General features: G+C 32.9%; 2 long non-coding RNA genes across 2 annotated transcripts; one reads left to right on the top strand and one right to left on the bottom strand.

Annotated features, from left to right (window-relative positions):
• Positions 1 to 7,086: 7,086 nt before the first annotated feature.
• LOC127705010 (uncharacterized) lies at positions 7,087 to 9,867 on the bottom strand. Its single transcript, XR_007983604.1, has 2 exons — positions 8,734 to 9,867; positions 7,087 to 7,836 (listed from the first exon to the last, which is right to left on the bottom strand). It is a non-coding gene; the product is annotated as an uncharacterized LOC127705010 (long non-coding RNA).
• An 11,391-nt stretch (positions 9,868 to 21,258) lies between these two features.
• On the top strand, positions 21,259 to 26,969 carry LOC127705011 (uncharacterized). Its single transcript, XR_007983605.1, has 3 exons — positions 21,259 to 21,346; positions 24,225 to 24,396; positions 26,773 to 26,969. It is a non-coding gene; the product is annotated as an uncharacterized LOC127705011 (long non-coding RNA).
• The last annotated feature ends 33,979 nt before the right edge of the window (positions 26,970 to 60,948 follow it).

The following is a 60,948-nucleotide window of genomic DNA, read 5'->3' as shown; positions in this document are numbered from 1 at the left end:
TGAAAATCATTCCATGTCAAAACTATACCTGACTTGTGCTGAACATGTCAACATACGTTTAATTTCATATTAGAATGCACTGGTATCCTGAAGTTTGGTTGGACAAAAACAGGTTCTTCTGATCTGAACAACAGGGCAAATGTGCCTTCCTATAATAATTTCATAGATTTTTTTTATAATTCAAAATAAACTTTCAACAAGGGTTTTACAGTGATCCCAAGTCCTTAGGCTTTCATTTGAAACAAAAATATTTTACTTATTGACAAAGTTACAGCTATGCGTAGGAACTATTTTAAATTTGTTCGAAACGAAAGGCGAAAGATACAACACGGCCATTTAAACTTATAAGTCGAAAATAAACTGACAACGCAATAGCTAAAAAAGAAAAAGACAAACAGACAAACAACAGTTCACAAAATACAACATACTCCACATGTGGCACCCGTCGTGTTTCTCATGTTAATACAAACCCGAGAATAAGTCTAATTCCGTAGGTCACATTCGGGGAAGAGGGGACTGGATTGTAGTTACGACAATTGAAACATGGCCACTATCATCTGCGAAACGGATATTTCGTAACGGTCAACCATTTCAAGATGGTGTCCGTAAAATTTAAAATATGTACTTTCTTGTATGACTTTTTTCTGACCGGGTCCGAATTAGTGGTTCTATTCCTTCAAGGCCATCATTCTCCATTTTTTAAATTCTACCCAGACACTCATATAAATAACGTACCGTCATTTTCTATTCTTTGCTGTTCCTAAATATGGTTCAAATACTTGTCACTGGACAAACAAAAGACACTAACCTTGCCATGATTCCTAATGTGTGCCTTTATTTTCGAAGACGTATAAAACAATTTCCCTATTGAACAAATTGAAATATATAATTTTTTTTTATTTCGCTAAATTATCTTATTTGATCTGCAGACTGAAATGTTTGTCTCATAAATAGTTTAACCGTGATCATGGTGATTGTGTGTATAATTGTCTTATGATTTGAATTTAAAAGATTTGTTGATGACCAAGCAGTTACGACTTTTTAATGTAAATGAACAAAAAAGGGGAAAACTGCAAACGTCAATTTAACAGCAACTCAACAATACAGTAACACAAAAACCATGGAAATCGGTTGAAGGCAATCTTGACTTATTGTTGCACTTAGGACAGACAGACAGACAATTTATTCGTGTTATAGGGTCTACTCTGTTATTTATAGACTCGTATAATTAAAACTATCATCAGATGTACCATACACGTTGTAGATAGATTGACCGGAGCGACAAGAGCGTATTATTTACGATTCAGATATGAATAAATGAAAATGACACTCTATAGCAGTTCACACTCAAACGCAGTTTAGAAATTTGAAAAAGTGTTCATAACTTTTACAATTTGCAAATATTTTCATAATTTTTTGCAATTTGCAAATTATTTCATAGTTTTTGCAATTGCAAATGATTTCATGATTTGTGCAATTGCAAATGATTTCATAATTTTTGCAATTTGCAAACAATTTCATAGATTTTGCAATTTGCAAATGCTTAATTTTCACCTGGCCCCTTTCTCCCCTTTTCCAAAAAACAGGAAACAAAGAGACATAATTTATAGTTTCCATTTTGTCAAACAAATCAATAGTATTAAGCTTACTATTTGTACCTTTTATTGTAATCAGCTTTAAATTGTTTCAACAATGAGACACCGAGGAAAATAAAAATAATTGAACTTCAAGATTTTGAAACGTGCTGCGTGTCTATGCTGATAGATAAATACTTGTTGATAATGACATTTGTTTCTGCTGCTACAAAATTTGGTCAGGCAAAATTAAACTGTTATAAATCAAAGTGATCTGAATGTCAAACTCATACTAAATTTACCAGATCTATCTTTATTGGGTTGAATAAGGTCATTATGAGAGCTTAGAAATGCAACGCCAACCAAGATTCAGTTAGTTTAAACATATTGTATTTGCAAAATATCAGCAAAATGGATGAGACACAAGTAAATCTTACGTCTGAAGTCTTCTTCATATAACAATACAAGTATATATACAATAATAACATTATGAGCATGTAAATATTATAAGAACTGTAAATAAAAAGAAGAAAAGAACAAGAAGAATGGAAAAGGAGGAAAAGAAAAAGAAGCAAATCATGCTTTCTGTGATGATGACTTAGGTTTGCTGGTGGTGATCATGCGTGCCGTTAGCAATAACACTTTATGAAGGTACTAGAAATCTGTTAGACCTTTTAATAAAATCTTGAACATGTTTGAAAATTATGAGATTTTGTTCTAGTTTGCTTTCGTTTTCAATATCTGGAATCGTATTAATGAGATATTCTATTGTATCAAGATGATTTAAAAGATCTTATGTGTTTTGATATTTCGTAATTTTGATACAAATAAACAAAAGCTGTTGTTTCTTTCTTTTTTTATTGCGCATTAATATATTTTAATCTGTATCTAGGGCCAGAGTGGATCCAACATTTTTAGATTGCATTTGGTCACAACCCTAAAACGATGCCGAGCGGATTGAGGAGAAACAAACTTGTTTAGACAATAACAAAAAAGTCTTCCAATTTAAGGTCGTTATTGAATACTACAAGATCAACATCATGCTTCGCCACATGTAAACATAATGATTAAAAGGAGATTAAGGATAAACTTCAGTGAGGAAGCAGCCCCCAAAAATAACCAAACGACATGCGTGTCATTTGTCAGAATCATGTGATCACGAGTGCTTATTGATTTTTTATGTTGCTTTTGTCTATCTTATTAATTAATCAATTATTTAATTAACCAAGCAATCTATTAGTTAATTAATCAATTAAATGATTGATTAATTAATTAGTCATTTATCATAACTATCATTAATAAAAACACAGTAATGAAACAATGATATTTGTTCCAGAAATAACTGCCATTAATATGGTGTGTACCTTCAATTTATCTGGCCTCAGGACAATTTATTTAAAAAGATTGTCAAAGGTTTTGTTGGTCCATTCAAAGATTTCTTGTGCTAAAACCTGCTTTTGTTTGTTTCGTTATGTCCAAGCAATACACATTATCGCCATTTAGTCCAATCCGGAAAAAACAGTCGCGTAGACAACTTCCTGTTTGGGTCATCCGGCGCCAAAACAAAGGTCATCAGGATCCCGGAACGAGCTGTTGGAGGAAAACATTTAGAAAGCGAATACTTTGAAACTTTGAAAGATTATGATCCACTTTTTCAAAACTCAAATTAAAGTAAAAAAAATATTTTGTTTGAAGTTTTTACGATGGTTTAAACAGCTAGGTCTCTTTAAAAAGTATTATGCATTATACATTGTTTAAACAGGGCCCCAGATAGCCTCAACTGGATGAAAAAGTTGTGTAATTTCAGAACTTACCCGGAATGGAATAAAAAGCGACAAGGTGTATATAGCTCGACTAAAACATGTACAAACAGCTGTTTTATAGCTCATACCTTAACATTCTTTTTTCATTAATTCATAGAAATAATTTGGTAGAAGCAATAGTCCATACGCAATAATAAAATTCCAATGTATTGTATGTATATAGATTCTACCACTGCATCGAGTGTGATACGATATTTATCCACTCGAGACAGTTAAATTTTCAAATTTAAAACGCGAGGCTCGCCGAGCGTTTTAAATATTTAAAATTTAACTGTTGAGAGTGGATAAATATCGTATTACACGAGATTTGGAGGTGGAATCTGTTTCTCTAATGATTTTCAAATAATACGCAGGCAAATTTATTCCTTCTTTTCGAATGATCTGCAAAAAGATGTGTTCTTTCTATGTGACGTCATCAGGCATGGTCGCCTTTTTTCATGCCGTCACAATAGGAAATTCTGAGGAAAGCAAGAAAATTCGACGTCATAATCGAATTTTAACCAATGAAGAACTGTGTTCAAACGAACCACACGTTGATTAAATTTTTTTTATACAATGGGTGCAGAAAGGGGTAAATTGACGAAGAATTAGAGAAACATGTTAATAACTTCATCTACTTCTATTTCCTGTTTCTCCATAATTTAAACAAACGAACTTTGCACAAGAATAAGGAAATATTGGTTGACTCCAACAATTGATATATTATTTCTGTTTTATGAGATTTGTCATTGTAATGAATTCTCAACAAAAAAATATATTCTCACGAACAAATTTTATCAACACTTCAAAAATGCTGTGAAAAACCTAGATCTAAGAATAGGTTTTAAATTGTGGTAAATGTTCATTTTGTTCAATCTTATAAAAAAACATGTGTGTATATACTCCAAAATTCGATATATGCTATTTACGTCCTTTTTTTTTTTAAGAGTAATTAGTGTATGAAGCCGGGATGTTTACATTCCAAATGTAGAGAGCTTTGACATCTTGATGCAACTGAATGTCTTGAAGCCCTTATTATTGAGCTTTCGTATTATATTTTAAGTCACCTGGTACAAAAAGGCGAATTTGAGATTTTGCAGTCAATCAAATGTCATTCGTTGGTTGTCTGTCATCGTCGATCTTTAACTTTTACAAACATCTTATCTACAACTACCGTGCCAACTCGACCCAAACTTGGCCACAATCATCACTGATGCATCCTTCTTAAACAAATGTGATTGTCCGATGATTCCGTCTACCAGTAGGGCCGCAAATTCTAAATAATGAAACATACATGTAGGTGTTATACGTAACCAGTATATCCGTGAAAACCATTTAAGACGGAGAACATCTTGGAGAAAAAAATGTTTAGAATGTCATGTTCTAACTACTGTCTTAATTGTCATACGATTCTGTATAGCAGTTATTGCCTATGAATGAAGACTGTTTCAAGTTTTTATTATTTTATGTTGGGCTATTATGTTGTAAACTACAATAGATAGAGCAAATTTTAAAGTGCACAGTTAAATGATATGCAAATAAGATCTGCAAATACGTCAACTGACCTAAATCGGCATGTAACTATATCCCTCCTGAATAAGTCGGTTTAAAGGTTTGGCTAACCTTTGAGGTGAATGACGATATGTTTGTGTCTTGTTTAGATTATTATCATAAAAGATGAGATGTGAAATACCCAAACGTATAAGAAGTCTGCACGTTCATCTATATTAACGAATGACGTCCTTGTACCGATGATGAAATTTAGTGAATGTTTTGACAAGTTTGTGATATTGAAAACCCTGTTGTAATAATTTTTAGTAATACAGATATTTCTTTCGTTAAAATCAAATACGTTGTTACATTTACGTGCGTATCGAACAAGTTGAGTTATGTAAACACCATAAGATGGTGCCAAGGGAACGTCACCATCTAGAAATGGAAGGAAATGAAAAATCATCTCTTTTATCGTGAATTTTAGTATCAAGCTTCCAGTTGTAGATATAGATATCAAGATCCAGGAAAGGGCAGTGTTCATTGTTAGTATTAGCTTTATTCAAAGTCAGCTGAACAGGATACATCTCTTTAGTGTACATACTGAAGTCGTCATTATTGAGAGCCAACATATCATCCAAATATCTAAAAGTGTTATTACATTTTTGTATTAGATGTTGTTTCGATGGGTCTTTGCTGATTTTTGTCATAAATTGTAACTCATAACAATACAGAAACAGGTCCGCAATAAGTGGTACACAGTTAGTCCCCATTGGGAATTCCGATAACTTGACGATACAAGGATCTCCATAGCGAACAAAAATGTTATGTGGTAAAAATTAAAGGGCAGTTATCGCATCAAAGCAAGTCTTATTGACATAGTTCTTTTGTTGCTGTTACTAAAAATTGACCTAAAAGAGTTTCAACATATATTTTCGCATTTTGACTTTTTAAATGCCCATTTAATTAGGTATGTGATTTTTTTTTAATGAGATTATTACTATGTATTTGATAGACTTTATGCATATCGAACTACTATAAGATTGATTCAACTACTGATTGGTTGTTCCTAGGATTAATTAGTCTTTTGTTTCGAAAACCGTATTTGGCTCCCCTATTGGCAACTCTTAACACACCTGCTAATTTCTAAAAGCCTAAAAAAGTAAATCATTAATTTTTCATATCCACAAAATTCCCTTTCTTTAATATGTTTAATTGTTTTTTGGCTGGTTTGTTGGTATTAAACGCCATTTCCAGGTACCTTGCGTATATCACAGCGACATGTGTATTGAAAGAAACCGGACTACCCGGATAGACCATTAAACTTCGTGGCCCTCCCTGTCAATAAAAAATGAGGGCTGCCTCAATAAACTTTAAATGGGAGTCGAGCACACCTCGTAATCAGCACAGTTTAAACTCACAATCTCAGTATTATCATACCCAGTGGCAAATATATCATGAATATTCAGCATCAGAACACAAAATAAAAAAGTTACACCATTGGTAAGCCTGTAAGGTAAATCGACCAGGATGAAAGACGGAACATTTTGACTGTTACTAGAAAATGTAATTATAATTGACAGACGGATTTTAAAAAGGGGGACTCACCAAAAACAACGTTAGGGTGGGATTTGTTAAAAGTATATGCATTACATTTGTAACCATATATTTGACTACATAAGGGCGAGGGGTCGGCCCCCGGTTTCCCCTATATCCGCATCTGGATAGTGACAGCAACTTTGCCTTGTATCAGGCCACCTACGGACTCCTCACAGAGTTATAACAATAGTTTTTAACGTGCAGAGAGCATTCAACTCACCCTACACGAGACAACGTATTAAACGTCTCCAGTCCGATCGGACGTAACTACGAATATTTGCATTCCGTACAGCTAAACAGACGCCCCATTTTAGCAGGAGTTTATTGCCGGAACGGGATAACCATATCACTATACTTCAGTCACCATTGGGAATAATGTGTTATGTCGTGATGTTGATATTCATCACTGTATATGAACTGCTTATACCTTCCTTATTTGTTATACACTATGATCCTTAAAGATTTTAAACATATTTTTCATTTTGCATATCTATTCAAATTTAATCAAGTTTTTTTTTAATCTTAAAAGTATTCGAAACTTTTGCTTTCAGGAACTACTACCATTAAGCAATGTGTCCATATTTTTTCATATTTCAAAAAAGTAATTTTCTTCACAAACGTCAATGTCGCATTTTATTACAATAACATCAGTATCTTTGTTTAAGAATAAAAAATCATAATAACAGTATCATCGGAGTAGACATAACAACACAGACAAACAACCAGATATCGATAAAACAAAAATAAATAGTTAGACAGTTAAAAAATTATATAATATCTATTTAGAAAAAAAAAATCTACGAAGACCCTGAAATAGGACTTCTACAAGTTGTAAGTTGTTGTAAAGGTTCCAGAAATATTGTTTCGTGAATAACTGCTCCCTCAGTCAAGTTGTTCAAGCTCACATGCAAGATTTGGTAACAAAATAGAACACGAAAAGGTTGCAATACCTAAAAATAATAAATTAATTCCACAAAAAAGACAAACAAGACATTCAAATTCAAACAGCTTCCAAATTCCATCCTGCAAAACACAGTACACAAAAGAATCCATTTTTTCCAAGAACTATAACCGACTGGAACAAACTACCTGATAACATTTTAAATTGCACATCAGTAGACTCTTTCAAATCTTCAATTTTAAAGCATCAATATTAACTCAACTATTACATCAAACTAATTATACATTGCATTTCTCATTTTTCCTCTATTTTTAAATTTGTATATATATCAATATATGTCTTATTGTAAGTTTCCTCTTGTGACATAATCTTCAATTAGTTGAAGGCGGTCACTATACGGTAGAAGTAGAAGAAGTAGAAGTGGTAGCAATACCAGGCTTAACTATTATTTTTTTGTTTGGTCTTTTTCCTACAAAAACAAAATAATAATGCATAAAAAAAATATGCAAAATTTGCAATCCACTGAACATCGATGTACTTTTCTTAATTCTATTTTCCAAAACAGACCATTGAATTTTATCTCAAGTTGCTGACAATGTAGTAATATAAAGTGAGAACCTACCGTTTATTCGAATTACGTCCTATACGGGTGTCACAAGTGACAAGTGTGTTTAACAAAACATGTAAATAGAGAAAATGACGGCTCCGTGATTAAGTGATTTGACTTAATTCAACTACATGCGTATATCAATCTTTTTAGATTGTTAAAACCTAGCTTCGGTAATTTGCAATCAAAACGACTTGCAATCGATATGACGGTGTGTTGCTTAGTTGTGTTGCTTTGTTCATTTATAAAAAAAAAGTTTTTTTAAACTACATGTAACCCTGTGCGTTTTTCCGGTTACATAGACACACATAATGAAGAATACAAGACAGAGCAACATACAACACCAAACACAAACACCCGAATACTTCGAGAAGATACACGTATAAAAAAGACAAAAAACTGCGAACAAAAATACAGATTATCTGACTTGGTACAGGCACACAGTATACGGGGGTTAAACCAGGGATAGTAAATGAAAATAACAGTTAATAAATATGGTGCTTCCGAAGCGCTGTTCTTGATTTTTCTTTATCAGAAACGATTTAACTCAAAATTTTGAAAGCCAAGGATGTATATAAAAGCCTGAATATGTTTGAGGTTACAGTATATTTCCGAAAAGGGATTTTATAGTACCACTTTGTCAGAGAGAGTTGAAGCCTTATTTTTAAATACATTAACTCAGGTAGTGATACCCTCAGGGACTAACACTCCACCAGCAGCAGTATTCACCAAGTGCCGTTGTTCTATTAAAAAACTTACGCAATGTTATGGACCTCCAGGTTCGAAAAACAACACCGGTTTGCCTTCCCCTCCATCACATTTTCTTAGATCTTCTTGATGACACCAGAACGCTAAAGCTTTTTTTTTTTATCAATGATGAGCGAATGTATATCCTTGGTGTCTAAAATACATGTATACAATAACACACAGACATGATATGTGCACATGCAAATATGCTGAATTTCCCTTTTTGTAAGTTTCATTGTGTTACTTTTCGACTGTCTTTAGTCACAACCCTTGTCTTCCATATTTTCAGATTTGTTTCTTCTATTTTGATTAATAAATATATATATAGTGGTTATCACAACGTATGAAGCTTCACATGTTTGAAATTGTCCCATTACAGTTACATGTACTACGATCTTTTTTAATTGTATATGTTTGTGTCTTGGTGTATTTGCAATTCCATTGACATTTATCCGATTTCATTCATAAATTATTACATCACATCTTTGTTTCATAAGAATCCGTACTTTTTATTGGTAGAAAGAAATCGCGCAGGCATTCTAATATCAAGTTGTATTTCTCAAGAAAATTTCAACATTTTTGACTGCACGTGCTTTCAATGACAACTTGACTACTATACAAAGGAAAACAAACGGAAATCTTGATATAACTCTTAATTTCCGCGCTTCATACACAATTTGCTTCGGTCAACGCGTTTTCACCCCAATAGAATTTAAAAAAAAAATGAAGCATTCAATTCCTTAATGTTTGTAAATGTTTCAAGGTATACATGTACGTAAACGTATTATCAACCTTACTGTTACAGTAATTAATTAATTGGACCTATTGAAGAAATAGATAAGCAAGTGATTTGTAAATTATCTGTATACGACGAGGGTTTATTTTAACGACCTTGACTACCCATGAGGGTCTTGCACGGTCGTACGAAATTTACATAATAACAAAGCATGATCAATTATATTTTTAGGACTACTTAGTCGGACTTATCTACATAATATTCTGCTATCTATGAAACAAGTTTAAAAAATACCAATACTTGAGGGTCTGGATGGGGTTTACGGAATAGAGAATAACGGGACAAAACTACGGAAAAAAGGGCAAAAAATATAAAAATACAGAAAAATAGGCCAAAAGAATAAGGAATAACAAAAAAAACAACCCAAAAAAGTCTAAAGAAAAATGGAGTGTAAGAATATAGAATGGAGAATAACTGGCAAAAAAAAAAGAATAAAGAAATGAAGGAGTCCCCATCTAGATCCCCATCTAGATCCGTATACCTGTAAAAGGTAATAGTTGTTTTCAATTCTAGTTCATTTATATCTAATATTCAAATCAGAGAAAAACAGGGCAATCCAATCAACTAATTGAAGTAACAACGGTTGCATTGACATCAGTGGCGGATCCAGAACGTTTTGTAAGGGGGGCCCGCTGACTGACCTAAGGGGGGGGGGGGGGGGGGGGCGCTCCAGTCATGCTTCAGTGATTCCCTATATTCAACCAAATTTTTCCCACGAAAAGGGGGGGCAGGCCCCCAGCCACCCCCCCCCCTGGATCCGCCTATGAGCATGATAAGCGTATCCTGCTTTGCATGCCTCATTAGCCATGACAATCCGAATTCTGTCAACAATTAATATTATGGTAAATTGAACCCCCCCCCCCCCCCTCCCTAGCAGTAATACTTGATGAATGGATTAACCCTCAAATATCTGAAATTGGTGCATGCATCAAAAGATTCTATGATATTAAGTATTGATTTTCACTTTAACTTCACCCTTACAGCAAAATCTTCAATTTTTGTTTCAAAAAAATATACCGAAAATTGTGGCGATTTTCCAAATCGCGACATTCATCACCTTGACTGACCAAAATTTAAAATCTAACTCCAGCTAGGTGAATCATAAAATTTTAAAGACCTAGCTGGTTACCAAAGGAAGTATTAATTTAAGGCATTATAAAGTGATTACTCATATAAAGCTAAAATTATTTGAATGTACATGTATGTACTTACCTTCAATTTCGCTAAAACAAGTACTTAGAAAAAATACCATGTAAAATATTGAGAAAATCTTTATTCCGCTCATATCTTCATACTTTATTGTCCTTTCTTTTATGAATTCCTTTTTCTGTTCTGTTTAAAATGTCTGAAACATGGTTGCTGTTGGTTATGCTTGGAATAGGACCAATATTGTCAAATACTAGTTTACACACCAAACACTTTTTCTTTTCTTCGAAAATGATAAAAAGGGTATACGTGATACGTTGATTTTAAAATTATGTTTACTGTTGCTACTTTACAAAGCTAGTTACCACTGTGTAGCATCACCACCGGATATGTAGTTACCACCGAAGGAAAGAAGTAATGACAGCGAAAAGTATCTAGTATTCTACTCCCTGTACAGTACAAAACTATTCGCCGTACAATTTATCCGCTTTGATTACATGAATTTCTCTGTGAATACAATACTTTTTTTCGAAATAAAGTGTTATTCAAACGTAAATATGATATAAAATTGTTCTAGGAAAAAGGTCAAGTGAATAGTTGAAGGATACATGTGTTTTTGACAAGTTTAAATTCGTCACATGCTTCTCTGAACAGGTACCACCCATTCCGATACTGACGATTTAAAGAGATATAGCTAATTAAGGATCATAATAGCCCTAAATAGTAGCTATATTATTAGGAATCAGTATCACAAACTTTACCTGTCAGCAAAACGTAGAATATAATGAAAATAAGAAAAAGTTTACCTTACCTGACTTCACTTTTTTTTCCACCGCTTTGGGGGTACCTATATCCGGTTGGGGATGATTCACTGTGGTTACAAACATGTATATATTCATTTAACAGACAGAAAGAAAACCTTATTTTATTTTTAAATATTTTGAAAAAAAAAAAACATAAAATAGATCTCTTTAAACATGTAAAATGGAGAAAATGAATTATTAATCGTTAAAAGATACATACTGTTATGTTCCAATCTTCCCCATGGAACAGCTCATCATGCAATTAACTGTTTATACAATCCATCGATAAGTGTTCTACAAATAGCATTCTAACATCTATATTGATTTGTTGTATGAATAGAGCGACTGATTTCCTTGTTTATTTATTGAAGACCGCTGAAAACATGTCTGCCATATTGCATTTGTATAGTGTCATGTTACATTTTTTAGAAATTCAGTTATAGAATTTAATTTTCAGGAATACATATATTCATTATATATATCATTCAGTTATCCATTTAATGTCGAACATAACAGTCGGTGATCAAGAAGTTGTATGTTCGGTAAATGAACAATTGGCAGTACAGAGTACATCACCAAAGGCAAAAAATAGATAGATTACAGACAAGACGTAGTCCCTTCCCGCTTATTGATCTCTAAGTACCCTCTTTACTACATTTATAACATAATTATAGACCTAAATTTAAGTGACCTCGATTAAAACGACCATGTTTTACTTACTTACTTACATGTACAACTTGAATGTTATCATGAGTTGTCAGTAAACAACGCAAGGTATAATCAACATAGATTATACAAAAATAGAATGATGAGTTATAAAATTGAACCTTGAAAAATATTGAAAAAATAAGATTTTTTCTCTCAATGCATGCATAAGACAAAACATGAAAAGGGGATTTCCAGCCATATTTTCGGCGATTTTCAGTTGATTTAAATACAAATCGGAGAAAAAGTAAGAAAAATGTCTTCGGATCTACTCTAGTTTGGATCTGCAACTGCCGCGCACCTTTGTACCGTTTTCATTTCCAGCTCACCGCATCTAGTCACGCTTATGTTCAGTTAATGCGATTCTCCTAGTTTTTCGTTGTTACCCTGATTAATTTTGTAGCCTCTAAATCGATTTATGAGATATGAACATCTGTAAACCAATAATTGTTACCTGAATTGATCCTTTTCATTTGTCCTTTCTCCGATTTCATTTTGCACCAGGAATTTCTATAATTCCGCCAAATTATGATTTTATAGGGAAATTGATAAACGCATTCCAGATCTAAATCGTGAGTTACTATAAACCCTGATTTCCTTACTATCATCTTCGTTATGTGTAACGCTGAATCTACTATCAACATATCTGGGTTTTTTTCGGCTTCAAAAATCAGGAATGCTTTTTATTAATTCAATAACACACGGAAAAGAAAAACAAAACGAACTAGATTTGCCATTGCGAGCAAAAGAGGATGACACCCTTCCCAATTGCCACTAAACTGCCGCCATTTTGAAAATTTTAAACAGTCAATGCACATAAATGCATGACGACACACACATGGATGCTGAAATTAGCAGGGACATACTAGTACGTGAAGATAAATATTATTAAACATTAATTATTTTACCAATGTAGGCGTCCTCCATTTTTATTATCTTTGAATAACAGTAAACATGACACAGGCAAAATCGTTTTGTTCTAACTGTGCTATAATCTGGATAATGGACAGCTACGGTGTGCATTAACTACATCAGATATACTGCAAAGTGCAAATGTACTCTTATCTTTAGGGACAGATCCAGGATTTTTCAAGACATAGGGGCGTAATTCCATACACCAAAAGTGACGATTTTAGGATAAAAATTATATATTTTCCAATCAAAGGGGGGGGGGGGGGCGTACGCCCTCTTCCCCCCCCCCCCCCCCCCCCTTCTTGAATCTGCCACTGACCTGGCAATTACGGGATAGTTGATTGATTTGACAACTTTGTATTCACTTTTTCGTTTCAAATTATGAAATAGAAAGTGCTTCTCATTCCTTTGTACACGTATTTCATTTCGTGTTTTTAGAAAGAAATGAAAAAAGATAAAGTGAAAGAAGGAAAGAAACGATACATAGTGATTGTGTAGATATTTATTATTATAAGTGGAAACATTAATATAAAGATAAACGCTATAAACATCCTGAGGTTATTAGACCATTATTTCTCAAGATATAAGCCAGCTTCAATAAGAGTAACAAACTGGGTTAAAAGCTAAAGCGTGAGAAAATTTGATTTAGATATTTTACTCACTTTTTAAACAATTTAAATGTCAAGACATGTAACTTTTAACATTTGAGGTACATTTCTGTTGAACTATTATTCAAAATTAAGGCAACAGTAGTTACCGATGTTCAAATCTCATCAGTCGATTTAGAAGTCAAATCAAGATAACATACAGAAACTGAGGTAATCTAGTGAACTCCAAAAGCGCACGGGCTCGGCTAGCACGTAAAACATCCGGCTCAGCGTGTCGGTCTTGTTCAAAGCAGGGTTCAAAATTCGTAATATTAACATTATATCGTCGTGAATATGCATTTATTTGCAGCTGGACTTTAAGCAGCCATCCACCACCACCACCACCACCACTAAAAAGACGGAGATTGATGCATCGACAGGATAAACGTCTCTAGCTACGATGTAAGCATGCAGCACCCGCCATGCGAATCCACACACAGTCAAAATGTCACAATCGGGAATAGGAAAACTAGCCAAACAAGTTAATTGTTATTAAAACTATACGGCACATTGCTAGGACATTTGTTTAACCACATTTTAACCATGTTGCCCTTAAATGTAATTGAATATCCTGAATTCATTATGCTTTACCATACATTAAGGTCAAATTGCCGAAAGACCCCTTTCATACTATATCAGTTTTCCTTAACCATAATATCATGATGTATATTGATCATTTATCATCGGGCCTACGCCCTCGGGTGTATATGTAATGCGTAAAACAGTAAAGAGTATTTGTTTGTTGAAGGCCGTAAGGTGACTTATTGGTGTTAACTTCTGTAGTATATCACCGCATAATTTTACCACTGAAATGAATATGCAGAATTCAGGATGAAAACAAAAATATTTTAACATCCAACTGTGTCTTGGAAGTAGCTGTCACTTTGTGTCATTTGAAATGACTTTCTGGTGCAGGTAGATTTTTGACAAAATACAAAATAAATTATTCAATTTTTCGTATGATTTGAAGCAACATAATATTTTTCAGAAATTCTATAGCTTGCTAAATAAACCCGAAACTGTAATAGAAATCAATTTTATACAAATATAAAACTAAACGATCATTTTACTAAATATTTGTTATATCGACAAATTGATCCATATAAAAAGGTCAAAATCATTTGATCAACAGTCTGTTGAATGCGAAAACGATCACAGTGAATATTCGAATAGTAAAATGATTTATACTGAATTTGGAACACTTGGAACACTGTCTGATTTTTTCCATAAATTCAGTAACAAAAGGGGGCCTGGGGGAGGGGAGGGGGCTCAGTGGGCGATGTAGTATAAGTAGTTGAATTATTGTATCATTATCCTGTAAACACTTATCTAAGGTTGTGAGTTCGAATCCGGAATGTGGCAGGTGCGCTCGACTCTAATCTCAATTTAATAGGATTTTCATTTTTTCTACCAAATGTCGGTGGTTCTCTCCGGGCACTCCGGCTTTCTCCACAAATAAAACATGACAATCACGAAATAGCATAATAGTGCTGAAATTGGCGTAAAACACCAATCAATAAATCGACCTGTAACTAAGGGATATTTTGTACAATTTCAATTTCATGTCAGATCACATTTCTTCATAATGAGGGCCTCATTTAATGTAGTTGAGAAAGATAAGTATTATATTTGTGTTGCCAATTCATGGTTGAAGAACATTTTACTCTTAACAATAACCACAATAAACCTATTTCTCGTATCAAACATAAACTAAAAGAACTAGCCAAGGAATTTGTTTTTGTCCCGGCCGATAAAGCTGCTAATAATATTATTATTGTTTGACGTAAATTTTACATTGAGGTTCTGAAAAAAGAAATCACCAATTCACCAACATTCCAACTGACTCCATTTTCAGAAAACGACATCTGTAACAAACATAAACTTTTAGCTACCGCTTTACAAGCAGAACCAAATACAATGAAAGTCCCAACTATGTATTGGCTTCCGAAGCTACACAAAACACCTTACAAATATAGATTCATTTCGTCTTCAAGCCATTGTTCCACTACTAAATTGTCTATTCTTCTTACCAGTACACTTGGTACAATCAAAAACCTGATAATAAATTGTTCAAATAAGGCCTTCGAAAATAGTGGAATTAATTACTTTTGGAGTGTCAAGAACTCGTTGGAAGTACTTGATAAATTACATGCATATATTGGTGATTTTGAATCTGTTCAAAGTTTTGATTTTTCTACCCTATATACCACATTGCCTCACATTCTCATTAAGAAAAAATTCACACACCTAATTAAATGGGCATTTAAAAAGTCAGAATGTGAATATATATGTTTAAACTCTTTTAGGTCATTTTTTAGTAGCAATAAACAAAAAAACTATGTCAATTGGACATGCTTTGATACTATATATGCCCTTGAATTTTTACTAGATAACATTTTTGTTCACTTTGGAGATTCCGTATATCGTCAGGTTATCGGAATTCCAATGGGGACTAACTGTGCACCACTTATTGCGGACCTTTTTTTGTATTGCTATGAGTTACAATTTATGACAAAAATCAGCAAAGACCCATCGAAACAACATCTGATACACAAATTTAATAATACTTTTAGATATTTGGATGATATTTTGGCTCTCAATAATGACGACTTCAGTATGTATACTAAAGAAATTTATCCTGTTGAACTTACTTTAAATAAAGCTAATACTAACAATGACCACTGCCCTTTCCTCGATCTTGATATCTATATCATTAATGGAAAGCTTAATACTAAAATATATGATAAAAGAGATGATTTTTCATTTCCTATCGTTAATTATCCATTTTTAGATGGTGACGTTCCCTTGTCACCATCTTACGGTGTTTATATATCTCAACTTGTACGATTCGCTCGTGTATGTAACAATGTTTTAGATTTTAACGAGAGAAATTTATGTATTACTGAAAAATTATTACACCAGGGTTTTCGATATCACAAACTAGTCAAAACATTTACTAAATTTTATCATCGGTATAAGGACATCATTCGTAAATATAGCTCAACATGCAGACTTCTTATACGTTCAGGTATTTCACATCCAATTTTTTATGGAAATATTCTTTATAAAGCACAAAAATGTCAGTATTCACCTCTGAAGCTAACAAAACCTTTAAATAGACTTATTAAGAAGGGATATAGTTACGATACTGTTGTCAGGTCATTAAAAATTGCATATTTTGGCGTTAATATTGATTCACTTATAGGGTCTTTGCATCGGCACTAAACACATTTATTTAAAAACCAGTTGTTGGCATGACACGGGTTATTTTCTTCTCATATATGTTATGATGGTATGATACTAAACCCCTAACGGGAAGAATTGTGCCTGATATTCATATGATGAAGACATAATCTTTCAATCAGTTTAATTGAAGTCTGGAGCTGGCATGTCAGTTAACTGCTAGTAGTCTGTTGTTATTTATGTATTATTGTCATTTTGTTTATTTTCTTTGGTTACATCTTCTGACATCAGACTCGGACTTCTCTTGAACTGAATTTTAATGTGCGTATTGTTATGCGTTTACTTTTCTACATTGGCTAGAGGTATAGGGGGAGGGTTGAGATCTCATAAACATGTTTAACCCCGCCGCATTTTTGCGCCTGTCCCAAGTCAGGAGCCTCTAGCCTTTGTTAGTCTTGTATTATTTTTGATTTTAGTTTCTTGTGTACAATTTGGAGTTTAGTATGGCGTTCATTATCACTGAACTAGTACATATATTTGTTTAGGGGCCAGCTGAAGGACGCCTCCGGGTGCGGGAATTTCTCGCTGCATTGAAGACCTGTTGGTGACCTTCTGCTGTTGTCTGTTCTATGGTCGGGTTGTTGTCTCTTTGACACATTCCCCATTTCCATTCTCAATTTTATTATTATAAGTAACCATTTTGGCTGCAGATTAGAATATTAGACCAATGTCAGAATGATATCAATCTTTATGATGAAACTGTTGACGGACCTTACCCTTTCCAAGTTTCTACACCTCGTGCAAAAAACTTGATATTTATCTGACATTGACTTAATATTGTTATTCATTTCCCAGTTACACCCATTTTTAAAATACCATCGGCAGTAAAATATCCGATTACAGATAAGACCACGTATTGGTACTGCTACCACTTATGTTCTCTATAAAACTTATCAATATATACTGTCTTTGGGGAGTCGGTTGTTGTGTCTTTGGGGAGTCGGTTGTTGGTGTGGTCTGTTGTACTGTCTAATGTTTTTTTTCAATATGAATAAGAAGATGTAGTATGAGTGCCAATGAGACAACTCTCCATCCAAGTCACAATGTGTAAAAAGTAAACAATTATAGGTCAAAGTACGGCCTTCAACACGGAGCCTTGGCTCACACCGAACAGCAAGCTATAAAGGGTCCCAAAATAACTAGTGTAAAACAATTCAAACAGGAAAACCAACGGTCTAATCTATCATGTCTATATAACAAACGACAACCACTGGACAACAGGATCCTGACTGAGGACATGTGCATAAAAATTTAGCGGGTTTAAACGTTTTAACAGGCGCCAACCTTCACCCAAACCTGAAACAGTGGTGTAACTTTACAACATAAAAAGACACACAACAAAATATCAATGAAAATGGCTTAAAGTCTTGTTATGTTCCTTTTATATGTACTATTTAAGTTAAGGTAATTCTTTAATTTATAGTTCCTGAGATGGGAACTCGGATGAATCACCAAAGTTAATTAATCTAGAAACGTAAGTCACAGTGACATACTATTACCTGCATCATGCTGACCTACTTTCAAAAATGCATCAATCAATTAAGCTGAACCTTTAGGACCAATTGCACAGCAAAATGACTACACCTGTCTAACTTGCCCTGTTTTCCTAGTCTGTGGCAGTCATATTGTACGCTCTTCTTTCCCGGCTACCTACCTTGGAGAACAACCTAGCGTATTAACTGTTAACTTTGTCTCGTCTTGAATATGCATCAAATATTTGCCACTGGACTTTAAGCAGACCATCATATATCAACTAACCTACCTATTAATTTTAAATGTATGCATTAGTTGTCAAATATTAAAAATCGATACATATCACATTGTGCGCTAGAGTTTTATTTTGACAAGATCATTCAAATATTATGCAAATTTGCGTTTTCCCTGACTGTTCGCCAGCTTGTGTTTTCTTATTGTAAACTTTATCAGTTGCTAGAATGGTCGCTAGCTTGAATGTTCACTAGATTGAGTCCGATTAGTTGACAGATGAAATACCAGTGGTAATCGCTTCATTACGCATACTGGTTCTTTTTTTAGCTCACCTGGCCCAGAGGTCGAAATGAGCTTTTCTCATCACTTTGCGTCCGTCGTCCGTCGTCGTCGTTGTTAACTTTTACAAAAATCTTCTTCTCTGAAACTGTAAGACCAAATTTAACCAAACATGGCCACAATCATCATTTGTGTATCTAGTTTTAAAAAGTGTTCGATGATCCCACTTGTCATACAACATGGCTGCCATGTCTAAAAATATAATGTAGGGGTAAAATACAAGTTTTGTCTATAATCTTGAACACCGCTAAAAATAGTGTAAATCTATCTGTTGCAGATATTTTCAAAATGATGAGATATACCTATTGTATATTTACATCAAAATTTGGAAAAGTATTTTGTGTAGGAGTTATTGGCATTAAAATGACAAATTTATCTTTTTTTTTAAATATTTGACCGTTATCTTGAAAATTATAAAAAATAGAGAGATACTTGAATGAACAAAAATGAGCAGCAAGACAAGATCTACAAATCAGTCTGAATTGTCAGACGACTCCTTAATGGAGTTATTGCCTTTCTAATGACGATTTTTACCAATATTTGCCTAATATCTGAAAAGCTAGAATAAATTTTGTTTATTTTCGACTTACATGTATGAGTTTGAATGTCCCTTTCGTATCTTTCGCCTCTCTTTTTGTCCCTATATTTTCTTGTTAAAGAATTGTTTTGAAATCAAAATATTTTATTTTTATACTTCTTATGTTATATCAACTTTTATTTACACAAAATATTTGAAAACTGATCTATTCGGAACAAAAGTTTGTAATATTATGCTAAGAATGTAACACGCCATGAATACTTATAGAATAACTAATGCTTGAATTCAAATAAAGAAAAATATCTAACGAGTGACCGACCAGCACAAGTTAATTCACGAATGCACTAGCAAGTGGGTTAATTATCAGTGTTGTTCGGTCACAAGTTGAATATTTTTCGATATTTGATTTCTTGCTTAAATATTCTTTATGAACTATGCACTTGTCATTTTTAATGGAAATACAAAATTAAATACAATGAACTATATTTTTTGTATGAATTCTCGATTTTGATGCAACCGTCATTGACAATGTTCACAGAGCAAATTACACTAAAAAATCACGCTATTTCATTACAACCAATGTAATAATAGGTTTTTACACGTACATGTATAAGTACAGTGTTGGTTTAAGGAAGAATACAACAAAATGGATAATAAAAACGGTAAGATTTTCAATTTTCAATTTCGCAAAAAGGAAGTTGATTTCTATGTCGGTAAACTGTGTGTGATAATTTGCTGACCCTCTGTCTTCTACTCGATATATCTTTATATTCTTATCTGTCAATTTGTATTATTATATATTCGAAAAATATTACGAATAGAGAAAAAAAAATGTCCCAAACCCCAGGTATATTAATGTTATACAATTATTTGCTGCTATAGTAAGCAAATATACATGGAAAAGGAAAGGTTTGGTATTCACAGGTCCAAATTCTTCCAATTGTCGAGTAAAAATTAGTAAAATATAGGGTTTGACCACTCCTCCCTATTCCGAGTCAAATGTAACCACTCGTCCCCCTTTTTTAGTAGTTCCTCCATCTGCTACTAACTAAACATAGCCAACAAAAATAGGCTTCTATGACTTATCTCCTTTGTTATCAAAATCTATTCAAACCACTAATTAGTTTTGTTAGGAAAACAAATTGAGGCCAGGATGTATGTTTGACTATTTCACACGCAGTCACGTTCGATCGGAATGCTATCTTTCATTAGCCTACGTTCAGAGAGTGCCCGGTACGTTTTTAATTATTCTGTGGTCCCTTTCAACTCACACTCCACACAAAAACTACCAAATTGATTAACTGTTTCAATGTTTTTGTCACAACTATGACTGTTATATTTTACATTGAAATTGTTAAAATAACTGCAAGTTACTTCAAAGGGTCTACAAGAAGACGGAAATCTGTATCTTATATTATATTCGCCATTCACCAGATCTTGGAATAATCTGATGACGAGTAAACAGTAAGTCAGTACTTTGATTTAATGTTAACAGCATTCAAAGTTTACCAAAATATTCTTCTTGTATTGGCATAAAGATCAAGAATGTTGTATTCAGTTAGTACATATTATAATACTTATAATACTAGAGTGTATAAGGAAATAAATAGGATGAGTGTGTACAAAAATTATCACTTCAATCGGGAAATTGAATCAATATCACTCGATACATGTAGTTTATTTAAAATCCTTGTCCATGTATTCGAACATCTATATATATATATAAATCATCATGTGTACATGTATGTAATTAAGATATATTGTATGTCAACTTAAAACAATGGCAAGCGTGAGTAGTATTTGGCATTCTTAGTGCATCTCTATGATATTGTCTTTTTATTTATTTTTTTAAACCAAGATTGTTAATTTCAAAACATATGTGATATGTGCAGCCCTCATTGTGTCAGTGATACAAATGTACATGTAGTAATAAGATTGTCTCGTGATTACAGTTTTAACGAATAAAAACCTCTTCTCTAATACATGATAGTATGTAAACCTGACGCCGTCTTATTGTTTTCAATAAGAACACAGTTATTATATAAAGATATTTAAAGGAGATGTGGTATGATTGACAATGAGACAACTATCCACCAAAGTTCAAATGATGTGGATGTTATCAATTATAGGCAACCGTACAGCCTTCAACAATGAGAAAAACTCATACTAAAAAGTCGGCTATAAAAGGCCCCGACATAAGAAATAAAACAATTCAATTGAGAAAACTAACGGCCTAAATTATAACAAAACAATATACGAAAAACAAATATGACAGACATGATTACACGACAACCACTGAACTGCAGGCTCCTTACTTGGGACAGGCACATACAGAATGTGTCGCGGTGTAACATGTTTGTGAGTTCTCAACCCTCCCCTAACCTTGGGCAGTTGCGTTACAGCACAACATACGAACTAACTATAAACATCAGTGTTAAAGGGCTTAACTCATCAGATTGATACTCTAATAAAAACACTGACCGGATGTGACAGGGTATATAATACATCCCTTACAACAAGAAAGACACAAAGTACAGATCTAAGAGTACTAGCAGTTACTGACAGCTAATTCAAAGCAGATAACAATTAATAAAAAAAGCATGTATCGAAGACTAGCTTCTATTGTTGAGTATTGACTTATCCACATACTGAGCGATTCATACCAACCGGTGCATACACAACAGTCCTGGAATTTTTATTTGTGATAATAGTAGATTTGAAACTTATCATCTGAATTTGATTCAATTGGAACCACGCTTAGCAACAATAATCATTTAGGTATCTGGTAAATAAAAATGTGTCCGATATTCCAGCCTGTCAACTAAACTGGCTGATATTACGGAAAGTAGTTCAGAGGGGTAAAATTTAGGTTCAGTCTATAATCTTCAAAAACTTTTAAAGATACAGAAAATCTGATGGAGTAAAAACGTTGATAATATTACGCTCTTCCTTCTGTCTATTACGATATTTGCAAGACGGCTCATTAAAGGAGTTATTGTCCTTAATGACAAACTATTTTTTTCGTGTTTGCCTATTTGTCTGAAAATTATGATAGATGGCGAAAAACTTTAATGTACAAAAATGATCGATAAGGTAAGATCTACAAGTCAGATTTTATAGAAGTATTTGCCCTAAAGCTGTGATTTTTATCCATATGTTACGTTTTGGGGATAACAATAGACAATGAAGGAAAGCGCAGCAACACAAGATCTGAAAATACGCCAACATAGTTGAAATAATCGGGCCAACAAAGCCAGAACTATCATCCCACTTATAGGAATCATTGCCCATGAAATTAGACATATATCCATTTTTATGTTTTGGGCAAAACCTATAGATGATAGAGAGAAACTCTAAATAGAATTTTTTTTTAGCCATACAAGATCAACAAAATAGAGAGGAATTTTCTACTATAGTGTATAATATGGGAGAGTGGCTATTGCTGAAGATTCACACAGGACTAGGTGACCAACCCGAACTGCATAACTATGCTCCTTTATTTATGCATGATGTCAACCAGTGGCGGATCCAGAAATTTTCATAAGGGGGGCCCATTGACTGACCTTAGAGGGGGCCCGCTCCAGTCATGCGTCAGTGACTCCCTATATAATCAACCAAATTTTTCCCACAAAAGATGGGGGGGGGGGTGTTGTTGTTAATATTTTTTGTGTGCTTTTATCGGTCTGATGCGTTGAGCTCTTTTCAACTGATTTGTATAAAATTGAGAATGGAAATGGTGAATATGTCAAAGAGACAACAACGCGACCAATGAGCAGAAAACAGCCAAAGGCCTCCAATGGATCTTCAACAAAGTGAGAAAATCCCGCACCCGTAGGCGGGCTTCAGCTGGCCCAAAAACAAAAATGTGTACTAGTTCAGAGAAAATGGACGTCACACTAAACTCCGAACATATAAATGAATTAAAATCAATAAAACATACAAGAATAACAAAGACCAGAGGCTCCAGACTTGTGACAGGCGCAACAAAGTATAGTTTGTTTTTATGTTGAACCATTATACCACTGTCAACATGTTAGGGGGAGTGTTTGGTGCCAGCAAACTTGTGTAACTCCACCACATTGTGTATGTGACTGTATCAAGTCAGGAGGCTAAATTCAGTAGTAGTATGTTGCTGTATATCATTTGTTTTGTTTTTTTGTTAATTTTTTTGTACAAAAATCAGACTGTTAGTTTTTCTCGTTTGAATCGTTTTACATTTTGTCATTTCATGTCCTTTTATAGTTTTTTATATGGGATTTGCTAATTGTTTAAGGCCGTATGGTGGCCTATAGTTGTTAAATTCTACGTCATTTTGGTGTCTAATGGAGAATTGTCTAATTGGCAATCATACCACATCTTCTTATTTTTATAAGATCTACAAGTAGACATATGTCAAATGGTCAAAATTGATAGTCAATTTTGTATATAGGATTTTTTTTCATCTAAATGTCGATTGTACAATTGTTTGCCTAATCTATAAAACATGTAAAAGTTAAAGATAAATTGTAATGGTTTAGCGAGACAAGATTTGGGTTATTCCCCTTTTCAGATAGTTTTTACCTTTTTTTGCATAGTACAAAATGCTTAATGCTAAATGCAAAAAGGCATTTTAGTACAAAAAGCTGTCAGACTACAAACAATATTTGAATCATTTTTTTTAATTGCAGTTATCGTTTAACATGGCCCCAACAACACCCGTGTGTGAAAGATGTTACCACGGCAATATTATCAAACCATCAAGTGTCTGGTGTTTTGAATGTGATGAAGGGTTTTGTAAAGAATGCAAAACTCAACACGGTATATCGAAGGGAACAAATAAACACATCACCTTACCAATAAGTAAGTACACGAAATCATCATGTGATATTGTCAAAATTACTAAAAACTGTGAAAAACATGATTAGGAAGTTATACATTTATTGCAAAAAGCATGACATTCAATTTCTTTGCTGCGGTATTTGTATTGTCGAAAATCTCATGGAATTTTGAGGCTTCGGTATATTGGCTAACATAATTCAAAACAATAAAAAATTCTAAAACAATATATAATTCTCCAATAAGGAATTCAAAACGACAGAGACCACAACTCAAAGAGGTTATCTGAGAAGAATAGGCAGATTGAACAAGAAATCAAACAATCCATAACTACAATCAACGACCACTTAGACAAAATACTAGACGACATAATGAAACAAATAATAAATGCAACAGAAGAAAAAGAAAATAAACGTAATGGCGAGCTGCTGGACTTATTGAAGGGGAAAGAAAGTGAAATAACTGAATACCGGAAAAACATTGAAAATATCAAGCAAGATGCCACAGATCTTCAAAAAAGGACAAAACCATGCGATATAATCACCACAAATAAAAAAGACAATCATGTCATTGTAATGATGCCGCAAAGCTGTATTTGGCAAAACCTTTCGGAATTTATGGTCCCCAATGCTGTTCATCTTCGTACTTAATTTGCTGTTTTAACATTTTGGATTCGAGCGTCTTTTGTAGACGAGACGCACGTCTGGCGTACAACATAATAAGCCTGGTATCTTCTATAACTTTATTTATATCATCTAAGTCAATCGAAGTAATAAATGTGAAGCTGAAAAAATATAAATTAAATGAGGAAGTATTATAGTACACGGGGTAGTTGCATATTACCCAATGGTAGAATGACTTTTACAGATACTAGTAACTTAAACAAAATTGTCAGACTATTCCAAAACTGATAGATCAAAAGCGATAGCAACATATCCATGTGACAAAGAACAAAGGATAAATAATTATACCAAACACCAAATAATAAAAAAAAAAATGCGAAGTCCATAAAATCTGACAAAACGAAATGCTCGCCTATATCAACAAGTGGAACGATTTGAAAAAAAACTGTTATATTTCTGACTTTGAACAGGCATTTTCTTTTGACAATGGCGGGATAAACAATGTTTTATAGCTTGCCAAACCTAATGCTTGTATGACAGTTGTTGAAGGTTCCGTCATATTACAAACAAATTGTGTGCGCAACCCAAACAGACATAATTGGTTTACGTGACATTGACTGAGATCCAGCAGCAAACTTTGTGTAAACATACATCATAGATATACAACAAAACTAACTTAAAACATCCAAAACAAACATACAAATAAATCAAACAAAGACGCCAACAAAAACAGTTTTTGTAAATGATAATTGTAATATAGTAAAACATAATGGCTTGTACATTTTCTCAATAAAGTACACATTAAGAAAAATATAAATACAAAGTGAACTATAGTTCTGAAATCTCTTGAGTTCGAACTGCACATCTAGACATACCCGCATCAGAAACGCCTCAAGCCCGAAACTGTACAAATACAAGGCTACGTCAAATCAGAGGAATATAAAATATCAGAGACAAATGAAGAGAAACTATAAAATAGATAAAATGATACACAACGTCAGAACCTAGAATCTATACTCAATCATGTATTATTTATGAACATTACACTAAATATGTATCTACTAGTTTTATGTATTGGTACTTTCCTATTATCAATGACTATCTTTTTGAGAAAAAAGGACGAGACATTCTCCGACAAACCCTGGCTCATTATTTTTTTTGCCCATACACCGATGACGTTTTACAAAGTATAAATAGCAGCTACAAGCTTTTGAATGTAGTATAAGTTGAGAAATGTATACTCCATAGGCGGGTGAAGTTGGTATATTGCTGCTAAGGTGATGATAATTTTTAATTTTAAAATTGAAATCGTCTTGTTTGTCATATACTCTGGTACTGATGATGACAAATCTTACGTCAGTGAAGAAAAAAAAATGGTTGCAATTTCTGGACACTCATATAAGTAATGCATTATAATAGTATTGAATAAACATATTTGTTAAAGTTATATTCACTGGTTGGTAACATTCCCACATATATTTGTTTATTATTTATACGCGGGTTTAAAGTATTAAGTATGTGAAATATACTGAGTTAGAACTAACTTTGATATTTGAGTATGGTCAATTCAAAAATTGCGTGCTATAGTTTTGGCAGTAATGTGAATTTAAGATATTGCCATTCGAGGCTTGCGTTCGATTCAACCTCCCAACCGACAAAATGTTAAGTGCTATTTATTATCATTATGATTTAGAATTGTGTATACACTTAATCTTAAATTTTGTTTTATAAATTGAATTTGAATACAAAATGAAAATTTGTGTATTTATTCTTGTAGATTGGTGTTTTGTTTGTGTTTGTTACCTGCAGCGGCTTAGGCACACAGTAAATGTTGAACTTTATTCACATTTGTATTTAATTAAATAAACGCTTTGAAGCACACTTTCGGGATAGCTAATCTAATATACAGCTGTTTATTTTTTTTTGATAAATTATGCTCCTTTGAATTTATGAATTAAAACATAATTCTAAGTACTTCGGTCTCACTGTGACAGACGGCACAATCTTGTGTTCTGTAGCTGCAAATGGAATTAATTTAATCAATCCGTATATCAACTAAAAAAATATTATATATTTCGTTATAAAATACCAAGTTTGATATATTATATTAAGTGACATATTGTTCATACAAATAGCAAACTAGCCTTAAGTTATGCTATAAAAGATAAAGTACAATGGACATTTATGGATGAAAGCGTCCTTAGAAATTCAAATTGTATCTCTGTTGACAATAATTTTAACGTGTACGTAGTTGGAAGGAATTCAAACAATGTTAATGTTATAGTTATTTCTGCTGAAAATACAAGGACATACTTAGAACAAGTGATGATCTTTCTATCCCTCTTTCTCTTAATTATGCTAGAAGAGCAAGCCAGTTACCGGTAGAAAATTGTTATATAAAACACTGTATTTTATTTTGAATTGAATTTAAGGCAATCATATTATGCATTACGCATTACGAAAGCTACACACCTATTTTCAGTCATGTCAATTAAGTTGTAGCAGTTAACATGTGATATTCATCTTTTTTATTGCTTTGTCGTGGTATTCAATCCATTAGAACAAAGTGAAATCACAAAAATACTGAATTCTGAGGAAAATCCAAAACGGAAAGTGCCTAATCAAATGGCAAAATCAAAAGCACAAACACATCAAACGAATGGACAACAACTGTCATATTCCTGACTTGGTACAGGCATTTTCTTATGAAGAAAATGGTGGATTGAACCTGGTTTTATAGCGCTAAACCTCTAACTTGTATGAAAGTCGAAGTTCATGTGCAAAAGATAGATGGAATATAGCTAAATGATATTCAAACTAATATTCAAAAACCAACACCCACTTCATTTTAACTGCGGTAGATAGTTGTCTCATTGGCAATCATACTGCATCTCCTTATTTTTATATTTCCAATGCAATGGCAACAAAACGAAAGACGATCAAAGGTCAAACAACAGTCTAAAAAAACAGCAGCATCTGAAGATTGGGAAACAATAACCGGGGGATCTCAAGTGTTTCGGAAGTGTAAGCAAATCCTGCCCCACGTGTGCAGAGAGAAATATTACATGTAGCAATGCTACTTTACTACCGTTTAAATTAAAAAAGCTATGAAATTGAATAAAATGCACATACATTGTTTGATTCATTGTGTGATGTAGGATTTGGCGGTAAAATGTACAATAAACTATATTTTCGTAAATGTTGATGAGTTACCTAATTATATCATGCTAGTTTATGCAATTGATACATCTGATTTATTTACAAGAATTGAAGCCAACGAACAAAAAAGAATTTGAAACATTTTAAACATAAATTTCAATTCATTGCAATTATGTGACCCACTATTTTTCGTTTTTTGCGATGACATTGTCAGTTTGTTTTCGACTAGTGAGTTTGAAGTTCCCTTCGGTATTTTTCGCCTCTTTTCTTTTATTTATTCAAAATAGTGTCGCTTGAAAAATTGGTTATTTCAATTTAACAGAAAATCAACAAGATATAAACAAAAATCAGATAGGAAAACAAGGACAAAAAAAATCAATAAACAACAACCTACTACATAAAAAAAAAAGAATTAACATTTAGAAGTAAATATACGATGGTAATTTTAGACAGCTGCCAATACAATATGTAAAGCTGAAAGCCGTTTTTTTTTTCTGAAAACAAATTCAATAAATTAAATTTTAAGTATTGTTTAAGATATGCCATTGATTCCAATTTCCCGTCAGAACACGTAGAAAACATTTAGATGTAACTACATGTATCAAGAAAGTAAAATACAATGTAGAACTACTTTGACCTCTTTACTTAAAAAGCGTAAACAGTTACAACTCAAATCGACTAAAAGTAAATATTTTGGAGAAAATTGACAGAATCGTCTATACTTCATTCAAATTTAGGCCTTGGGAACATAGTATAGAGTGCAGGCTTCGACAAACTTAATATTCAAGAGAGATAAGTAAATGTTATAACAATCATTATGTTAACAGATCTTTTGTCGAGGCATGCGCTCTATTTTTCCAGTCCAACAAATCAATGGAATAATACCTGTTTTCATGAACTTTTCGTTGAAAATCAAAGTGTGTGCTACTTGTGACGTCACGAAAAGAACGGTATATTACGTAAATGTTCAACGACAAGATATGTCTTACCTAGTCATTGTTTTACCTATGATTCATTGTGATATTGGTCAATATACCAAATTTGAAATTTAAGCAAGAAATCTGTGGCCTTATCGAACCTACTCCTTTCACTATGATGTGTTTGAACTAACAAACAGTATTAAAGCAGACCTTATTTGTTGAAATAGTAATTTTAACTTCACAATGTGTTAGTTGTCTTGCAAAATTTCATAAAATATTTCCATGTTTCCTAATATTTGTGTCTGTTATTTTATTTTGGTCCTTTTTTCATTCAAAGCGTTCAATTAAGGAATATTTTCCGGAATTTGCCGAGTGACGACGAATGCTATGCAATAACTTTACGAAAAGGCATGTAAACAAAACCAAAAGCAGTTAATAAACTTGTTCATATCATCCCTCGTAGCTCCTTTTCGGAAAATAGGAAGTTTACGTAAATTTAATGCTATTATTATACTGTAAAAAATATAAGTTATTTTATCTAAGTAAATGATTTCGAAGTTTACCTAGTGTGAACACAGTGGCAGTTTAAGGAGAATAACAACAAAAAGGATAATACATATGATAAGATTTTGAATTTCGAAGTTTTGCAAAAATATCTTTATGCTGATGAACGGTTAGTGGTTATTTGCTAACCCACTAAATGTTACTCGATATATTTTTTTTATCTATGAAATTGTTTGATAATGTATTCATAAAATATTAAGAATAGGGATAAAATATGTCAAAACATCCAGATATAAAAAAAATATTGCTTATTTCAAATAGCAACACAAATGAAAAATTAAAAACATTTCGATGTTAAACCATTATCTATTCAAAGTCAGTAAGTTTACCTGTACAACTAAAGATTTCGGATTCACATGTCCCAATTAGAAAAATTGTTTTCAAATCGAGTAAATATTAGTGAAAAATAAGGTGTGGCCTTCCTCTCTATCCCGAGTTACATGTTACTACTCGTCCACTTTTGAACAATTCCTCCATCCGCTACTAACTAAGCTTAACGAACAAAAATAGCCTACTTTGAATTAAATCTCTTGTTAAAACAATTTATTCAAACAACTAATTATTTATCATAGGAAGACACATTCAGGGAGTATGTCTGTTTGACTGTCTTATACACAGTCACGTTATTGTAAGAAGACACATTCGGGGAGGATGTATGTGTGACTGTCTTATACACATTCACGTTATCGTAGGAAGACACATTCGGGGAGGATGTATGTGTGACTGTCTTATACACATTCACGTTATCGTAGGAAGACACATTCGGGGAGGATGTCTGTGTGACTGTCTTATACACATTCACGTTCGATCAGATGCGGACTTTCACTTAAATAATTATCCAGCCTTCATAAGGTGCACGGTACCTTTCTTTCTTTTCGACCCAATGTCCACACAGAACCACCTGATTTCTTAAAAACATGTTTTTTCCTAAAACATAACGACTGCAATTTTTGACTTTGAACGTGTTTAACATATCAGTGTGAGATACTTCAAAGGGTCTTTAAGAAGATGGAAATGTGTACCATGAATTCGCAAGTAATTAGATTTTGTGATAAACTAGTTGGGAGTAAACATTAAGTCCGTACTTTGATTTAAAGTTAACTGTACTTAAAGCTAAATGTTTTCTTTTACTTTTATTTTTGTATAGAGATCAGAAATATTATATTTATTGAGTTCATATTATGATATTAGCAGTGTGTGAGGAAGTGAATAAAAGTAATTTTTAAAATACCGAAAATATCAGTAGGAAAAGACCAATTACTAGCATACTTGTGTATAAGATATGACGTCAGACATAATTGTACTACACGTGTATTAAGTACATGCACTTCGGAACTCGTTATAAAGGGATTAAAATACCATGAACGTGGCCATCGGAAAAGTTTGCACTGAAGATAACCATCTAACAACATGAACAAGGAAAATAAAACCTTATCAATCGGTAGCATAATTGTTTAAAACCCTTTTCCGCGTATTCGAACATTTATATAAAATTCATATTGTTTAGTTATTAATATAATCTGTGAACTTGAACAATGGAAAACGTGAGTATTTGTGGGCATTCTTATAAACCAGTTTATATGCATCTATAAAATGTGGTATTTATTTTATTCACTTTTAAAATCGAGGTTTCTTATTTACAAATATATGTGCAGCCCGCATTTCCTTTATCGAGTGTCATTGCTACGTGTAGTATATACATTTTCTCGTGATTAATGTGTCATCGAAGACGAGAGAAATAATACCGTTAAAATTTATAAAAAAACCTTTTGTTTTTATACATATGGTGTAAACTTTACTCCCGCTTATCATTTTCAATAAGAACATTTAATGTTTACTTTTTATCTTTATATTCATACAGTCACATGCTTTCTGATTCATGCAAATCTGTGTACACATAATGATTCTTGATTTTTGTATCCGTGAAAACAAGTTAATTCGAATCTTATCCACTGAATTTGATTTAGCGAGATTTAACCATGGACTGTTTAAATTTCCTGCGTTATATTTTACATTTTTCTTATTAAATTTTAATCAAAATAATTATAAAACCATATATATATATAAGGGGAGGACGGACGTCGTGTAATGCATGTTGACAAGCTGTACGTATATATTATTATAAATTTTCAACATTGATATCGTAAAATATCTGCCGCGAGCCACACTGTGAACCTTTTTTTGGCGAATGAGCGCGGCAAACGAGCAAACAAGCTTCACATTGTGTCGATACGTACAAAACCAGATAATCTGTTTATTGTTCTTTTACTTGTATTTCCCGCCGCCATCGCTGATGATGTCTGCTCACGTCTCAAAGCCGTGCTACAAAAATTACAGAGCAAGGCAGGGTGATATAGGTGAAGGGAATGACGAAAAGGGTTTATATCATTCCCTCTTTTTTATTGTTTTGTTGCTGCTAACAAGGAAGGTTTGTACCAACATTTATGATAAAAGAGATGATTTTTCATTTCCTATTGTAAATTATTCATGTTTAGGTGGTGACGTTCCCTTGTCACCATATTATGGTTTTTATATATCTCAACTTATTCGATTCGCTCGTGTATGTAACAACGTATTAGATTTTAACGAAAGAAATGTCTGTATAAATGAAAAATTATTACACCAGGGTTTTCGATATCACAAACTTGTCAAAACGTGTACCAAATTTTATCATCGGTACAAGGACATCATTCGTAAATATAAATCAACGTGCAGACATCTTATACGTTCAGGTATTTCACATCCCATTTTTTTGTGGTAGTATTCTATACAAAACACAAAAATGTCGTCATTCACCTCAAAAGCTAACCAAACCTTTAAACAGACTTAGTCAGAAGGGATACAGTTACGATACTGTTGTCAGGTCATGAAAGATGGCATTTTTGGAATTAATATTGATTCACTCATAGGGTCTTTGCATCGGAAATAAACACATTTATTCTAAAACCAGTTGTTGGCATGATACGGGTTATGTTCTCTTCGTATATTTTAATATAGTATGATACTAAAACCCAAACTGCAGAGATTGTGCTTGGTTTTCATATGATGAAGACATAGTCTTTCAATCAGTTTAATTGAGGTCTGGAGCTGGCATGTCAGTAACTGCTAGTAGACCTTTGTTAATTTATATTTATCATTGTCATTTTGATTGTTTCTACTGTTACCTATTCTAACATCGGACTCGGACTTCTTTTACGGAACTGAGTTTACTGTGCGTATTGGTGTGTGTTTGTTTATTCTACATTGGCTAGAGGTATATATGGGGTGGGGTTGAGATCTCACAAAACATGCTTAACCCCGCCGCATTTTTTGCGCTTTTCCTAAGTCAGGAACCACTGGCATTTGTTAGTCTTATATGTTTTTTTTTAAATTTTGGTTCATTTATATATTTCGGAGTTTAGTGTGACGTCCATTTTCTCTGAACCAGTATACATTTTTGTGTAGGGGCCAGCTAAACCCGCCTCCGAGTGCGGGATTTTCTCGCTGTGTTTAAGACACCTCGGTGGCCTTGAGCTGTTTTCTGCTCTTTGGTCGAGTTGTTGTATCTTTGATACATTCCCCGTTTCCTTTCCCAATGTTATTACTTATTAATATTAACCCGAGGTATCACTTGGATAGAGACAAATGGTGTTCTCTGGATTTATCCGTTCGAACAGGGATTTCCCCTTGCTATGGTTGGGCGTCCGATTGGCTGTTTGAATTGTTTTACATTTTGTCATGCCGGGTAATTTGAAATAATACAGTATGGATGGAAGGTCGTACGATGACCTTTAGTTGCTTACATTCACGTCAATTACTATCTGATAGATATTTGTCTCCTTGACAATCGGATCACATCTATGGCAAAATATTTTTCATATTTATTTCATTTTCAAGATATCTAATCTATTTATAAGATATCTTTTTAACATTTTGTAAGGACATCGTATTAAGGTTATGATATATCTTATTTGGGTTTTGATATATCTTATTAAGTTAAACGATATATTGTTTATTTTATCAGATGTCTAATATAAACTATGAAACTTCAACATAAATTGAGATATTTTATAGAATGAATCAGATATATTTAGATATCAAATAAGATATCTTATATACACATTAAGTCATAGATATATCTTATAAAATATGCGATATCTTATAAAGTAAATTATATCATATAAACTAAATATGATACCTTAAATAGTATTTCAGATATATTATATTGTAAAAATAAATAATATATCTTATATATCAAATAAGATATCTTATATATCAAATAATATGTATAGATTATTACATGGCATTTTTCATATCAGACCCTTTATCGGCCCTAGGTCATGATATCAGCCCAAGAGCCGCAGGCTCGAGGGCTGATATCATGAACGAGGGCCGATAAAGGGTCTGATATGATAAATGACATCAGCCCAAGAGCCGCAGGCTCGAGGGCTGATATCATGAACGAGGGCCGATAAAGGGTCTGATATGATAAATGACATGTAATTATCTTTTTATCATATACTTCAACAGAAGAAATACAGACAAAAACTATTAATTAAAATTTTGTCTTTCCATGAATTTTTAGATAATAATTTACAGACAACCAAATGTGGGAGTATTTTTTTTAGGGGGGGGGGAGGGGGGTAGGGAAGTGGGAATCAGGGACTCCCCTGTCCATCCCCTCTTGTCAGTTGCATAAAATCAAACTGATAGAGAACATACCATTTTTCCAATAATGTATCTTTACATGCAGTCTTAAAGTTAGTTTATGGATGAGCGTAATCATGGTAATGGGGACCAATACATACGTTCATACATATATAAAATATACCCATGTAGGCTTATTATGAATTCCTACAAGGGTGAAATAGTTCTGTTAGTGGTTATGAAATATTTGATCTGGACATACATGTAGTTTATTTTGGCCTCGAACATCACTGAAAAAATATTTATTGTCGAAATACGCATCTGATGCAGTAAGATTGGTATCTTTAATGTTATAACAGTGCATTGTTTTGGACTTATTTAAGATAAGTTTTATCTTTACCAAGTGAAGTTATGTGCTATTAGTTCAATGACATTAAACATATAGTACTTATGATTTGAAATGTGTTAGTGCGTCGATCGGCAAAGTTTCACATTGATAACATCCTTTTAAACATCATTTATTATTACAAAATAGAAAGCAAATAAAAAGACTCTCCGAAAACTTCATCTTAATAATATTTCATATTGACCGAATTTTGTTTTTATGAAATGCATGAAGTGTTTCATTGACTTTTATCAATGATGCTATTTTTCTTATTTCTTATCATTATTTTCCAACAGGTTTTCAGATTGCTGCATTATATAGCAATTTTGTTCGTCTATTTAAAATTTCTACAGATCAAAGGAGAGGCAGGTGAGTACATTACTTAAAATGCAGTGCATGCAAAATAATTAAGGTAAAATTATCACTTTTTTCCTAAAATTAAAATATAAATATAAAAATAAGAAGATGTGGTATGATTCCCAATTGGAAAGCTATCATCTTGAGTTCAAAGTAAATGGATGTAAGCAATTATAGTCTACCGCACCACTCAAACAATAAGAAAAAGCCAAACAGTAAAATCGGCTAAATAAGGCCTGCACATAAAAAAAATGTAATACAATTCAAACAAAAAACAAATAACGCCCTTATTTGTAACAAAACAATTTACGAATTCATAAAACAAATATGACAAACATGAACCAACGACAATCTCTAGACTACAAGCTCTGGACATGGGACTGGCAAAAACAGAATGTTGTGGATTAAACATGTTTGTGAATGCTCAACACTCCCCTAACCCGGGACAATGGTGTAACAGCACAACATAAGAACGACTGTAAATCAGTTCCAATTGGCTTAACTCAAAAGATTGGTACGAGTCACTGAAACTACTATAAAAAAAAACAATAGACACAAAGCACCGTAATAAGAGTACTCGCAGTTACTGAAAGCTAGTTCAATACCAGTTGCAACTAATGAATAAATCATGTTCTCCCAGATGAAACTGTTTTCTTTTGTGATGTATTAGTATTCGGAGTGGCTATTTGTCCGGCTAGCCCTACAAATAGTGCTAGGACAATTTCTTCGGCCATTGCGCATGTCACTCTATCACCATGTGCGTGCGTGCGCGTAATATTATCTTCAGCAGCACCAGTGGGCGTGTGTAATCCGATAACTGATGTTGGGATCATTGCTGAAAACGGCGGTGTCAATGTTCATTGTGATATATTTTCCAGTTTTCATAACTTCACTCGTGAATTCGATAGTATGAACTCAAATAAAGATCAAATTTTATAAAAGGGATTCAAAGACAATTGAAATCGCAAATATTATAACATCTAAATTATTTAATTAGGTGTCGAAAGATCGAAAGCATTCATTTTTGAAAAAATACAATAATTTTGGCTTTAGCGTGTACAAATTTGGAAAAAAAAATGTGCATTTAGCATTGTCAAATTCGAGAAAAATAAAAAAAATATCAAACACCTACTAAAGTGTTCCTAGACCTTCCTAACATTCGTGATCAAATTTTCAAATGAAGACCTCACAGTTTTATTCTAGTCTATAAATATGCTGGTTAACTACAAATGTATCTCAATGACATATTTTCTGACTTCCAATTAATACATTATGGAAAACTATAAACTAAAAAGAAAATATTTTCTTCAGTCGTTTTTAGAAGATAGTTTCAACGATATATCAATATATTTTAAGCGATATAGGGTGCGCTGCAAGTTTCCTTTAACAATAAATAGCTTAGAATAGTTTTCAATATATCGTATTTTTGTTGTATCGGAAATTGAGTTTTTCAAGATAAAGTTTTTAAGACGAAGTAACTTAACATTGGATTGCAACCTCTCCCTTTTTGTTATTGCTTCCTAAAAATGTATTGTAAAGGATAGTAGTTATAGAATAGGATGGACATTTAAAGTAAAATCAACACTGTAAATTAATAAGTTTTCCTGTGTTAGTTCCTCTTCCGTGAAACAGGGAGGAAACCTAATAATATGTGAATGAAATAAAAAGTTTAATTAAGTCTCCCAAACAAAGTTTGGAGACTAATTGGTTTGCTCAGTTTTTTCTTCTTAATATTATTCTTCTTCTTTCTCCTCCTATTCCGCTGTTTTCACAAAATGGTCCGTTTCAATGCCAATGTTGCTAATATCTTTTTTGTTAAAAATAAATTTATCTGATTTTGTCTGTAGTGAGGATTATGAACAATTAAAGGATAGTATTATTTTGGATATTGTGCTATGATCTGTTACGTGTATGTGTATAGAAAATTTTTGACATACATCATTACACTAGCCATTATTATGGGTTTATCCAGACAAATGAATGCATCATTATCTTACCGCCTATATATTTCTAGGAATATGATTGGTTAAAAGCAACCGCGTGGAGACCGTGTATATTCAATATTGGGTTAGTAGGGTTCCATATTGGGTTAGTAGGCGGGGCTTATTTCAATACACACTTAGTAGTGGTGTTAAGTCCCTTTATAAAAACAAAACGATGTTGAGGAAAAATCTTAAAGGTTTCAAAAGACGAAGAAATTGATGATGAACGATTGAAATCAATTCATAAAACACATTTAAAGCTGACAAGTTGTTATTGTTTGCATTTGTTTTTCTATAGACCAATGGAAGAATGTTCTTAATACTAACGGTATTGAAGACTTGATCACTTTGATAGGCTACTAGTCTAAATACCGTATGTTAAGACAGTCGGTAAGATAGATTCGTAACATAATGTGCTAGTGACCTAATACGATATATATGGGGTCAGTAAATTCTATATGGGGATTCGAGCGTCGCTCTCACCCCATATGGAATTTACTGACCCCATTTTATCGTATTATGTCACTAGCACACTATGTAACTAATAATATTCAACTGGATAACTTCAAAAATAGTCCCATCATTGATAACTTGGCTAGCCGGACAAATAGGTACAGGGCAATTCATTCGGCTAGCCGGACATATAGTCCCAGTATTATTCGTCCAGCTAGCTTGACAAATAGCAACTGCCATTATTATTTATCTAACACCTTATTTTAGTTGGTTAATATGTAAATGTGTTCTTATTTATTTTGCCAACGTTGTATTCTATTGTTTTCGTACTTGCATTGAGACCCTTTTATATGCAGCATATACAAAATTTTAAATTATATTTTTTTGTAATATTCTATACTTTATTGCTATAACATTGCAAAGAGAAGGTTTTAAAGAAGATTTCAAACATTTTAAAAGTAAAAATTACTTGAAAATAACGAACTATTTTTTCGGTCATCAAAAAAATCTATTTGTACTTCTCCTTCGCTTGAATCGATAATTTTTTGTAAGATGACATCCCAGTCTTTAAATAGTCACATGAGACTCCATGTCATGAATTATTTGTTAACTTCAGTTTGCGATAATACATTGTAAAATATCTAACATAAATTAAGTGTCGTCATGCCTTAATCATAAGCATAACATAAGTTTGGTATCGTCATGTATTAATCATAAACATAACATAAGTTTAGTTCTGTCATGCCTTAATCATAAATATAACATAAGTTTAGTATCGTCATGTCCTAATCATAAACATAACATACGTTTAGTATCGTCATGTTTTAATCATAAACATAACATAAGTTTAGTACTGTCATGTTTTAATCATAAACATAACAAACGTTTAGTACTGTCATGTGTTAATCATAAACATAACATAAGTTTAGTATGATCATATTTTGATCATCAACATAACATAAATTTGGTATCATCATGTCTTAATCTAAAACAAAACACAATTTTAGTTTCGGCATGCCTTAAACATAAACATGACATAAGTTCAGTGTCGTCGAATCTCAATCATTTACATAACATATAATTAATAACGTCATGCCGGAATCATGAACAAAACATAAGGTAAGTATTGTCATGTCTTAATCATAAACATAACATACGGTTAGTATCGTCATGTTTTAATCATAATCATAACATAAGTTTGGTATCGTCATGTATTAATCATAAACATAACATAAGTTTAGTTCTGTCATGCCTTAATCATAAATATAACATAAGTTTAGTATTGTCATGTCCTAATCATAAACATAACATACGTTTAGTATCGTCATGTTTTAATCATAAACATAACATAATTTTAGTTCTGTCATGTGTTAATCATAAACATAACATAAGTTTAGTACTGTCATGTTTTAATCATAAACATAACAAACGTTTAGTATTGTCATGTGTTAATCATAAACATAACATAAGTTTAGTATGATCATATTTTGATCATCAACATAACATAAATTTGGTATCATCATGTCTTAATCTAAAACAAAACACAATTTTAGTTTCGGCATGCCTTAAACATAAACATGACATAAGTTCAGTGTCGTCGAATCTCAATCATTTACATAACATATAATTAATAACGTCATGCCGGAATCATGAACAAAACATAAGGTAAGTATTGTCATGTCTTAATCATAAACATAACATACGGTTAGTATCGTCATGTGTTTATCATAAACATAACATAAGTTTAGTACTGTCATGTGTTTATCATAAACATAACATTATTTTAATATCGTCATGTCTTAATCATAAACATAACATAAATTTGGTATCGTCATACCCTAATCTTAAACAAAACATAAGTTCAGTATCTTCATATCTTAATTATTTATATAACATATGATTAATATCGTCATGCCAGAATCATGAACATAAAATAAGGTAAGTATTGTCATGTGCTTATCATAAACATAACATAAGTTTAGAATCGTCACATCTGAATCATTAACATAACATAGGTTTAGTATTGTCATGTCTCGGTCATAAACATACTATAAGTTTAGTATTGTCATACCCATGACATAAGTTTAGTATTAGAATGTCTTAATAATAAACATGATCAGATATTTAAAGTTATATAATCATATCATTTTTCTTATATAGTGAACACAACATCTTTTCAAACTACTACTGAACATACGGTAGATCTGAATGGAATGCCAACCCGGCCTACAACTACTTTTAAAGAGGAAATAGATAACATAGAAAACATTAGGCCCACTAGCTCAAAAGCCAATGTGAATGCTCTCAACAAACTAAATGGGATAACGACGCCCTTTCCGATAGATGAATCGTTAGAAGAAGCAAACATCGAGCAAACTCAGGACCCGTTTGTTGCACAAGCAAATCTGACTGTTCAAGATTTGAAGCAAGAAAAGAACAAAAATGATAGAAAAATTATTTCAACTATTTCAGCAAGAAATATCGATACTGAGACAAAATCAGAAATTACAGAAACCATTAAACACCAAGTAACCAGGACAGTACCAGAAATGGTCACATTTTATGGTAAAAAGACGAATTTTAAATCAAAAGACGCGTTTGGAAGAAACTTCATCGACGCTGTGATTAAAAAGCCTTCCATTGATAGTAACATGCCTATTGAAATGAAACAATCAACTGTACTTCCAAATATACCATACGAACATTTCACGTCTTCTGGAGAAATGAGATTTTTCAAATTTACAGCCACATTAGGAAAAAACAAGAACGGTGACCCTAGTAGTATTCTTTCCAATAGTAACACCACACCTATGGGGACCAATGATGAATTATTTAGCGACACCAAAACATCCACGGGAGTAACAACAAACTTTGAACACACACAAGACGATACGAGTGTTTTTATGCGAACTACTAAAATTCAAAAATTCAATCATGAAGAAAACTTTGGTCCTACTACACTCGACACAAGCCACAAAACTCAGACTATATCGGAAATGAAACAATCAACTGTACTACAAAATGTATTACCCAAACATGTCACGTCTTCTGGAGAAGAGGGAAATTTTAAAACTAAAGCCACGTTAGTAATGTATGAGAACGATGATACGAGTAGTGTACCTTCCAATTACAACACCACACCTATGGGGACGAATGACGTATTTTTGAGCGACACTAAAACATTCATTGGAGTTACAACAAGCTTTGAACACCCACAAGACGAAACAAGTGTTCCATTTTTTAAGCAAAATACTAAAATTAAAAAACCGGAAAATGAAGAAAACTTTGATCAAACTACACTTGAAACGAACGTCAAATCTCAGACTAGATCTGAAATGAAACAATCAACTATACTTCCAAATTTACCATACAAACATTTCACGTCTTCTGTAGAAATGGGAAATTTCAAATTTACTGCCACGTTAGGAAGAAACAAGAACGAGGACACTAGTAGTATCCCTTCCAATACTAACACAACACTTACGGGGACGAATGAGGATTTATTTAGCGACACCAAAACATCCATGGGAGTTACAACAAACTTTGAACACACACAAGATGACACGAGTGTTCCATTTTTCGAGCAAAATCCTAAAATTCAAAAATCCAAACATGAAGAAAATTTTGGTCCTACTGCACTGGACACAAGCCACAAAACTCATCAGACTACATCGGAAATAAAACAATCAACCTTACTACAAAAATTTTTACCCAAACATGTCACGTCTTCTGGAGAAGAGGGTTATTTCATAACTACAGCCACTTTGTTAATAAATAAGAACGATGAGACGTCTTTCATTAATAACACAACACTTACGGGGATGAATAATGAATTATTTAGCGACACCAAAACATCCCTGGGAGTTACAACAAGCTTTGAACACACACAAAACAATATTCGTGTTCCATTTTTGGGGCAGAATAAGGAACTTAAAAAATCAAAAAATAAAGAAAACTTTGGTCCTGCTACTCTCGAAACGAGCCATAAAACTCAGACTATATCAGAAATGAAACAAGCAACTCTACTACAAAGTGTATCATCCGAACATTTCACATCTCCTGGAGAAAAAGGAAATTTCAAAACCTCAACCGCTTTAGGAATACAGAGGAAGGAGGCTACGAGTAGTATTCCTTCGATAAATAATATCACGCCAGACAATTCAACTTCAAATGTATCAAATGATGGAACATCAGTTACAAATGATTTTCTTTCATCCGGCTATTCAGATGATGATTTTCATTCATCCGGCGATATAGATTATGTTATAACAACTGCACAAACGTCAATTGTAAATCGGAATGTTAAATCATCTAATGGGGAAATAAACTCTGAAAGAAAGCACGTTACAGATATCAGAAGCATCAATTCAAAAGTCGCTACTACTACCGAAGAATTCAAAGCTATATTTGCATTGAAAAATGTTACCGGTAATTCTAATACTGCATCTAAATCATTTATTACTTCTGCACATTTGTCAACGCTTTTCAAAACGAGGCTAACATCTATCCATGTCTCACCAATCGCAACAGTACCAACAACTACAACCACAACCAGACGTCCTTTTAAGACAGATCGTGTTTCACTCTTTAATATAGAATTTGAGGTCGAACAGGAAAAACTTAAAACAAAACCTCATCAAACAAGCCCGGTTACGTCTGCTTCGACCATTTTCGATGATGAAAGATCTAGAAATCACCAAAGATATCCGATACAACGCAATGAAAAGACTTACACATCGATAAAATTAACACCTTCAACTGCTACATCTTTTTCATTTAGCACGAATGCAACTGATTTGGCTACAAAACATGGTTCTTCAAATGCTTTATCGCTTTCTGCTAGTAAATACTATATTCATATCCTTATCATTTTCATTATGAATATGTTTGTTATATAATTAGTTTTGTGAACATTTTTTCAAGTCGTCTTTTAATCATGAATGTGCATACTATATATGATAAACATAACACTGAGTGATTCAAATTGAAATTTGGAGCCAGTAATTAGGTGTGATATTCAAAAGCAAATAAAGAAAATTAAAATGTTATGATAAATTATGCCTCACATTACATCTGTTGACAATTAAAGGTATGATAAAATTCCAAATGTGTGTACTTCTCACTATAGCTTGTTCTTTTATTGTTTTGAAATTTGTACATTTCTGAAAATTTATCTTTCGATTAAAATCATCAAAATGGTAAATTATGTCAAATAACATAAATATTTAACCTGTCTCGTTGAAGCGGGTTATACCCCAAGTGCGTGAGTGTGTGGGTTCGATCATCGGAAGGATCAAACCAAAAACTAAAAAAATTGTATTCATTGTATATGCTGCTTCTCCGATAAGTACGCGGCAATTAAATGTCAGAGCAAAACCAGTTCGATCGGATTCAAAATGTGTCTGGGTAGGGTAACAGTTTTTCATGTGGACTGTTAAACTAGCTTGTAATTATTAGTCGTAACGTGTCGGTACAATGCAGTGTTCATTGCCATATAATATTAACATGTTGAATTTTAGTTCTGGTTTTGGTTACATTGTAAAAATATCCCTCTAAACATCTTTGTTAAAATTGCGATTTTGAGTTTTGACGTCATCTCTATAGAAATAACGAAAACAATTTAAAAATCATTAAGTTAACACATGGAGCTATACTACTGTGAGTTTAAGTAAAGATAAAAATATCCCCGTTGTGAAATAAATTCATGTAAAATCGGTCAGAAACCTGGTGCAAGTAATAGTGATACTTTTTCTGGCTAAATGACATATTTGAAGTCATTTGTGAATCATTTTTTTTAAATGGTACAGAATATTGTTTGTGTATTTTATTTAGAGAATATAAGGAGATCACATGCTAAATTCGAATAAAAATTAAACACAAAGGGTATGTTCTGCAAGATAGGTTTAGTGGGATGAAAACCATTAAAAAATTGGGGTATTTTGTATAAGACCACACTTTTTATTTTGTAGCAGGCCACCTACGAACCCCTCAGAGAGTTGTTTTAAGGGTTCTTCCAAATTTACGTCTCCATTCTGACCGGTTGTGACTGCCATTTTTTTTTCTATCCTGCATTGTCAAACAGACGCCCCTCTTTAGAAAGCATTTGTCAGGAATTTCAGGGACCCCATATTTCTTTACCCCAGTCAACCCTTGTATTGATATCCTTTATATTTCTGGTGAAACTTGCAGTGTCAATAGGAACAGTTGCTGGATTACTACAATGGTTTATTGACAAGCAAAATGTATCTATCATGTATCATTGCAAAAAAGAAATTAAATATTGAACAAGAAGGATATGGGACCGAGTCTATTACTGTTGTTAGGCATCTTAAAGTTTCGATAAGGCTTTCAAAACAGAACAAAGGCGCACTCCCCAGTGCAAGTTAAAGAAAAACCTTATATATTTATACAGAACCAATACAGACATGTGGACAACAACAGATACATTATTATGTCAATTTACTGGTAGGAAATAATATACTTTTAAGAATTGTGTTTCGGTCAAAAGAATACGGGGTTTTCGTGGCAGTCACCGTTTAAACGTGAATGTTACAAACTCGTGTAACGTTAAATTTCTGTTTAGTCTATTTTTGCACAGATACTTGTCTCTGAAATTTTTTGTTATTAAGGTACAGTGTATTTTTGTAATTTTTTTCAGAGACAAGTGCCTGTCTTTTTGCTCTTCATTTTCTATTCCTAATTTTTGAGACAAAGCTGTATGGATATTATTCCAAACGTGTTGTGGATCAGCTAGGATAGTAATATTTTTCGCTACTTCGAGAACCACCTCTAAGTGAAATCAGTTTTTTTTTATCGCATATTTTATGCAAATTTCAATATGTGTTTTCCACAGTTTTAGCCCAAAGGTGAATAGACAAGATTGTTCAAAGTTTATATCTACAAGACAATTCCTTAAAATATCCAATGACATACTTTTTTGCGCATTTTTGCGCCTGTCCCAAGTCAGGAACGTCTAGCCCTTGTTAGTCGTGTGTTTTTTTTTATAATTTTGGTTCATTTGTATGTTTGGGAATTTAGTATGGCATCCATATCGCTGAATTAGTATGCATTATTGTTTAGGGTACACATGAAGCCCGCCTCTGGGTGCGCGATTTGCGTTGAAAACTCATTGGTGGTCTTGCGCTGTTTTCTGCTCTTTGGTCGACTTGTTGTCTCTTTGAAATATTCCACGTTTTCATTCTCTTTTCAATTTCATTTTGGGGAGCGATTCGTTTGTTTTTCTCGTGTGTTTTCAAGTTCTTTTTATATATGCTTTGCGTATCGTTGTGCATATGTCGAGTGTGAATTAGAAATGAACACCCATTCAATAACAAATTTGGTTCGTTTTATTTAAGTTTTCAAAAATAATTTTCCAGATGCATGCGCAGTATTAAATGGAAAAAGAGAATACATTCAATAATCGTCAATGAGCCAGCAACCCAACAATAAATTACAATATAGACATGCCTAGGTTTTTACCGAGTACCATATGCAATGTTTTTAACTTCACCGAATCCAAAAAAGTTAGTTAATGCATCATAGATCTGTCATCAACATGTTTGAACAAGTAAAATGCAAGCTACAAATGTATGTACTGCCTTTCGGACATAGCTTTTGGTACGGCCCAATTTTTCCTGAATTTATTTCACACACAGCTCACTTTCAAAAGTCTTCAAATTTTAATTAAATACTTACTATCACAGCTTCATGTAGATACGTCGATTCTCGGAACAATTAACTTGATAAAAGATTTCTGAAGATTTCCGACTTTGATTGATTCTGGAAAATTCTGAGTAATTCCCCAAAAGAAAATGAGAACGGTAGTTATCTCAGCCAACAATTATGTTGGCAGTGATGCTATATCAACACATAACATAGGCAAAATCTCTTTCAAATTGTTCTTACTGTGCTATAATCCGGGCAATGCTCAGCTATGCCACCGATATACTGCACAGTTCAAATGTAATCTTACATGTAGGGGCGGATCCAGGATTTTTCAAAGGGGGTTTTATTTCATTAAATAAAACAAAATAAGATTGTATGCTAAAAATGATATATTTTCATCAATCAACAACTTTGTGCAAACTTAGTCGTTTCTCAGTGCCAGAAAACTTGCATTCAACAAGATTTATGATTCAAATTGGCACACACACTTGAAAAGTATAAATACTCAAGTAAGTTTTGGTACATGTATGTTGATAGTGCGCTAAAGAATAAAAAAATATATCTATAAACAATAATCCAATGTCCTCCGGGCTCATTTTTAACGGAACGTCAAGACACATGAATATACATAACGCACTGGTGTTAATACAAATAAACGAGTTACAAAAAACTTCCTAAGATCAGGAAAATGTCATGTTTGTGTCGAAACAACCGCGGAGTATGCTTAAATCAATTCAAAGTTTGTGTAATTCGTATTCATACGATGGGAAGGTCGATACGCAATGAAGCTGATCCAGAAGATGAAAAAAATAGAAGTAGCAGCTCCATCGTTGAAATCCCGATCACCGTCGGTTTTTTAGTTACCGTGTTTACTGACGAGTTTGCCTTAAATGCAAACTTGTTGAAAGTAAAACGGCCATTATGCCTGCTACATCTGTTGCTTTTTCTGTTCCGAAATTAATGCAAACAATGACATCTGTTTTTACCAGAATCATAACGTTTAGACACTTTAGAAAGTCTCAATGATTACATGTAGATCATAACCAAAAGCCTGTAAAATACACATCATAATTCAAGTATTATAACAATTACTTATTAAGAGAAAGAAACGTTCAACAAAAATCTGTTCTTAACGTTACTAAAAAATAAAACGGCGGAGGCGTGTTACGGTAAGTGACACCATTATCTTGCGACGTCTATGTATATTTAAAAAAAAAATAATGATTTGAAAGTTACCAACTTTTTACTACTTCAAGGCGTATTTCCCCTTTCTTTTTTACCCTACAAGAAAAGTTTCCCAGGAGCCCCGAAACGAATATCGTCCGCATATTTCCAAAACGTTCATGTGAATTATTGGTGTCATGTGTTTAAACATTTATTGGCCAATCAAATTACGTTCGGGATGACCCTTTAACTTGAACACCTACGTCGTTTGGATCAACTAAAATTGCTTTATTAAGTTGTCATTGTTGTACGATTTAATTTTAACATGTTTAGACTTGTCCATAATCCGATTTGAATTAATCGCAATGTTGAAAATATTACAAATATCACAGCGTCAGTATTTTTAAAATAAGTAAATTGTAATATTAATTGAATTAAATAGTATTATATATATAAATATGTAACGGATAAGATTTGACAAGTTTTTAATTTAAATGTGTTTGATAATACTTACTGTTATAATAAAATTGTTTATTCTTTAATATCCAACTATCATCCATTCGTAACGAAATATTATATTTGATTATTTCTTTGATACATAAACTCATCATAGATACCAGGATTGAAATTTTGTATTTGCGCCAGACGCGCGTTACGTCTACAAAAGACTCATCAGTGACGCTCGTGATAACATTCACTTTTAAACTAAAATAACAAAAACATTTTAATGGTATTCGACGCATTGTACCATCCTCAATGACCTGATGTTTTTATGTACACGGGCGAATGAAAATTAATGTAAAGATATCAAATAATTCCTATGAAATCGTGATAATTTCTATATTTATATCTTTTTTCTAAACTGTCCTAAATCTAAAATTCTTTTCCATTTGAAGAAACTTGTTTTTATTTGTTGAAATGTGGTTTTATATCACGATATTGTACACTACATCAGGAGCAAAGAAAATAACGTCTGATCGCTACAACAGGTAAATTAGACTGAACTGATTATCGATCGAAAAAAATTGCCGGATTCAAAATTAACAAATCAGATTACGTAAAATAGGGAACTTCCACATTTTAATGAACGTGCGAGGGCTTTATAGCCAGTCAAGGTCGTTAAAAACCCCCATAAGTAAGTGATTCGTCATTCTTATCGAAGACTTTTAAAAGGTGAAGTCAAGTCAGAGTTTACTTCTACAGTATTAAGGATTCAAAGGTATGGTGCATCTCATAATCAACTATGAATGACTATAAACGTTTAGTTAAGCGTTATTTTATTACAATTATAGAAGTAAATTAGAAATTTATTTTACGAGAAATTATAATTAAAAATGGAATTGACATATGCTTATTTTCATCAATAATAAGGATAAGATAAAAAAAAAAAGGGGGGGTGGCTATATTTCCATCCAAGTTCTCGAGAGTTGGAAGTAGTCTCCTGCACTGGTAGGTGTACTGACTTAGGGCAGTGTCATTTAGCTTACAAAGGAGAGGAAGTGTCATCTGGCATGCCCCGCTATAGTCAGGAAGACCTCTCCGACCAAAACCGTTGCAGTCTTGCTTAAATGCGAGAATAGCTCCGTTTCCAGTGATGGAAATGTCGAAGGGCGGTGACTGCTTTGGCGAACGCCTTAGTCAAACATTCTTGAATATCAATCAGTTCGTTATTCATATCAGTATCAAGACTGGGAATCCTACGGTCGGTAGACTGGGGAGTCGTATTCCGTTTTACCAGTAGCGATAGGCTCCTTTGATATGAATAATGACAGGTTGTCCGTATCATATTTTGATGACTACTTAAAAGAAAAATACAAATGCGTTAACAATACTGAGCTCATTTTCACTTTTCAGGAATAAATGGAACCAGCGTCGAAAAAAATCAAGATGGTATAATCTGCAATCAAATGTGATGTATGCAGAAAATCTTTTTCCCATAAAGAGAGTTTAATGCGCCATAAGAGATCGGCTCATAATGGAACGAAATGGCACTTGGCCACCTGTAATGATAACAATGAGGATGGTCAAACGACAAAAAGACTACCAAACACATACCACGTGGCTTTGCTTACAAAGTGGTAGGTCTAACACCTGAAACGTCGGATGATCAAGTGGTTTATCGCGGTGCCGATGCCGCCGATAAATATGTTGAGTGTATGGTGAAGGAACAAGAATACATAGAACAGAAATTTAAGTATTGCGAACCCATGATCATGACTGCGGGTGATTGATAATCGTTTGAGAAGGCAACTCATTGCAACATATGTAATACAGAACTAACGGAAAATAAAGTAAGGGATCATTGTCACGTGACTGGAAAATTTAGAGGGGCGGCTCATAACGACTGTAATATCAACTATAAGTTTACAGGTCGAATTCCAGTTGTATTTCACTATCTGAGAGGATATGATAGTCATTTAAGTATGTAAGCTATTGGAAAAGTTAAAGGAAGGCAGCTGAATTGGATCGCTAATAATATGGAAAAGTATATTTCTTTTTCATTGGGATGTATGGATTTTATAGACTCACTCCAGTTCATGCCTTCGTCATTACAAAAACTCGTGGAGAACCTTGCCAAAGAAGGCTCTAGTAAATTTAGACACATGACTAGCTATTTCCTGGAAGAAAAGATACAACTACTTCTGCTAAAACAAGTTTACCCATACGAGTATTTTGATTCTGAGGCAAAGTTTTCAGAATGTCAACTACCACCGAAGTTTTTCACAGTTCATTATCGGGAGAAGGTATAACCACACTGGACTTTGCGCATGCACAACACGTATGGCAATTCTTTAATATACAGAGTCTCGGACAGTACCACGATCTATACGCACTATCAGACGTCCTTGTATTAGCTGACGTCTTTGAAAATTTCAGAGAGATTTGCCTGAACTACTATGGACTGGATGCTGCACATTTTTATACATCACCCGGTTTAGCCTGGCAGGCTGCCTTGAAAATGACAAGTGTCAAATTGGAATTACTCACAGACGTAGACATGCATTTGTTTATAGAAAAATGTTAAAGAGGGGGAATATCAATGATATCCCATCGCCATGCCAAAGCTAACAATAAACATGTACCAGACTTCAATCCAAATCAACCCTATAATCATGTAATGTATCTAGGTGCAAACAACTTATACGGATGGGCTATGTCGCAGGCACTTCCAGTTGAAGGTTTCAGATGGCTAAACGATTGTGAAATAGAGAACCTACACATAAGTGACATTGCAGATGACAGTTAAAATGGTTATACATTAGAAGTTGACTTAGAATATCCAAGAGAACTACACGACGACCACAACGAATATCCACTCGCTCCCGAAAAATTAAAGGTTACAGATCGCCCTATCCGAAAAGGCTATTGGACGATTTAATCTTAAAAAGTACATCGACAGAAAAATTGATACCAAATTTATATCCAAAGGAAACATCCGTGGTACATTACAGAAATTTAAAACTCTACTTATCTCTTGGAATGACACTAAAGATTCATAGGGTCATGGCATTTGAACAACGACCCTGGTTAAAGACATATATTGATTTCAACACGGAGGAGAGAAAGCTTGCAATAAACGAGTTCGAAAAGGATTTTTTTAAACTCATGAATAATGCAGTCTTTGGAAAGACAAGTGAAAATTTAAGGAAGAGAACAGATATAAAGCTTTTGAATGTCCAATCAAAAGCTAGAAAACTAACCAGCATTGCATGCCTTCAAAATATTTAACGACGACTTGGTGGCTGTTCACATGCTGAAACAACGATTATACTTAAACAGACCCATCTAAGTGGGATTCACTATACTCGATTTGTCAACACTTATGTACGATTTTCATTATAATTATATAAAGGACAAATATGGGTCTACAGCAACACTCCTGTTTACAGACACAGACTCGCTATGCTACAACATAAACAATGATGATATATATCAAGATATGATAGAGGACAAACACTTGTTCGATACGTCAGAATATAACCCTGAACATCGGCTTCACACCATATTAAATAAAAAGGTTCTAAGAAAAATGAAAGACGAAACACATGGTATTCCCATAAAGGAATTTGTTGGTCTTAAGTCAAAGATGTACTCGTTGATTTATGAGGAGAATAAAAAACTATACGAAAAGAAGACAGCGAAGGGTATAAAGAAGAATGTACTAGTAATCAAACATGACAAAAGACCCGAACATTATAAACTTACAATGTTTATTCAATAAAGAGACCCACATGTCTACTATGACCACAAGTTATATATATCACTGGGCTTATCCCCTTATGATGACAAAAGATACTTACTAGATGATGGGATACAAAGTTTGGCCTATGGACATTAGAGAACATAATAAGGATATAATAAATATTTTAATCACTCTATGTCTAACATTTGAAGGAAGAAGACGTGTTTAAATAGCTCTCTAAGATGTCTATACTTGTCCAGAATGTGGTACAGAATTTTCGAGAAAAGATGTTATGGTGCGACACCAAAGACACAAACACGGAATAAGTCAACCATATCCGCAGAGCAGTCATGCATATCCACCGCCGCCGCCCGCACCTCCACCACCACCACCACCGCCGCAGCCACCACCAACACCATCGCATCCAATCTTTTACATGTGAACTATTAAGGATAGTTGGCTACATCAGATTACAAAAAGGTTCAGAAAAAATAAAATACAGTAGAGAAGGTTCAGGTTTTAAATCACTTGCTTTAAGCTACAAAAAATATAAGATTCATGAATAAAACTTTACACATCTGTTCCTTAAATTGTCAAGGACTAGGTCAAAAAGAAAAAAGAAATAGACTTTATACATGGTTGAAATATCAAAAAACCGACATACTTTCATCCAAGAAACTCATTTTGTTGTAGAAATAGAAAATAAAGTTAGCAATGAATATGCTGCAGATATTTTTCATAGTTTTGGCACCACTCAATCAAAAGATGTAGCTATATTTATAAAAAAAAACATTAAATTCAAAGATAATTGATATTTATACTGATCAAGAAGGTCGCATAATTTTGGTAAATGTTGAAATAAACAACCATATATTCTCTTTGAGAAATTTATATGCACCAAATGAGAAGAAAAAGAAAATGTCTTCTTTAAAAATGTAAATAAAATAATTGAAGAGCACAGTCTTGGAATTTTAGTGGTAGGAGGAGATATGAATGAAACATTGAGTAGTGCTGATAGAAAAAATAATTAAAAAAATAGAGAACAAAAAATTACAAATAGTTTGAAAACTTTAATAAAAACAAATAAACTAGAGGATATATGGAGACAATTACATCCAAAACTATATCAATTTACATGGAAACGTAAAAATAAAGATGATGAGGCAAGTAGAATAGATTATTTTCTGACCGGTAAGGAATTGAGAACTATGATAAAGTCTACGGATATTAGACCAGCCCTGATTTCTAGTACAGACCATCAGGTAATTTCACTGAAAATCAACATGTCTAATGATAACAAGGCTAAAGGGTTCTTTAAAATACATAATAGTGTGCTTACTGATAAATCTTATAAAGAAAAAGTTGAAAATATAATTGACTATTTTATACTCAAAAGCAATAACACTGAAAACCTATCACAATTATGGGATTTGTTTAAAATTGAGGTAAGAGAATTAACAATACAGTTTTGTAAAAATAAAGCTAAGCAAAGAAAAAATGAAATTCAAGATTTGGAAAAAAAACTTCAAACATTACAGGAAAAAAACGATAACAAAACATTAAATGAAGTGGAAAAAAAGTAAATCAATTTGTAAGAAAGTAAGATAGAATCTCTTTATAGTTATTAAGCAAAAGGTGCACAGATACGTTCTAGGATAAAATGGATAGAAGAAGGGGAAAAGAACACTAAATTTTTTCTAGGATTAGAAAAATGTAGACAAACAAGAAAAAATATAATAAATTTAAAGAATGAGAAAGGGGAGATAATTTCAAAAAAATCAGAAATACTAGATTTTGAAAAGAAATATTATGAAAAACTTTACGCTAGCACTAAACCATATAAAATTTTTATAAACAACTATATAAAGGATACAAATATTAAACAATCATTGAGTAAAGAGGAAAGCAATTCTCTAAACGGACTCCTCACAACAGAAGAATGTACAAAATCAATTTTTCATATGAAATTAAATAAATCCCCCGGCCTAGATGGACTTCCAGTAGAGTTTTACAGAGAATTTTGGGACAAATTAAAGAATGTTGCAATTCAAAGCTTCAATTATTGCTATAAAGAAGGAATGTTATCTGTATCGCAAAAAATAGGCCTTATTTCTCTAATATTTAAAAAAGGAGACTCCACTGATTTAGGTAATTACAGACCAATTACGCTATTGAATGTCGATGTTAAAATTATTGAATATACATTACCCCAAAGATTAAAACCTCTAATGTCAAAAATTATCCACAGTGACCAAAATGGGTACATCAAAAACCGTTATATAGGTTTTAATATACGTCAAATACAAGACATTATTGATCATGCAGAAAAGTTAAAAATAGATGGTGCTTTACTTTTTCTAGATTTCTCCAAAGCCTTTGATTCCCTAGAGTGGGAATTCATGTATCAATCACTAACAAAATTTGGTATTGAAATTTTCTATGTTAAGATGGGTCAAAACCTTGTATGCAGATATTAAGGCATGTATTTCAAATAATGGATGGATTTCAAGCACACTGAAAATTTTTAGAGGAATTCGTCAAGGATGTCCTTAAAGCGCCATTTTATTTGTTTTTGTAGTCGAAATATTAGCCTGTAGAATAAGAACTGACAATAATCTTAAAGGAATAAACATAAAGTTAGATGGAAAAACACATAGCCTTATTATAAGCCAGTTAGCCGATAATACTACATTGTTTCTATGCTCTAAAGATGAAATTACTCAATCACTTAATATAATTGAAGTATTTGGTTCTTTATCAGGACTTATTTTAAATCGAACTAAAACTGAAGGATTAGCTTTCGGTGAATTAAAACACATTTCGGACAATTTTGAAAATATTAACTGGAGCAAAGAGACTATTAAAAGCTTAGGTATTTACTTTGGACATAATAAATCTCAATGTATGAATTTAAATATAGAAAAACAACTTCAAAAATCTGAAAAAATTCTTAACTCATTGAAGAAAAGAAAGTTAACAATGATCGGAAAAATAGCAGTTGTGAAATCTCTAGTTATACCCAATATTACATATTTAGCTTCAGTTTCTAACATCGACAAAGATTCAATATATAAGTTTAAAAAAATGATTTATGACTTCATTTGGGACCATAAACAAGAAAAAATTAAGAGAAATACAATTAATATGAAAAAAAAATGAAGGAGGTCTTGGAATGATAGATATTGACAAGTTTATTGATGCAATAACAATTAAATGGGTGAAAAGATTAATGGAAGGTGAACAGTCAAATTGGAAAATTATTCCAACATTTTACTTAAATCAGTATGGATCAAATTTTCTAATATTTCACATGAATCTGGACAATTTAAAATCCATTAATTACCAAAAGAGCAAAATCCCTTATTTATACTTTGAAATACTAAAAACGTGGGTACGATATGGTGGCGGTCAAACTAACAAACCAGAAAACTTTAGAACCATTAGACAACAAATAATATGGGGTAATAAATATATAAAGTTAAACGGGCACAGTTTAATATTTAATCATTGGATAAAAGACAATATAATCTATGTAAATGACATAATTGATGACAAAGGTAGAATATCAAAAGAAAAAATCCTCAATAAGTTAAAATGTAAACGAAATTGGATTGCTGAAATAATACAAATAAGAAAGAGTAAACCAAATCACTGGAAATATATATTACAAAAAGAAGATTCATCAAAAACTATTGTTAAGTGTGAAAAACAACTCTCTTTAAAACAAGGCGTAATTATATACGATTTACAAAAAATCAATAATAAAGATATTTGTATAATTCTATCACATGTTAGTAAAGGTATACCTATAGGGTTTACAAGATGGCAGAAAGAACTAAATATAGATAAAAATCAACCAAATATCAAATACACATTAAATTGTATTTTCAATTATTTAAAAGACAATAAATTAAAAATGATTCAATGGAAATTATTACACTATATATTACCTGTAGGTACACATCTTTTCACCTGGAAAATTAAGAACACCAATTTGTGTTCAGTGTGTGGGGTACCAGATACTTATCAACACAATTTCATGGAATGTACTTATTTTAAAGTCTTTTGGAATAAAATCTGTATTCTATTAAATAAACTTCATATTGATAAGCATATAATTACTTTAAAACATTTGGTGGTAGGATATAAAATAGGAGAAGACTCATTAAATGATATTAATTATCTCTTGACAGTTATTTTATTCACTCTGCACAAATGCAATTGCATTTCAAATAATAAGACAAAACAAGTTAATGTGTATGAAATATTTAAACAAGAATATAAATACAGATATTATCTGATGGAATATAGAAATAAAACAATAAGTCAGATGCTAAAAAATATTCAAAAATATATGTAATTGAAATGTATGAATGATGTCTCAGTAGATAAAGGTCATTGAAGTAAAAATACCTTTGCTAGACTTTATATTGTTGTTGTTGGTTTTCTACTTTTTCTATGTATAAACAAACAAAACAAGACACTTTATTTATTATACTTTGAAGCTAAAATGAACATAATTCAGCACTGTTTTACACTAAGTATCCTCAAGTAATAAATTTTGTGTGTGTTGTTATCAAATCACATGTTGATATTTTTTTTTTTATTTCTACTATACTTCCTAATATTTTAAAAACACTTAAATTCTATATACATTTGTTACTAATGAATAATATATAATACTTACCAAACTAGTTTAATCTAATCCAACAATTTGTTAACTACAAACATGTGCTTTTTTTTGGCACTAGTTTTCGGACAATGAATTAGTAAACAGGTTAACTAATCTAGCACAAAAGGTCAAGTACAAAATCACTGTGTCAATGATTGATTATAAATATGTGAAAATGAATACAATTTCGGAAAGCAAATAGATGTTCCGTAAACACGTGATTCATACCACGGAATTCTATACTTTATATGTATACACTGTATTTTAAAGAATGTATATGTAATACTTTTTAATAATTGACTAATTTTTTTACTGAACTTTTTCCCTGGAAATTCAGTTACTAATAACAGGGATACTCGGGCTAACGCTGTAATCCGAGTAAATTGTTAAAACAGCAGATATGTAATAAAAGATATTTACTTTCAAAAAAAAAAAATAAATAAATAAATATTTTAATCACTCTATGTCTAACATTTGAAGGAAGAAGACGTGTTTAAAGAGCTCTCTAAGATGTCTTTACTTGTTCAGAATGTGGTACAGAATTTTCGAGAAAAGATGTTATGTTGCGACACCAAAGACACAAACACGGAATAAGTCAACCATATCCGCAGAGCAGTCATGCATATCCACCGCCGCCGCCCGCACCTCCACCACCACCACCACCGCCGCAGCCACCACCAACACCATCGCCGCCGCCGACACAGAATGTGGTACTACATCATCCATTCACTATGTTGTTGGCTGGACCTACTGGTTCAGGTAAGACGTTTTGGATGAAAACATTATTGGTGCGAGCACGGACTACGATAAAACCATCACCTGATAGGATTATATGGTGTTATAAACGGTGGCAGCCATTATTTAGTGAAATGAAGCAGACCATTAAAAACGTTTTGTTTGTTCAAGGTTTACCTGAAAATTTGAATGATGACTCATTCATAGACTCTAGATATCCCAGTTTAATCATCCTAGACGAATTAATGAGAGACGCCACCAATAGTAAGGATGTTTGTGAACTCTTTGTGGAGAGCAGCCTTCATAGGAACCTAAGTGTAGCTTGTATAATGCAAAATGTGTTCTCGAAGGGAAAGGAGAGTCGAACCATGTTAAGCGGAACAGAGTTATCGTTATCGGAATAGACGATCAATGGGTTATGGATTTAATGGACTAAGGACTCTAAAGGATAAGAAAGGTGAATCCGAGGCGAATGCTTTGAAACATGTTTTATCACAAGGAAGATCACCAAACAGAATAAGAACAGATAAAGGAAAAGAATTCAGATCAAGAATAGTATAATCTCTCCTGAAACAGAGAACTATTCAACATCTATTTGCACAAAATACTGAAATCAAAGCTAATTACGCTGAAAGAGTGATCAAGACTATTAAATCAAAAATCGTGAGATTTATAACCAGTAAGCAATCTTATGATTATGTGGATAACTTGCAGAATTTTGCTAACAGTTACAACAAGACCTTCCACAGAACGATTGGCATGGCGCCAGATAAAGTCTCTCTTGAAGACCGTACTTTGACCTATATTGGTTTACTTTTATAAATTTTGACTTGGATGGAGAGTTGTCTTATTGGCACTCATACCACATCTTCTTATATCTATCTCAGTCTAAAGAGACCAATTTGTGGTGGAAAATGTATTGGCCAAAAAGAGTTCAACCAAAGACAAAGAATGTACGACAACCTTTCCGTTTCAAAATTGGTGATAAAGTTCGGATTACATACATAAGAAATCCATTTACAAGGGAATATGATAAGAGCTGGAGCGGAGAGATTTTTTTACGATATCACAAAGAATATTACGTGGTGGACTCCCAAAGTGCAGAAAGTTGATGTTCGGGAAGACGACATGTGGAAAGTTGAAAATATTCTGAAAACCAGAGGAAAGGACCCAACAAGCAATATTATGTGAAATGGCTACACTGGCCAAAGAAATTCAACTCTTGGATTAAAGCTCGCGATTTATCTGATATTTGAGAGTTAACTATCCCGGAAAAACTAAAATCAAGTCTCGACAGTTCACACCCCTGCACGAAAGATAGCATATTGTTGGCATTTTCTTGAGGTTAAAGATACTGTTGAGTGAATGATGATTCTCTATTTTTGTTTATCTAGATGTAAAAATTGGTTAAAGTGATTTTGTTATATTTTGAAGACACCACGAGGATGGCTCTCCGACCCATGTCTGTCTAATTGACGGGAATATTAAATAATATATTAATATAGAATGTTTTGTTATTCAACTATGTGCCTACTGAACAATAACTACACATAATATGAAATCAGTTCATAGTACACTTGCATAACGTCACTGAAATTCGTTTAACCTACACATTTAATCGATACACATAAAACATACAAAGATGATAAACATCTGTACATTACTCAATAACGCCAATTAATTAGCTGTAATTAGTAACACTTTATAATGAGCTTATCCAAAGAAATTTATTGGATTTTTTAATAAGTCTCATGATAGGTGATTATGACGTCATAGAATTAGCCTCAGGAGGCTACCTTTTCCCCATGGGGTTAACATTAGCAAAACGTCGCCAGAACCCCAAGTTCCACAACTACTACCCCGCTACTGCCAAGCTTTTCTTTGATAATTTTGGAATGCCAAATACATATAAAATATTTTTGTATTGAAAAATCTTGACTTAAAAAGAAGTTATAATATCTTTGATAATATTTGTTTAGTAATTTGTCCCGAATATTTCTGAAACAAAATAGTATCTTGTCTCGAATAATCTAGACTGTGTTCAATGTTTTAAATATCTGTTTTTATTGTTTTGTAGAAAAATCTATAAAGAAAACCGCAAGTTGAACCTTCTTGTTAAGGCTGTTTTCAAGCCTATTTAGATATAAAACTTACAATTTGTCGTAATCTTATTCATAGAAAAAAAGAAAAACAACTTTGGACCTCCTATCTAGCTGTAAGATTCCATGCTGTGAAGAAAGGTGTAGGTAAGGCTGTGCGGGAAGTTTGAATTGGCAGCCACTTTCTATCGAATTCGGGACGTTCCGATTCTTCGTGTAGATACACTCTGAAACATTTATTCTAACAATATATTATGCTCCAGGTACACCACCATGCACTCTGCGAGTAAAAAAAAATAAACCATTACACCAACGCTTTGAGTGGTGATATATGTCCTGTTGTAGGGCAAAATAGTTGACCTTTTCTAATATGCCTACATTGTCCGGTAGCTGTCAAAATTTCTGCCCTTCATCAATGTCGATCCACTTTGCTGAACACACATATTAATTGTATTGTTTATTTGATCCTCGGCCGGAATATGTGTGAAATATTTGCTACTGGACGTTAAGAAAACAACAATTAGCTAACAATCGATCCATCAATCTATCATACATATATGTTATTTTACAAAACTAATATAGGAATAATTTGAAACTTCTAGAACACAACCGCGACATAGCGGGTCCGTGACTGAATCAAAGTACCTACGCCTTATTTTCAGCCTGGATTTTTAGTTTTCGTATTGTCATTTGATAAAGTCATGCTGATTATAAGGTGTACAGTTTTCGCTGCTTTCAAAATCTTTCTGTTTCAATCCGCCCTGGTTTTCTTACTCTAACCGGAAATTACTTGTAGATATATTTTTTTGGTCAATGATTGAATTTAGTAGTGTCAATTCCTGTATAATAACAAAGCTCAGGTGTGATTATGACCCGTATGACCCGTGTATATAGCAAATCCCAAATACACCGTTTGTAGGTGCCCCTGACAGAGGCGGAACGTACAGATTAGGTAACAGGTAACAGGTACTACAGTATTAAACCAGAAACTCTACACAAAAATTTACGACAAAAGGGATGATTTTTCTTTCCCTATTGTTAATTTTCCCTTTTTGGACGCTGATGTTCCTTTAGCACCGTCTTACGTTGTTTATATATCCCAACTTTTTCGCTATGCTCGTGTTTGTAGTGACGTTTTGGATTTTAATTAGCGTAATCTATGTATTACTAGTAAATTATTAAGTCAGGAATTTCGTTACCACAAATTACTTAAAACCTTTACTGAAGTCTTTCATAGATACAAAGATTTGCTTTGCAAGTTTGGCTGTTCCTGTAGAAAACTTATTTCAAACGGAATAGCACATCCTAAATGTTATGGTGATACTGTAAACCGAGTCCGAAAATTTAGATACGATCCGGGTAAACTTCAATCCTTTAAATAAACTTATTATACAAGGTTACCTATTCAACACTGTAATTTAAAAATCTTTGAATATTGTTTGTATTGGTGTAAATATTGAATTTGTTATCAGCAAATCAAAACCATACTAAATGTTACACATATGTACTTTCACGGTACTACAATCTGTCGATACGTATAGTTTGGCATTGCACAAGGTCATGTTTTCTCTGACTGTTAATGACGTCTTTACACTAAATCCAGATCTGTACTTAGTGTCTTTTTATTTTTGGGATGTATAAGTACCCGTCCACGTCCACTTTGTGTTTTTGATAAATGTATTTTTATTTTTATCCATCTGATGAGTTCAGCCTTTTTCAACTGATTTTTATAGTTTGTTCTTATGTTATACTGTTATACCACTGTCCCAGGTAAGGGGGAGTGTTGAGCGCTCACAAACATGTTTAACCCCGCCAATTTTTTATGTGCCTGTCCCAAGTCAGGAGCCTGTAGTTCAGTGGTTTTCGTTGGTTCATGTCTGTCATATTTGTTTTCGTAAACTGTTTTGTTATAGACTAGGCCGTTAGTTTCCTCAATTGAATTCTTTCGTATTTTTCATGTCGGTGCCTTTTATAGCCATACGGTATGGGTTTTTCTCATTGTTTAAGGCCGTACGGTTGCCTATAATTGCTTACATCCACCTCATTTGAACTTTGATGGATAATTGTCTCATTGGCAATCATACCACATCTCCTTATTTTTATACCATTGGTATCGGTATCGGAATCGACCCGGATCTTGTTAATTATTGGTAATATTAATTATGTGGAAAACAAAAGGGCCTGGAATGGTGTAATTTTTAATCAAGACCATTGTATTATATTAGTTATATATAAAGTTTAATTCTTCGATTTGATTTTTTTACGTTATGCCGGCTAACAATTTGGACCTCGTTATTTTAGTAGTATAAATTTGACTTTATTTTCGAAGTAATAAGTTTTAATATCAATTTAAAATACGTCTTGATTTTGTAAGAAATATAACGGTGTCTTCAATATCATGTTCTCTAATTTTTACCATTTTCACATTTCTCAACCGATTGTGAAAAAATTGTTCTCCTTACTAGTGAAATAACTGTTCTCGGTAAATGATTGGTCGAAATATAATTATGACGTCAAATTTTCTTGGTTTCATCTGAATTTTCTATTGAAACGTACGAAAAAAGGCGACCATGCCTGATGACGTCACATATAAGAACACAACTTTTTGCAAATCATTAGAGAAACAGATTTCACCACTATAACTCGTGTACTACGTTATTTCTCCACTCTCATCAGTTTAATTTTAATTATTTAAAAAGCTCTGCAAGCCTCGCACTTTATATATCAAAATTTAACCGTCTCAAGTGCAGAAAAATATCGTAACACAATTGTTGCTATGGTGGAATCTATATTTTCCTATTTTCAACATAGAAATGTAATAATAAATTGAATACCCATACATTTCAAACATTACATCAAGGTATACACAAAAATGAAAGTATACAACTTTAAAAATATGAATTTAAATTTCATGACCTCAGAAATAAAAAAGCAAAATTTCCATTTTAACTAATGACGAAAAGGGCTAAATGTTCAAAAATCATTCAAT

The sequence above is a fragment of the Mytilus californianus genome, unplaced genomic scaffold (genome assembly GCF_021869535.1).
Source record: "Mytilus californianus isolate M0D057914Y unplaced genomic scaffold, xbMytCali1.0.p SCAF_6, whole genome shotgun sequence".
Taxonomy (NCBI): Eukaryota; Metazoa; Mollusca; class Bivalvia; order Mytilida; family Mytilidae; genus Mytilus; species Mytilus californianus.
Note: the sequence above shows the minus strand (reverse complement) of the source record. Positions and strands in the feature narration are given on the sequence as shown.